Below are 63,698 nucleotides of genomic sequence, written 5' to 3'. Positions count from 1 at the left end.
ACCAAACCCATGGGCTAGCTCAGTCATCCCTTCGAACTCCACCCCCTATACCATTACCCCAGTTAAAGTGATCAATGTGATCATTTTCAATATCAATGTTATGAATTGACATTTTAGCCAAAAAAAAATGAAGGGGGTGGGGGTCATCTGAATTTTTTTATTTGAAGTAGTATTTATTAAAACATTCAGTTCAAAATCATACATACAATAGTATATTAACAAAGTCAAACAAATAATTATTCATAATACAAAAAAGAATTGCACACATACAAAAAAATAAAGAATGTAACATTCGAGTCATCAGGAACAAAATAGTTATAAACAAAATGATTTATAGCGACGCAATTGAACTGAATGAGTAAACGAAGTAAAAGCCCTTTCATCCCATCCCCCACAAAATGCTATACGTATATCGGTAAATTTCGTTCACGCTTTTCCTCATATATTTGCTAATCAAGATGAAAAATATGTTAAAATGATTAAAAAGGAAAAAAGTTAGTTATGTTGGCTACTTGTAATTCCTGAGGATTGATTATAGAAAATAGCGATTCCTGTCCAAAACGCAGGTTACGACGTCATTAAATTGCATGAATCATTCCCCTTAAAATAACCAGGAAATTACCTCTGCGGGATTCTCAAGAAAGATGGGGATGACGACATGTATTGTATTGGTGACATCAATTCCCTGTTCTATTACCGTGTGAGTAAAGAAAAAGTTGACACCTCACAAATCCCAAATTTCAGGAAAAAAAAATATGCCAAGAACGCATAATTATCTTAATGGCCTATTATCTCCAAAATGATTTGTTTATGTGGGATTTGTTAAAATTTAATCAACAGCAGTGGCGTAATGAGCCAAAAATTGTAGGGGGCTAGATATGTCATATCGCATTATAAAAAGTTGCGAGCGAGCGGGGCGAGAAAGCAAAAATTTCGACATTTTTCAGCATTACAAAAATCCAATTTTGTGATAGATTCCGACACAGTATCTGGAAAATGTTATCATAATCATATTTCACTTTTCGTTCTCTCCCTTTCTTTCCTTTTTTTTCTTGGTACTATTTTTTTCGGGGGGGGGGGGCAAAGAACCCCCATCTATACACCCCTGATCTGGACCCCGTTGCATAACTACCATGGTATATGCTCAACAGCCAATCAACATCAAGGATTCCATGATAGCTTAGATGGCAAAGTTACCGTAATGGCAACTTATATGCAACGGTCGGGGCCCATGCAGGAGTTTGTTTTATTTTTTACTGTGATGTAAAGTTCGATTTGAGCCTAAGTATAAGGCATGACTGCGAGGAATGAATCCAGATATCATTGATGTCATAATCCTACATGAGTTAGTAAACATGTTCTTAAATCCCTTTTGATTAGATTAACTTGAGAATTTATAGTAAAATGTTAATTAGTTATTAATCAATTATCAAATGTCAATTATTGAAAATGTGCTTTACAATGGATTTTAATTCTTATATGATTATGACATCATTGGCATCTGGATTTATTACAGCCATGCCTTACTTTTGCGCAAATAGAACTTACATCACAATATGAAATACGTATATCCTGTTTATAAAAGAGTTAAGACGTACCTCATAAATATGGTATCAATTATTTTAGATAAGATGCTATTTAGGCCATTTATAATAATTATGTGTTTTTGACATATTTCCTCCTTAAATTGGGGATTTGTGAGGTGTCATTTTTTTAAGGCACACGGATAATGAGATGATCACGCGGTGTAAGCCTGTCTGTCTCTATAAGATCAATCCAAAGAAACTCACTCGATTTGTTTTTATCATAGTAACGTGTTTTGCATAGAAACGAAATTGTGTTGCCATGCCAACCGGGCTGTTTTACGTCATAAGAAAGATAAACCATTGATGATTCTAATGATGCTGTTTTCGCTTGTTCTGCGTGGTTTCTTCAGTACTTCAGAGCCGAATTTTTTTTTAATAAGAAAAGCTATAGTCTTGAATTATCTTACTGCTCTTCTGAAATCGATGATGAAGATAATTTGTATGATGACAGAAGATTAATTACTGATGTCACATCAGGGGCAGCGTCAGCATAGGCGGGGGACGATCCCCCCTAAATATTTTTTTGATACCTTTTTTTTTTTTGGTTGTCTATTTTTTTCCTGCGTCCTCCCCTAAATTCACGTGGACCCTCACCTGAAACGTGTGTTGTCCCCCCTAAAATTTTTGTTGATGACCTTTTTTTTTTTTTTGCTTTTGCTTGTCAAAAATTCTTGATTAGCAACTCCTTAAATTTAGGTTGATAACCTTTTTGGGGGGCGCTTGTCAAATTTTTTACCTGTGTCCATCCCAAAATTTCAGGTGGACACCCCCTAAATTTTTGGGCTTCCGCCGCCAATGAGCGTCAGGGTATTTCGATATGGTTGCTGGGGGCAGGGACGAGTTATTTTTTTCATGCAGTTGCAGGGGTATAATAATCACACGACCCACACTTCTTATGTTTAGACCCTTCTTTCTTCTCTCTTCCATCCATTTTCTTCTTCTTTTTTATTTCTCCTCTCTGTTCTCCCCCCCCCTTTCCCGACTTGGGAGTGGTCGCCCCCGCCCCGGCCCGACGTAGAGCCACCCCTGAGTCAAACATTCGGTGACGCTTGGTAAATTATGGCTATCCGTATAAAGAAACAGAAGCGCATAGTAGACAAAGCCAAAAGTGAAGAGAATGTTGAAAACATATGCATAATCTTAAATGAACTTACGATAATAGCGGTGACCTATAACTAATTTTAAGGGGGGGGGGGGGATAATGGTTTATCAAGACCCGAATCAAGAACAAGACAGAATAACTTTTCTTTTAGAGATACATACAGGTAGTGGTGGATCCTTTTGAGAGCCTTTATATTTTTTTAATGTAAATGCCGTTCTTATATAGACAAGTGTCCCCCCTTTTGAAAGTCACAGCATAATATACATTATATTTTTTGATGGGAATATGCCGTTCATACATTTTTTTTGACTTGTCAAATTTTTCTTGGACGAATGACCTTATTTTTTTAGTGAAAACCATAGCTTTTTGAGTGTCAAATTTTCATAGGGAAAATACTGTTCCTTTTGATATAATATACTTGCTGATTGCACCTTTTCCATGCAACTTCAGGTGCCCGATCCAGAACATTCCATTCGTCATCATCATTATCACCATCATCGTCGTCGTGTCATCATCATCACCATCATCATCATCATCACCTCATCGTCGTCACAATGATCAATTCATCATCATTATCATTACCATAACCATAACCATCATCATCATCACCATCTGGTCATCGTCATCATCATCATCATAATTTTCATCATTCGGATGCACTAACGACAGGAAATACAACATGGAAGACTGCAATATATCTTGTTTTCCACAGTCACATATTTATTCAAATTTCATTCAGATTTCTACACAAAATAAACAAATATTGTGTATGCCTATATCTTCATATTCACAGATTTCTAATTCCCACCATTTCTACAACCCATATAGAAGAACAAATATACTCTTGGTGAAAGAAATAGAAAAGTGGGAACAATAATTCTGATATTTACGTCTGATTTCTTCACTCATAGATCATCATGATCTCTGGTTGACAAAAACTGCACCAAATCGGGACAAAAATGATACAAAACTAAGACATTCCATCAAACGATAAATCCCCATATCATATAAATCTTCATGAATCACATATATAATTTTGAACAATGAAAAGTATCTAGCTATCTATCAAGTGTATTTACAGATAAATAAGTATAATTCTTGTTACTATTAATTTATTCATTTATAAGGAATATAGAAATCAAAGATGAGAATGAATCATCTCATTTCATGAGGCATATGGGGAAAACAGTCTTTTCATGCAAAGCAGAGTACCGTTACATAACACTTCCAATCAATTGTAACATTTGAAATCAACATCAATGGTTTGGTTTATGATAACCTCATCTATAAGCACTTGGTCTTTTCTCCATCTAGTCCACTGACAACTCGTCTGTCACCATATTATCCGCAATCAATGGGCCTGCAACTCATTTAGTCTGAGAACCATAAGGTCCGCAGGCCCAAGCGCTCTATGCCCAACTCCTTGACAGGGCATGCTTTCAACTATCATACTTCAGAGAGTTGAGGAGTAGATCTTTTTGGTGCTATACTAAATAAGTTGTATACCAATTGGATATTACATGAAATGGTTATAGATGAAATGCCAGTAGACTAGATAATAATGATAATAATAGGCATTATAATAGCAGCATCTATCTGGATATAGTTTATTCTAGGGTGCACTATTACAAGACCGGGCTTAGGCCAATTGGTAATGATGCCTTGAGAGATCGCCCAATGCTAACCTCAGCAGAATACATGACTTTGATACATGTTGGGTGCTTTGATATTTTACAATGACACTCATACCATTGATTACAAGGTTGCAATTAATACTATTCAAGTTTCCTGAAACATGGCGACCCCTGATAGACAAATGATAACAAAAATATGTTGTTTTACGAGTTAATTTCTTTACCACATAGAGCATTCGTTGCTCTTTTATAAGCAATAACCATTCTTATTTTCAATGAATAATATAAAAAATTACATTGTCAAAAATATAGTAATAAAATTTAGGTCCTAGTCCAGGGATGTGTTTCACAAAACTTGTTGTAAAAACATATTTGCAAAGCTGTTACAAGCTACTGAAATCGCTTGATTTGATTGGCAGATAGCAAACTTGTTATATAAATTGTGCATTTATCATTATTCAAAGTATTCATGACATGTGACCCTGAAATCTTAAAATTCAATACATGCTTTGTTATTTGTACCAAGGGAACATTAATCAGAAATAACAGCTACGCAAAACATTCTCAAAAATATAACAATCCAATTTCAATTTGCTAAAACTCTTTAATCTTACATTCCTATTCCTAACATTTGGAGATGATTCCATACACACATTACTATTTAACCAGGGAATATTAATTTGAATGAATCTAGTACTCACATTACATGAAAATAATTTCATACTTAATCTTCCTTTTACACCTCATCAAAAATATTGACAATTATCCCAAAATAACAATAAGTTTGATGAAGTATTATTCACTTTCACAGGTGTCAACATCTGCATCCTGTAACACAAAGGTTAGCAATTAATTGCGAATTTGAAAGAACAATTCTTATTGGTTCCTAGTCATTCTACTGAACAAAATGCGCATACAACAATGATCCTGATAGGCTGTTTCTTTTAGCCATTAATCGCTAACCTTGTGTTACAGGCCCCTGGGGCCCGTTGCAGAAAGAGTTGCAATCAATCGCAACTATAAAAAATCATGCGCAATTTGATTTTCAACCAATCAACGACGCGCATTTGGGACTTGCGATTGATTTTTTGGGCTTGCGTTTCAACGCAACTCTTTCTGCAACGGGCCCCAGGGGCTCCTAAAACTACTCAATATTTTGAAAATCAGTGTATCATAATAACTTTTATTATAATCATCGTTTTGTTTTTCCCTCATTGTATAAGCTACAGCATACATTCTAAAATGATAATAAACACACACGCATAATGATATTTTCAGTACAGCGATTCATGAGATCAAATGATGCGAGTTTTGGTCTGTGGGACAAACATACTACAAAGGAATACACTAGACACAGTCCCTCACAAAATTTATCAGAACGATGAAATTAATTTTCCTACACATTAGTGCAACAATCTTTAGGTTTAGATTAATAATTTACTTACAATTGTGACAAAATATTTCAATATTAATACGTATGTACAATGGGGTGGAATTTCAAAGCGTGAAAGACAAATTGTACACCAGATAGTGGTACATGTAGATGACATTAATTCTATCAAATTATTTGTATAATACTAAAATAAACTATAAAGCGAGTCTGGGTAACCTAAATTTATTGAGCAAATGGCAGAAGGGGATGATCACATTTAAACACATTAAGATATCATTCAGCATATTATTCAAGTTAACAATCTTGAAATTTAAAGGTACATGTTTCTCCTGATTGGGGAAAAAAAACACTAAATTTTATTTGCCACATAGGTTCATTATCTTTATTTCTTCAGAAGTGTTTGAAATAAAGATATATGCCTACATGTATCATGTCTGAATACTAAATAATTTCTTAATGACAAAAAGCTTTTTTTTTCAGAAGTATGATGTTCTTCCATTTTTATGCACATGCAGAAATTGGCTGGTTGATATTTCATTATATACCACCTTGCTAGGAGTCAATAGCAAATTGCATCTATCCACTTTTGCCCAGTTAAAGGCCTGGAATCTTCATTCATGTCTGAAGTGCACAACAGTCGACAAATGTTTTTCAAAATGAATGCACTTCACATAAATATTATTTATTATGCATTACCGGTAATCAACAAATATAAAATGAAAGAAATACAATAGGATATTAAAGAAGAGTCACATGGATGCCATGAAATGGAAAAAGATCTGAAAGGTCTTTCTCGGCAATCTAAGTTAAATGGATATTTGAGTTAGAAAATTTCCAAATGATTACTGATAAGTAACTATTCATTAAAATGAGCTGAATTTGAAAGAAAAAAATCAGTTCATTCTCAAGAAAAATAGGTAAATCCGCCTTCTGCAAGAGGCATAATTAGCACATCAAACATTGATTTCATATATCTTGACTGACAACTGAGGACACTAAAGAACGTATATATCTAATAAAAAGCAAAGCATAAATAAGTAGTAAAAACGTGAGAGTAAATTAATAAGTCTTTGACAGGAAATAATATATTTTCATGCAGCTTGATGGTGTCTCTAAAATAATAAATCATAACTGAAAATGGGAGAAAAATAAGGTTTACATACAATTACAACTGTTAAAATCCATGAAAGGCATGAATTTAACATGGAATGCAAGAGATGAACGATTTCAATTTACATGTAGTACACAATGATTAATGAGTAACATACTCAAATTAAGGTTTTTTTTTCAATTCCATGGAACAGCAAGTCCCAGTATGTTTCATAACATAACAATATCATCTCAAAATGCAGTCGCCAAGTAATGCATCTGAGGTCAGTTTCATAAAACACGTCAGTTAGAAGCTACTGAAATCCTTCAATCGGATTGGCTGATGGTAAATTTGTTACAGAAATTGTGCACTTGTTATTATAACAAGTCTTCATGAAAACGGGACCTTGTACATTTTACTGAGGCCATCGCAGAAAGAGTTTCTATCAAACGCAGCTCCAAAAATCAATCACAACTGCATTTTCAACCAATCAGAAAGAGGCATTCGGCAGTTGCATGTGACTTTTTTGAGTTATGATTAAACCTAATTCCTTCTACATCTGTCCCCTGGGAGTACACTATGGACACTTCCATTATGCAGGTAGGGGTGGTAAGACACTTTAAATTGCTGTGGTCAAATGTCATGAAATAAAAGTTTTCATTTCTTTTTGATATTATGCCATCTGAAGGGGGAAAAACGAAAAGAAGAAAAAGAAAGAGAGAAGAAAGTGATAAATAGAAGATTAAAATAAGAAAGAATGACGGAATGGAGGGTATAAGAATATATTTATTATTAATACTGCTTTCTCTGTTGTCGGAAGCTCTTCTAGAACTGAGCAATAAAAAAACTACATTTTATGTAGCTCTTAATTACCGTAAATTATTTTCCCACAAGTCATTATTCTACTTATGAAGATGGTCAACCTTTTCAAATATTAAAAGAAATCTTGCCTTGTGAAGCTGATAAAATCAAATATATTAATAAAATCAAAATATTAATTTTCATAAATTATAAATGAAATATAAATATAATTCACTTGAACAAGTCAATGCAGTCACTTTGAACCAGCTTTAAAACAATGAGCTCAGCCCCTCACATGAGAAAGCCTGCAAATAACCCCCTCCACAAAATGGAATATTCCTTAGGGCACATGCATGCTCCTAAACAATGCATGACTCCATGGGAGCGTTGCAAGAACACGTTTGCGATCAAATGCAAATTTACAATTGATAATCAATCTTTGATGATCAATTGTAACTAGTAGAAATTTATTTTTACTTCTCAATGCAAGAAGCAGACCAGCAAACGAGTGCAAATTTGCAATTAATTGCCAGATTTGTGATTAAATTCTAGACTGAAAATTGATCGCAAGTTTCTCGCAACACCCCAACATGACTGGCTATTTACACCTCAGTCACATTTGCCCTACGGCGGCCATAACGAAAAGTAAAAAAAGTCCTGTTTTATTCACTTTTTTATTCAAACCACCTACATGAAGCTACAAAATGTTCAAACGGCTGTTTCCGACTCGCCGAAGAGCAAATGTGGCTGAGTTATTAGGAGCAGCTTCGCATAACAAAACTAAAAACTAAACGCTTCCTACCACATCAAAGCAACGCACTCAAACATTCATGATATAAAGCTATATGATTGCATGCTTCCCATGTTGCCATACATTGAAACACTTGAACATTATACATTTTTCTTACATGCAGTAGGAATACAGTTTTCTCACATGTAGTCCCACCTCATAGCTATTTACGTTGGGTTCAAGTATTGCATCTGATAACTCCTAATAATCCTATCTACAGTCTATGGATGAGTGGTGGCTAAAATCACGGACCACACAGACAGTGGCGGACTGTGACCCGGAGGAGACAAACCATTGTTCACTTACAATACAGTGCCCCTCAAATGCTTTGTCTCCTCGGGTCATGGTCCGCAACTGCACACAGACATGGTCACCTATGCTCTGTTTAATTTAACACAGGGGTAAGTCAAGATTGTTTAATCAGACTATAAGAAATTGTAGAAGAAACACTGAAATATTACATAACACATTTATCAAATTTGGCATTGAGTTACCTGCTAAAAAATCACTGTTTTAATATTTTACACTTTGTGGTACCCAGCTTTTACTATATTTTCATATTTTTAGAATGAGATGATGGAAATGGCAGCAGGGAATATGGGTAGGGTCAGAAGGGTTGGGGGATGTTTACTAGATGTCGCCAGAAAAAAGTGCAAGTTTATCACTTAACGAAGTGAAAACCATATTAGTAAAACCTTAAAAAGAAGGAAGTGAAACTTAAGTTGTACACTTTTAGCAGAAATCTGTCCAGTGTCTTTTTTTTTGTTCACATCTTTGATTCTATACAAAGAAAAATCAATAAGTGGACAGGGAGGCTGCTGTGAAACAAAATACATGGCAAAGATAGTGGACAGTTCTTTGGTTCCTGTAACAAAGACAGACAGACTATGAAGTAACTGCTTTCGGCTGAGTAGAACATCTTTGGGGTATCCAGGGTCCCGGTAACACAAAGTTAGCGATTAATTCCACACTTGATTTTCAAGATTGATTGTACATTGTAGTCAATGCAATCAATCAAAGACATTCTTCTACGATTGCTAAGCTGTGTGTTATGGGCCTATGGTGAGCATTTCATCAACAGATTTTGTCAGATCTGACAACTTTCTTTGACAATGATTGGCTTAGAAGCACAGTTCCTACGGTAACTGTCGGAAAAAACATACTTGTCAGATAGGACATCCGACGATTCCTTTCATGAAATACTCTTCAGGAGTGCATTTCATCAACATTTTTCTTGTCCAACAACTTTCCTTGAAATTGATTCGTTAAGAAACACGGTTTCAAGGGTAACTGTTGGATAAGACATATTTGTCAAGGGAGTGTTTCAACCATTTTCAAGTTGTCAGATCTGACATTGTCCTCTGATTTTGACTAGCTGAGAGGCAACTATCAAGTAAAGCGGGACTTGTTGGATAAAACCTATGACTTGTCCTATCATGAAGCGCTTCCAAGAAAGAACATCTAGCCAGTCCTTCCATTAATGTTGATGTAATGCTCTTCTGAAGGGTCACAGCCCAACGGCCAACTCAGCCAAGAGTCTCAGCTTATTGTCTGCAGATTCTCTCAGACATAATTTGATCTGATCAAATATGGTGAAGACAAGATCTTCACTTTCATCGACCGGTGCTTACCCATCTTGTTGACAGCCGATCTCCAATGTAAAATCCTTGTTGTGCAACCTATCCTCAAGAAAAAGCCCATTTTCTGGCCAGGATGATTTTTTCTTTAAAAGAAAGGTTGGAGTGTAAGGTACCTCTAAGAATTCTGGTACTGCCGATGAAGATACATGCACAGGGGAAGCTCTTCCGACTCCTATACATGTAACCGATGATAGAATTGACTGAATACATCTACCATGACCCTTCCGTGGTTAAAAAAAGGCTTGATAAACCCTGGATTTTTATTGTGCTATGTCCATAGATCAGTTGGGATGTCCGGGGTTCATCACGTGAGGGCGATGTGACAGACGGCACCAGTCCTGATGAAGAACTTCCGCAGCATCGAGCGGATTTCCGGTCGGAGCTCGAACGTGATGATCTCGCACATGTGGTTGTAGCAGTGGGCAGCGTGGGTTTTGAACTGTAGGATTTAATAAAAAAATGGACAAACTGTCGTATACATGTAGTTTTGAGTAAGCTGCATATATGCAGTATTACGCTGAACCATCGCATAAAATATACAGGGCCCCGTCTTACAAAGATTTACGATTGATCCGATCAATCATAACTCTATGGAAATCCATCAATGTCATAATTTTTTCCAAAGGACATTTGCAGTGTCCTTTGTAAACAAAGAGAAGCACAGGGAGTTTTCAAGAAAACAATGACTGCATTAATGTACATTATAGATAATATAATTTTGAACAAACATGCAAAATAGATGTTGACCTTGCTGGCCGTCATTATTAGCAGAATTAAGGGTCATCAATCAAGAACAAAGTTTATTGTGTAACTTAGAAAGAGCATTCTGAAACACGATCTTGGACCAGAAGCAAGACTAAGAAACCTTTTTTTCTATCTTTTGAACTTTTATTTGATTATAAAATATTGGTGTACATTGTAGCAACATGATAAAATATTAATCAAATGCAAACAATTACAATATAAAACTCATGTAAACATTTCTATAATGTGAATTGAGGAACAGAAAATTACCATTAAAATCATTTCATATGAGATCTTTAAGTGAAGGCCATTTCTGATAATGGATTTGTTGAGATTTTATACTTCAATGTTAAAGGCACCCTCAACATATCTCAAATGAGAAATAAATAATTCCTTAATATCAAGTGTCCTGCTTGGGCACTTTTGTGTTTGTACATACATGTAAATGTACCTTCTAACATCAAGATCACATGGTTCAATGACATTACACATGGACCTTCCAGTCCTTTATGAACTCTACCATCATTCTTCACTTATAAACAATGAGTTTCAAATTAAAACTAGTCTTCGAGTCTCCTGGCCTAGGAACTTACCCTCTCATCAGACATCTTGAGGATCCTAGTCAGGACCAAGACTAGAAGAGACTTCCAGGCTGTCCGATGACTCTCAGAGTCCAGGGAGATGAAGTAGCCCAGGGCTTCCTTCACAAGTCTGTCCAGAAATTGCGAGAGACAAACAGAGCATTTTGTTGTCAATAGACCAGTTAGCTTATGCCATAAAACCATTGTTTGACAATTAAAAGGGCAACATGACACTATCACTTGCACAAACAATGACAGTCTAAATAGCCTTTTTCTACAGGCTATATATCTGTGCAGTGTTCTGGGAGGAGTAAAGGCGTGCCCAATATTGCACTTCCTTATAGCCAGAATTGACCTTTGTATTTATAAAAAACAAAGTATTTTGGTCAATCTTAAAGACATCACCAGAAAGAGTTTTCAATAATTAATAGAAAAATAATGTAAAAAAAAAATACCTGAAAAACATATTTTTTGCCAATATCAGTCATATTGCCCTTGAACGTGCCAAAAAAAAGACCTCTGATTTCTACAGTTACCTTGGACAAGTCTATTGTATTCACAAAAATAACTGAGATATCTCAATAATAGCATTTAACCCCTCACTAGAAAATGAATACTTCCAACATGACATTACGAAATGCACTGTAAATGAACAATACATTGCTCCCATAGCATAGGGCATTCCAACTCAGCGACAAGTACCTGAAGACGTTTTTATTTATCTACTTTATAAAATCAATTAGTCTCGAGTTTGGAATCTATATTCATAAACTTAGGGCTGATATGCCATGCAGCCCTCTTAAGAACTTTATATTTTGGTGAAAATGATGTTTAGCTACACATGATCAGAGTTTATCTCCAAACTGGCTTATAGGCAGGGATTGGTCATTGAGTGCATTCGTGCATTTTTGGCATATACCGGTAATCAAACTCTAATGAAATAAAGTTGAACCTGCACAAGTTGACCAGAATAAGGAAAACAAAACAAATACAGTGTTTTATTGTCAACTGGCTCAGGGACTTGTCCATGTGGACATTGGTGTATTTGAAATCTAACCAAACTCTAATGATATATAGAATGATAGATGGTTAAGTCTGAATCTGTGGATCTAGTTAACGGAAGGAAGGATTTCATTCACAAGACTTTCCGGAAAAGGATATCATGGGATAGTCTCCATGATCTCTTACCCTATAAGTCTCTCTTCTATGACCGGCAAGCTATCGTTCCTGTTCTCGTCAGAATACATCTTGAAGAGCAATCTAAAAGCACAGGCAAGACTTGAGGTTTCTTGGGTTGATAAGTTAGGCTTGTTCTTTCCTCTGAATCCTAATTAAAGAAAAAGATAAGTTAACGCATTGACTCCTGAATTCTGTGATTCCCATCTAGGCTTTGTATATGTAGCACCCATATCCAGCAGGGAACAGGTTAAATCAAAGACACTACAAGAGGAAGACTGGACATTTAATAGCGTGTCATGAAACGCTTGGGAAGGGCGCCCAACAAAGTTGAGTAGGTATACATTTGCATATCGTTGTTTGGGGTTCTGTGTAAAACATATCAATTAAGGAAATGATAAAAGGGCGATCTAGGGGGCAATTTGACATTTTCAGATTTTTTCTTTCTCCAAAGAAATTATAAAATTAGAAATGAAAATATCTTAGTGATTTTTCCTTTTCTCCATCTCCTTCTTCATCCTCTCCTCCTCCTCCTCTCCCTCTTTCTTCTTTCTCCTCATAACCTTCTTCTCCTTCTCTACCGATTTCTCCTTTTCCTCTTTTTCATTGTCCTCTTCTTCCCCTCTATCTCGCTTGTTCCTTATTCTATTCATCCTTCATCATCTCCAATCACTCCTTCTTAATCTTTCTGCATCCATACCATCACCTTTACCTGCTTGTCTGAGGATCTCTCTCTGCTCATTGTTGCTGTTAAACTCCTTGGCAAACCGATGTGACTCCAGTAAGCAGTCTAGGAGCAGGAAGAGTTGAGGGGTGGAGAGGTACCAGTACATACCAGGCTCATCCTTCTCCTCTTCCCCCCTTCTTCTCCTTCTCTTTCATCACCTTCTTCTTTTTCATCTTCTTCTTCTTCTCCTCCTCCTCCTCCTCCTCTTCCTTATCCTTCATCTTCTCTTTATTCCTCTTCTGTGTTGCCATCGTCCTCTTCTTCCTCCTACTTTTTTCCTCTCCCCTCTCTTTCTCCTCCTCTTCCTCTTTCTTTATCTTCTCCTACTCATAATCAATCACTACCACACCACATACCTGCTTGTCTGAGGATCTCTCTCTGCTCATTGTTGCTGTTAAACTCCTTGGCAAACCGATGTGACTCAAGTAAGCAGTCTAGCAGCAAGAAGAGTTGAGTGGAAAGATACGGGTACATTCATGTACCAGGCTCATCCTCCTTTCTTCCCCCTCCTTCCCGTTCTTTTCCTTCTTCTTTTCCTGCTTTTTCTTCTTTTTCTTCTTCCTCTTCTTCTTCATGTCCTCCTCTTTCTTATCCTTCATCTTCTCTTTATTCCTCTTCTGTGTTGCCATTGTCCTCTTCTTCCTCTAACTTTTTTCCTCTCCCCTCTCCCCTCTCCCCTCTCATTCTCCTCCTCTTCCTCTTTCTTTATATTCTCCTACTCCTAATCAATCACTACCACCACCACCACATACCTGCTTGTCTGAGGATCTCTCTCTGCTCATTGTTGCTGTTAAACTCCTTGGCAAACCGATGTGACTCCAATAAGCAGTCAAGCCGCAGGAAGAGTTGAAGAGTTGAGAGGTACCGGTACATACCAGGCTTATCATCCTTTTAATCTTCTACTTCATCACCTTCTTATTATTATTCTTCTCCTCCTCCTTCTTCTTCGCCTTCATCTTCTATTTATTCCTCTTCTGTGTTGCCATCATCCTTGTCTTCCGCTAAGTTTTTTCCTCTCCCCTCTCTTTCTCCTCCTCCTCTTCTCCTTTTCCCCTTTCTTCATCTTCTCCTACTCCTAATCAATCACTACCACACCACATACCTGCTTGTCTGAGGATCTCTCTCTGCTCATTGTTGCTGTTAAACTCCTTGGCAAACCGATGTGACTCCAATAAGCAGTCTAGCAGCAGGAAGAGCTGTGGGGTGGAGAGATACCGGTACATCCCGGGCTCCTCACCGCTCGATGTGGACTCGGAGGCAAGAGAGTTGTCATCTAACGTCGTCTCCTGGATCAAAAGACAGACACCAATTTCATGAACCCCATTTCGCTGAAAAAAAAAATGCTGCCAGATTTTGTCAATTCTTTTCATACTGCACAGAGGTGTGAAGTCAATAATAGAAAAAGATTTTCCATTATTTCACTGCATTTCACCATTTTCCATACAACATCTACATCCCCAGAAAATTTTGGAGGAATCTGCTGAACAAAAGAATCTGAGATATATCCTAATTTGCTCCGTTGCAGTCAGTACATTATAAACCTGATTTTAAAAAAGCAGTAATAAAAAAAAATCATAAATATCACATTACTCTATGCCTTTATAAAAAAATATATATATATAATTCTGACTAATTTCTATACTTGGGCAGAAAAAACACAAATGTGTGTGGTCAATTTGAAATCCCTATAGTTATTGTGATTACAATTTAAAAGATGGGAGTTGCTGCTACCCTGTTTGGCGTTCAACGATTAAAGGGATAGAGCCTTGTCGATCTGGCGCTGCACAGCGGTTGCCGGGCCTACGATCAATTGGGCAAAGTAAATTTTCAAAGTATTTCATTTCATGTCTTCGAACAATAAATTATGGATTTTATTTATTTTTATTTCATTTACAACTACAACCATCTTGATTAAGGAAAAAAAATCAAAATGTTCTCAACATTTTATAGTACCATCTTCCACTGGTCTGCTTCAATTCTTATTTTTATTTTATATTCATTTTATTTATTTCATATATTTTTTTCATTTTTATATTGTACATTTATTTTTCTTTCCATCAAGATTGGATATAAATTGAAATTGAAACTGAATTGAATATTTATAATTACCTGTGCAGCTTTCAAATTCTCAGCATCTTCATGCCGGCTGGTGGCAGGAAAGAAGACTATGTTATCAATGGTCTGTATTAATTCCAACTGGACTACACACTTGATGAGTAGGGAGGTGAAGAGTCTTTGGTCCGCTGCAGTTTCTGGTCAAAGAAAGAGAAAATAGAAAATATGTTATAAATAATAATAATTATTTTTCCAAGCACTTAATTTTCTGATAATTAATTAATGGGATTTTGTAGTGTAGTCAATAAATTATTCAATTACCAAAATCTTAATTGAAAAAGTAACAGAAACAAACACAAAACAAAGAAATGCACCTCCATATAGAACAACCCACAACTGGTGTACAGAGTGGAAATATCGAGATATTAAAAGGGCAGGGTTTTAGCAAGGTTTTAAGTTGATCAAGGTAGTTTGCATTAGGAATGTACGTTCGTAATTTATTCTTTTGGACTGGGACAAGGCTAGAGAAGGTTAGATCACCATAACTGGCAGGGCCCTAGGCTTAGCTGCATGGTTCAATCGAATTGCCCCTAAATTCAGAATAAATAGAAGCACCATTATCATCCTGCCTTCCTTTCTCATCTCTTTTCCCCTTCTCATGGTTATAATTATCATTGTAATGATCGTCTTTAGCCCAGCCTCACTATGCATCATGCAGTAAGTACAGGGCTTTAGTAAAGCAGGCCAAGGGGGGCAGGCCTCCGAACACTTACTCTGATAATCCGAGGTAGCCTTGCTTGATTTACTATCGGTGCTGTTGACACTAGCCACACTGTGCTGGCTACCCTTCCACTTCAGATTAGATTTCCTCTCTGATGGCGATGATGGCTCCCCTCCAACTTCACTGCCAGCAGGCTACAGGATTTGGAAGACAAAATATGAATAATAAAAGATAGATAATAAAAGAACATAGGATTAACTTGATTTTAATCTAGAAATAATATGGACATAATGATTCATATTCAAAGTCTTTATTTATTTACAATTTCAACAAGATACACATTTACATTAAAGGTCAAGTTCACCCCAACAAAAAATGGATTTGATAAATAGAGAAAAATGAAACAAGTACAATGTTGAACATTTCCTCAAAATTGGACATAAAATAAGAAATTTATGACATTTTTAAGTTTCGCTTATTTTTCACAAAATGCACACTTCAGTGACATGCAAATGAGACAGTCCATGATGTCCCTCACTATTTCTTTTGTTTTTTATTGTTTCAATATACAATATGTAAATTGTAAATGTAGAGATTTTACAATAATGACCAACTTGACTGACCCACAAAAATGTTAAAACAATGATAATTCCACATGTTCAGAGAAGAACAAAACTTTGTTTCACATGACAATGAAGAGAAAATTCAAATATTTCATATCCTGAAATACAAAAGAAATAGTGAGTGATGTCATCAGTCCCCTCGTTTGCATACACACCAGTATGTGCATATAACCATTTTGTGAAATGAAGCAAAACTTTATAATTTTCATAACATTCTTATTTTACATCCGATTTTGATGAAAATGTTCAGCTTAATGCTTGTTGGATTTTTCTCTTTTTATTCAATTTATCTTTTTTGTTGGGGTGGACTTGTTCTTAAAATACTTTAAAATACTTTAAATGCTGAAATTGTTAGGCCATTATGAACCAGAGGGGGCATGGGGGGGGGGAGGTTGCTTGGTTCCTATTTTCTTAATTCAACATACCTCTACTTCATTCTCTGATCTCTGACTGATGATGTCTGTCTCTGTTGTCGAGGGTTGTTCCTCAGGCTTCCAGGATATCAACCTAATCAACGATTATGAGAAAGGATTTTGAGATCAGGAAAACCATTTAATGTATGAAGATGTGGTAAATATTAGAACATTTTTCATATCCTCATTGATTCGTGAAAAAATGAAACAAATGAAAATATGAGAACAATGAAATATGCAAAATGATAAGAATTTATGTTTTCTGCAATCCCAGAATCTTTATCATGATGTAAAATAATCATAATAATAACCAGGGTAGCCACTTCAGTTATAAAACTGCTCTACCAGTGAGCCCTGCATAACAAATCATGTTATCTATACCCAGATCCAATGTTTTGCATTACTTTATTGTTTGAAAAAATAATCAAGGAACTGTGTAGAAAAAAGCAGTACAGAAACATTTTATACATTAAACAAAACAAAAGATGAGTCCATGCCATCCATGTTCACATTACTGACACGAGCAGGGCAGATTAAACATCATGTATAGTTACATGAAGTAGCAAGAGAGTTGGTACGACTCTGCTGGGGGAGGGGGTGGAGAACAAATCCACATCCTGTGTGGAGCGTTGTGGCCCAGTGGATAAGTCTTCTGACTTTGAAACAGAGGGTCGTGGGTTCGAATCCCAGCCATGGCGTAATTTCCTTCAGCAAGAAATTTATCCACATTGTGCTGCACTAGACCCAGGTGAGGTGAATGGGTACCTGGCAGGATTAATTCCTTGAATGCATGAGCGCTGAGAGGAAGCTCGAGCTAAAGCCGGGGTAATAATAACAATAACGTCTCGGAATAGAATATTTCTAGATAGATGGCGCTATATAAATGCCTATTATTATTATTATTATTATCCTCCGGTTGCTCTATTATTGAGCCACCGTACATGTATATGGGCCTGTTGCAGAAAAGTTACTATTGTGGTAACTTTGCCATTCAAAGGTAACTACCATGGTAACAATGCTGATCAACAGCCAATCAGAATCGAGGATTCCATGCAAGTTACCATTGGATGGCAAAGTTAATATAACAGTGACTGTTATGCAACATGCCCTAATTATCAAGACCATATTCACGCAACACTCACCCTTGTGGTATAGTACTTTTGAAGATCTCCAGCATGCAAGCACAGATCCTGTCCCACAGTTCAGGTTGAAAGTCAGGTCCATTAGAGATGACCAACTGCTCCATGCAGTTGGTCCCTGACCTTGCCAGCTGCTCATTATCTGTATATATGAACAGATAAACAACATTATTGGAATCAAAATATTTCTAAACTGCATTTACATTACACGTTTCCTATCTTAACTCGGCTCTTTCCTCATGTTTTAATGATAAAGAGAACTATTTGTGGAGCCTTGTGGCCCAGTGGATTAGTCTTCTGACTTTGAAACAGAAGGTCGTGGGTTTGAATCCCAGCCATGGCGTAATTTCCTTCATCAAGAAATTTATCCACACTGTGCTGCACTCAACCCAGGTGAGGTGAATGGGTACCCGGCAGGATTAATTCCATGAATGCATGAGCGCTGAAAGGCAGCTCGAGCTTAAGCTAGGGTAATAATAATAATAACATCACGCCTTGGAATATTTCTAGATAGATGGCACTATATAAATGACTATTATTATTTTTTCACTAATTATTCCCAGTCAGTTATGAATGATTAGAGTGTCAAATGAGCTGACAAATGGACCTTTTACCTTGTTAGAGATACCTGTCTCAGTTGGTCATCTGTAATGAACAACTCAAGACCATGACCAGAGTGTCAAATGAGCTGACAAATGGACCTTTTACCTTGTTAGCGATACCTGCCTCAGTTGGTCATCTGTAATAAACAACTCAAGACCAGAGTTCATATTAAACCCAAGTTCAGAATATGGACTAAGGATATCATTACTACTACTAACAATAATAATAATAAGCATTCATAATGCAATCTATCAAGAAATAATCTATTCTGTGGGGCATTTTCATTATCATTACCGCAGTTTTAGCTCGAGCTGCCTTCCAGCGCTCTGCGCATTCAAGGAATTAATCCTGCCGGGTACCCATTCACCAAACCTATTTTGAGTGCAGGATAATGTGGGTAAATTTCTTGCTGAAGGAAAACATACCATGATTGGGATTCAAACCCAAGTCCTCCAGATTGAAAGACGACAGTCGTAACCACTTGACCCCGACGCCCCAATATTACATGGTAGAACAGATATAATTACACCTACAAATGAGCTCATTCAACAAAATTACAAAATGGGTAGGGACCCACGGGCTCACCTTGTTGGACACACCAAAGCAGTTGTTGGAGAAGGTCTTCTAAGAGAATATCCTTGAGGATATCAAAGTACTGTGTGAAGACATCTACTATGGCAAACAGTGCGTGGTTGCAGGTTGTCATCATCCACTCAACCTTCTGCTGACAAAAATATTTACGAAAAACATTGAATATTTGATTAGATATACCCTGATATTTCTTTCTTCTCTGGTAGCACATAGAAGCACAGTAGCAGAAAAAGCAGTTAAGTTCAAGAAACTTTAGATAAGAAACTAAATTAACATATGTCTTGATAGAATCAACATTATCATCATCACCATCATCATCATCATCATCGTCGTCATCATCATCATCGTCATCATCGTCATCGTCATCATCATCATCATCAGCATCATCATCATCATAACCATTATCACAATCATGGTCACCTTTACCATAAGCATCATCATCATGATCATCACCACACTACTGTGACCGCCAATACAACCACTATGATCATTATCAAAGGAAAATAAAGCAAATTCATGTATAATTTCAGACACAATACAACGTAGGTCTACATCACATGACTGATCACCTGATCAGTCACCTGACTCACCTCAGCCATCTGATCAGGGAGCTTCATGTTGTCAAATATCCTAAAGACGATCTTGAATAGATCTTTCCACCAGTGCTTCTGAAACGTGTTCCCATAGCTCTTCATGATCTCAAACATCACCGTCAGTCCTCTGTTTGGCAATAAAAAGAATTGGATCTCTGAGCAAGTTAAGTATAGCGGTCCGGCCATCAATAAAAAAATTGTTCTTTTCAGTTCAACGAAAACACTTAACAAGTGGAATGCCTCTGGCCGTCTCACCTGCATCACGCGGTTCAATATAGCAGCAGTGCTGACTTTGCATACTACTCTAACTCGCACAAGATGTTCAGTGATACATGGTTACTCTTATGTCCTCTTTTTATGAACTAGACCAATAAACTTACAGAGATATGATGGTTATTCAACAAAAAACCCCAACATGGCCACAGTTCATTGACCTTACATGACCTTTGACCTTGATCATGTGACCTGAAACTGGAACAGGATGTTCAGTGATACTTGATTACTCTTATGTACAAGTTTCATGAATCAGATCCATAAACTTTCAAAGTTATGATGGTAATTCAACAGATACACCCAATTCGGCTAAAGTTCATTGACCTTTGACCTTGGACATGTGACCTGAAACACGCACAGGATGTTCAGTGATACTTGATTACTCTAATGTCCAAGTTTAACGAACTAGACCAATAAACTTTCAAAGTTATGATGGTATTTCAACAGATACCCCGATTCGGCCAAAGTTCATTGACCCTAAATGACCTTTGACCTTAATCATGAGACCTGAAACTTGCACAAAATGTTCAGTGATGCTTAATTACTATTATGTCCAAGTTTCATGAATCAGATCCATAAACTTTCAAAGTTATGATGGGAATTCAACAGATATCCCCAAATCGGCCAAAGTTCATTGACCCTAAATGACCTTTGACCTTGATCATGTGACCTGAAACTTGCACAAAATGTTCAGTGATGCTTGATTACTATTATGTCCAAGTTTCATGAATCAGATCCATAAACTTTCAAAGTTATGATGGGAATTCAACAGATATCCCCAATTCGTCCAAAGTTCATTGACCCTAAATGACCTTTGACCTTGGTCATGTGATGTGAAACTCATGCAGGATGTTCATTGATACTTGATTAACCTTATGTCCAAGTTTCATGAACTAGGTCCATATATTTTCTAAGTTATGATGACATTTCAAAAACTTAACCTCAGGTTAAGATTTCGATGTTGATTCCTCCAACATGGTCTAAGTTCATTGACCCTAAATGACCTTTGACCTTGGTCATGTGACATGAAACTCTAATAGGATGTTCAGTAATACTTGATTAACCTTATGGCCAAGTTTTATTAACTAGGTCCATATACTTTCTAAGTTATGATGTCATTTCAAAAACTTAACCTCAGGTTAAGATTTGATGTTGACGCCGCCGCCGCCGTCGCCGTCGGAAAAGCGGCGCCTATAGTCTCACTTTGCTTCGCAGGTGAGACAAAAATGAAGGGTGAAGGCCTCCTTTTCTAAGAAATTTATATAAATTACAATAAAAAATGAAATAAAATAGAAACATCTTTATAATCGTGTATGTTGCATATTATCATTATCAATATACACTGGGATTCCACCAAGTACGGAGGGTTCTAACAAAGTACAAGTGGATATTTACAATTAGCAAATTGGCAACACTGACCTCGTTCTGACGTCCAGCTTACACCTATTGATGACTCTCGAAAGTTCAAAGAGAACAGGAAACCACCCTTTGACCCAGATCCTATCATCTTCGGTCACTTGTAGTTCTTGGTCTCCTATATGGTCATGGAACATCTAAGGAAAGGAAGAAAAAGAAGTCATATGGGTCACTCATACAAGTACATGCAGGAAACTCAATTACTTGAAGCTTTATTCAGAGCTGCCAACCTCAATTAAAAAAAAATTCCTATGCTCAATTTCTTGTTATCCTAATTTCAAACCTAAAATCCTATTATGAAATACAATTTTGAAAAACATACCAAAAATCATAATACTGATAAGTTTTAAAAATCTTATTTCTCGGGGAAAAAATCTTATTTACAATGTAGCATCTCTTTCCCCTTAATCCTATTGAACAGGATAAAATCCTATTGACTGGCAGCTCTGTTATTTTAATCAGCATTTGTTCTTCGAATTGGCAACAGTAGTTACTTTTTCAAACTGATTTGTGGTCATGGAACATCTATGAAAAGGCAATAAAAAATCACATGTGTCAATAATAAAATCAGGAAAAATCATTTATTAAAGATTTATGGAAAGTTAACGTGATGTGCCCATCCTGGTATTTTGCTGACTGAACAATACAGATACATTTAAAGCCTTATTTTGATCAGAGTTTTTTCTTCAAATTGGCAATAGTGGTAACTTTTTCAAGTTAATTCTTTACACTTGCAATGCCAGAAATTTTCAAAGTTAATTATTGGTGTCAAATGCTGCCATTGAACATCTATGGAATTCATAAAAGAAAATCCTCAGTTTTAGTTGATCAGCATCTGGAAAGTGCTGGACGATCCACAATATAGTGAGGTGGACGTACATACATTATGGAATCCTTGTAAATAGCGCATAGTTGCCCATTGCAACTTCTACTGATAATCAAATCTGTCACTTACTTGGGGTTTTTCCATGACGTATTTGGCACAATTCCTGATAAGTCGTATTGCTTCCATGCTTGTGTCGGGGAAGGCGGCGTTACAGGCAAACTCCGACAGACACTTGACGGCATCTTGAAAGGAATCCAAGGTCGCTGAGAAGTACTTCTCAAATACTGATGCTGTGTGGAAATATGAAGAAGGGGAAAAGTATAAATAAAATTTGAACTAATTTATAGGAGCATGAAATGTTCAATCTACTATATGAAGGCTCAGAAGTTTTTTAAACTGATCACAAGACTAAATGCTCTCATCACAACTCAGATTTACACTGTTAATATCAATAATAAATAATAATATACAAAATTTATAAAGCACTTTATACGAAAGTTTCAAAGCGCTAAGAAAGAAGGGAAAAAAAATACAAGTACGAGATATCTCAGTAAAAGAACAACAAAGAAACTGAAAGTGATAACACCATTATGAAAAATCAACTATACATACAAATAAATAGATAATCTGCGAATATACACAGTCACAAGCTTGCCACTCCAAGAAGCATCGAGTCAATTTTTTAAAGGAAACCACAATTTTCATGACAAATCAAAATCAAACATCTTGTAGAGATGTATGAATATATCCCATCCCCTTCACCATCGGTGAGATATTTGCTTACTACTTACATATGATATTGCCTGTTGTTTGGAATGCTAGTTCAACGATGCCCTCCTCTTGGTCTGAGGCAGCGAGATGGAAAACGGAGAAGACGTTCTTCCAACCAGAACGGATGTTTCCTGCTTGGGAGTTGACCATCTGAGCTATGCACCGCACCACCATGTCCCGAATGGTAGGTGATCTGGGAAAAAATTGAACCACAGCTACAGTGAACCTCTGATAAGTCAACAGTTTCCTACCTCAGATGAAGGAACATGTAATCAGACCTCTGTAAGGTCCGACTTAAAAAACTTTGATAATGGTCAAATAATAACTGTAATGAACTATTCTACATGTACCATCCCAATCTTACAAAAGTCATAACCTAGCTTGAGCTTTTCAATTTAGCAATTTGGAAGATTCACTGACGCTTTCCAAAATCCTTCATCCCCTGTCATGGCTGAACAACCAATAGCCCCCACAGATCATTAGGCTTGATGAAGCATCCTGGAAGAGTAAGGAATGTCACAACTCAAAAGAAAGTATGTCCAGTTGTCCATATTTTAGTTTGTACATCGTGTCTGTTCTATCACTAATCAGATCATCATGACTCCAATATGCATATATGAAGTTTGAAGTTGAACAATGAAATGGCTCTTCAGTTTTCATTAGAAATAGATATATCAACGTACATAATAACCTTTGTAACCTTGGGCATCGATACTCTTTAACTACCTGTATATGGGAACTCCTTGAACCAAGTTTGAAATTGACCTGTCCAACAAATCTTTGATAACAACAAGAATGAAAATGGAAGAAAGGGACACATCAATGGATAAACTGAAAACATAATGCCCTCAGCAACCAACTATATGTATGAAAGATGGAGGCATTAAAATAGCACAACAATTATGGCTAGAGTCAATAAACTTTTCAATAATAAGACTTACTTATTCCTCTTCATGATATATTCAAAAGGCCTCAAGAAATCTTTCTGGAACTTGAAGTTTGGCAGTTCTCCTTTCTCCAAGAACTTCATGGAGAGTTGACGGAGAGAGTCGATTGCAAAGAAGGCTACATCTTCATTAGGGTTACATCCAACCTAAGGAAGTGTAAATAGTAATGATAATTATAATGATGATAATTATTATTATGATGACAATGATGATAATAATCACATTAATGATAACAGCTATTTATATAAATAGTTACAAAATGCAACCATGGGGAACCATTTCATGAAAAATGTCAGCACTGACTTCTTCTTCTTCTTCTTATATTGGTTTGAGTGGCGATTAGTCATATTTGACTATTGTCGCCATTTACTCTATTAATAAAAATCTCACTTCTCACATAATAAAATTATTACCAATAATAATTTATACATATGTGAAATATTTTTCATGTGCATCCTTCTAATATGAAAAAGGGATGATTATGGTACAGCTTGCCGTAACTCTAATTAAAATGGCATATAAACAAATCTTCGCCAAAAACAAACCGCTAGCTTGTCATTGCTTGACAGATACCATAGGCACAACCAAACACCTATGCTTAAAAGCTAATAACAACCATGGAAAGCTGTCAGATCTGAGAACTTGTCAGTGGACAAATGTTGATAACACACTCCCCAGGTCTATGGTAAGAACATCTGATTGATCATCCAGAGTTCAAAGAACAGTAGAACCTGAGTCCTCACCTTGTTGAAGTGGTTACCCAGGACAGACCATATCCTGGACCACTGCATCCTGACACGTCCCATGTTGTAGTATGAGATCTCTACTATCTTGGTTAAACTGAACATCCTTGGACCGGTCGGTGACTGAAGCTCCTCCATCGATACCTGACACAGGGCCTCCGTAAAGTCAACTACAAATGGAGAGAAGAAATAGAGTTTACATTAAAGCTGCCAAACTGCAAGAGGTCATTGGGGATATACAGGCATTACTAGGATTAGATTTGGGACAGGAATATTCTATGCTACGTGACATGACTAATTGCCCTAGGTTTTGAATTTGGCACCAAATGAACCAACCATTTCAAGGAAAATCATCCATGATAATTCAGCCAGTGCTGACAACTTTCATGCCCCCCACCCACACCGTTACCTCAATATCTCAACAATTCGAAAATATGAACAAACTTGGTAATTTCAACAATTTACAAATATTCTTTCTAGTATCAGATTCAAGAATTCCAGTGGTTTGTAATAGTTGTAAGAGAAATATCACTTAAGATTGATGCTAACTACTACAATGTACTTTATTTTGACTAATAATTACCATATTGCCATTTATTACATTTTCAATGTTCTTCTTTACTTCCTTTCCATTGTGTCCACTGTTTTGAGCAAACAAGTGAAGCAAATGCAATTATACAAACTATTTTACAAACAATGTTGTTTAGTAATGATAGTTACTATAACCAGGGGCCTGTTGCAGAAAGAGTTGCGTTTAAACGCAAATCAAAAAATCAAACGCAAGTCCCAAATGCGCGCTGTTGATTGGTTGAAAATCAAGTTGCGCATGATTTTTAGAGTTGCAATCGATTGCAACTCTTTCTGCAACGGGCCCCAGAGCTGCCAACCTGAAAAAAGAACATTTCAGTATTTTCAAGGCTGAAAATCAGTATTTTGGTGAGGAAATAAGTATTTTCACAGGAATACCATAGGACAACACATAAACTGAAACTTAAGAAATCAGTATTTTGCATTAAACCATCAGTATTCTTCTCTAAAGCCAGGGTAATAATATCCAAGTCCTTTGGAAGCGCATAGAGACGTTATTTATAATGTGTTATGCGCTATACAAGAATTGTCTATTATTATTATTTTCAGTACTAAATACGGAAAATCAGTACTACTTGGCAGCTCTGTATAACTACTTTCAAGGTACCATAATGCTAAACAAAATGTTTTTTTTTTTTTTTTGGGGGGGGGATGCAATATTTGTTGTCACTGATTCTATATGCCTCCTGGTAAAGGAATTAAAAGATTTTTTTTATTCATACACCCATTATAACAGCAGCTGCAATTAATATTACTTCAGTATTAATTCCTGCTATTGACAATGAATATAAGATCCCGGATGTAGCTTACGCCATGTACTTATGTGACCCAACAACTGCTGGTAGCTTGAAGATAGGAATAGTTCACAGCAAGAGGGACACAAGTAGCAAGTTTAATAATGCCTGTTCCAAAAAGGTAACAAGATTCAGAACACAATGCACAAGTGGATGTAACTAGACTAGCATGAGCTACAGGTACTAGTACAGGGTTCCCACAGAATTCCATGACTTTTCAATGACTAAACTGCTGCTTTCCATGGCTTCCTGTGACGGCCCGGGATTTGTGTAGAATTTTGGATGTCACAAGACTGGGAAAAATTATAATAGCAGAGTATGAGAGTTGCGAGACACTAAAAACTGGAAAGCTGCCATAGCCAAGAGGTAAATGCAATTCTGTGACTTTTCCATGACTTTCCACAAATTTTTTCCCAATTCCCTGACTTTCCCCTGACTCTCCATGAACACAAATTTTTCCATGATTTTGCATGACAGTGGGAACCCTGTAGTAGACTGGAAGTTGTTGCGTATCACACACCCCCCTCCCAAAAAGAGTAGAATTTTTACTCAGCGCACAAGTGCTGCATACATCCCAGAACTTTGGGTTATTGTCGATAGTGAGAATTCAGTGCAAAGAAATGATAAAATATAGGTGGAGAACTGACCTATAGCATCCCCATCTAGTCTGGTCGAGCTGGTGAATATCCTGTCCACGGCTACAACAAACCTCTGGGTAGACGTCTTGTTCATGGCTTCCTGTAAACTAGCAATCTGCTTCTGATCGAGATTGGCCATTCGAGATGGAACTGAAAAATAATGAAAAAAAAGAACAATATCGTAGACAGAATAATAGCAATATGATTCTGATCCAGACTGACCTTTTGAGATGGAACTGAAAATACACATAAAGCCAAAAAGATAGAATTTTAACAAACTGCTAGATTGGCCATTTGAGATGTAACTGTAAAGTAAACAATCATCAAAATAGACTGAAAAAATATTTTGCTATAATTCTATTTTATAATTTATCAAAATAGACAGAAAAAGACACTGCTATAATTTTATTGGCCTTTGATGATCATATGTGATGTTATGAAACTATTACTAATGACAGTATCAGGGGACATGTGAAGAGAAATGAAAGAATGTCGTTCTGATGACCTGGGGACAATTTAGTCAGTGCAGACAACTTTCGTGAAAACCCCCCCCCTGGGCTTGATCCGACTATGACCATACTGCTCATTGTATACCACAATCGTCTGGCACATAATTTTTCATTCACACAAATTAATATCGTGGCTTGAGCCTGGCAGCCTACAAGCATTGGTGGGCTTGGATTCTAGTAGGCCATGTTAATCACACACATAAAACAAAAACACTCCGTCCGTCGGATAGGATGTTAAATGGGGGAGAGTCACCACCTTTGCACGTTAGGAACCCGCTGCACTATACGAGTATACGAGTAGGGGGAAACCCCGATGTAGTGGTCCATCTGCACTCCCCCAATCAGTTATATCAGGAGGAGAGACCTGCGGGTCATAGTGATTCAGTTTGCTTTTCGCCTCCCAGGAACAGGTGACGCCAAACAAATAATATTGCTAATAACTTACTGTCGCCCGACTCCAGCATGTCATTCTGATGACCCGGACTTGACCCGACCATGACCGTACTACTTTGACCGCCTGACCCCATTGACCCTGATGATGTCGTTGATAAGAACTTTGTCTTGACCCCTGTGCCAATGAGTTGAGCTAGCTCTAACTGTGAGATGCATTTCAGCATCTAGGAAAGACGAGAGGGGGGGGGAACGAAAAGGAGATTGAAAAGAAGGTATTTAGCTGGTAGTGAACAAGTTGTGAGATGATGATGATGAGGATAATGATAATAATATTGATAATTGTAATAATAATAACAAAAATAATAGCAACAATAAGGATACTGAAATGAAGGAATTGTGCTAGGTCAGTTGCTACTTAACAAATTGTACGATGATGATAATTATAATCATAATCATGATAATAATAACAATAAGAATATTGAAATGAAGGAATGAAGTCAAACACTACTAAACAAATATGACAAACATAAAATATAATAACACATGATATACATAAATTCGTAACTATCATCACAACGAATAATCCTGTATTAATAAGTCAAGTACCCGATTTGCTTCTTGCATCAAGGAATGTAAAATCATTTGCTACAGCTAAAATTTACCTTTCAATTGTAAACTTAAAAAAATAGTGCAATTGATTGCAAATATATTTTTCCAATACCCCTTGAGACTTACAACTAGGATAACTTTGCCAGAATGGTCACTACCATAGAAACATTGATTGCGATTGTCTGCTGAGCCCGTTTTCATGGAAGTTGCCCTAATCACAGTTACCATAGTTGTAACTGACAATAAGCTTCATGAACACAAAAGATTTTGTATTTTCTCACAAAGACACATTGGGTACATACCTCAAGCCACGATTTTCCTAGATAGTTGCCGTCTGTATGTGCGACAGTGATCAATGTCTTAATTGTTTCAATGTTCTTAGTCTTCATTTCGACTATGGATGAGTTTGTGGTGAGGAGAGTGAACCTGGAGAGGGCTTGGACGTAGGCATTCCGCTCCATCTCCATGTGAAAGATGCAGGAGATGCGAATGGCGCAGCAGATGCCGTTGAGGCAAAGGTTGGCGATCTCGGGATCGTCACAGTCCTGGAGGCCGACACTGAAGGCAGCTAAGAAGGGTGTCCATGCCTCCTGAAACAAAATAAGAGTTCAGACATTGGACTGATCGAAATTACGAGAAAATGTTGGAGCAAAGATTAGTGATCTTGGTCTTACAAATTTAACAGTAAGCAGCCAGATGCTGAAGGTAGCTAGGAAGGATGTCCAAGCCTCCTAAAGTTCAAGCAGGGTTTAAACATATAGGTTCATAAGAGTATGAGAAAATGATCTCAAACAGTGGGAGATCCCGATGGTGCAGCAAATGCATTAGTGATCTTGAACTTAGATTAATTCAGTGCTGCAGCCCGACACTGAAGGCAGCTCGGAAGGATATCCAAGCCTCCTAAAATAATGAGGGTTTAAACATTTAGTCGAGACAAGGCTATTGACGAATGTTTAGTGTCCTCAGGATAGTCCATTTCTGCAGGCAAACTTACTGAGGGCAGCTAGGAGGGGTCTCCACGTTTCAAGAAAACTTCAAATTGTTCAAATTCATATACAGTACATCTCTAATTTCTGATTTTTATGGCAGACTGAATGATGAAAATATGAATGTACGTACCTTAAACATTGGCCTGACGTGTTCTAAATGGGTAGCACTAGTAAAGCTGGACGGTACATGGCTAACGCTCTCCATCAAACTCTTGGCTGTCGATGATATAGCATCCATCTCAATGTTGTAAAACAATTTCCTCTGTTTCTCACTTGTCACAGCTGAAGTCATAAGAGAAATGAAAAAAAATCAACACTAGGCCTCGGAGTAAAACTAGAACAATCAACGCATTCAATCAGTTTACCAACAATTGGCCACCGAATACTACTAATCAAATGTTCGCCAGATGTTGATAACTGATTTGAGACATTCGATTATCAAAAGTTCATGACTATAATCTTTGATATTTGACAACGAAGTGCAAGATAACAAATGAAATTTATGCTAAAATTGAATGAATTCCAATCTTTGTAACTCTTTAAAAAACACGACAATGAAGGCTCCGCCGGTGACCATGCATCATTCAGCTGTGTTTATGTGTATGTAGACGCTGTAGTGGATACAAAAAAAAAATAATAATACCCGAATTTTTATATAGCACTTTTCCCAGAATGGTTCAAAGCGCGTTACAGCTTATAATTACCCCAGTCATTGGATTCATTTCAATCCTGCACGAAAAGTGCACAATTTCCACTCCTTGGGGAGCATTCATTGCAGCCTCATTATGGCGCTGGCAAATTCAAACATACAATATCTTTTCGCATCCTACCGAGTACCCATTTAGCACCTGGGTTGAGAGTGGCAGTGTGGTTTAACGCCTTGCCAAAGGGCGCTAGACCACGGTGGGGTTCAAACACACAACCCTCTGTTTACAAGGTGAGAATCAGAACCAATACACCACAGCTAATAATAATAATAATGTGACTTTAAAAGTGCCAAATCCACTCTGTAGAATGCTCAAGGCGCACAAAGAGCTAAGAGTTAAATAAAAATGTTTTTAGAAGATTTTTGAAAGTCTTGACAGAGGTAGGCCTACATCTTTTTTATGTCTTCAGAAAGGCTATTCCACAAAGTGGGGCATGCAAAAGATGATCTCCCCCCAAGTTTTTGAAACTTCTGGAATAACAAAGTAGCCAGAAGTGGATGAGTGCAAAGACCTACTTGGTCTGTAGTAATTAGTAAATGAAAGACCGTACTGTGGTGCTGATCCAAGAATACTATGAAAAGCAAGCAACAAAATCTTAAAGATAATCTGATTTTTGATAGGGAGCCAGTCCGGCTTGAGTCAGCTCACTCATTGTGTGACCACTGGTAGGTCATTTAAATAGGCCAACTTTTTATGGAATTCCTGATAATCCAGGAACAATTGTGAATAATTATGACTTTTCTTCATAGTCGGCAGCTCTGATCTAACTAACCTGATGTCTTTGGGTTTGGTTTGTTGCTTGCAGTCTTCATCTTGATCTCATTTCCAGCGATCTCATCATAGATATCGGACAAGTAGTCTGTAGGAAGGTCTTTCTGGTCGTTGATACCGCGGTTCATCCGGATGTACTCCTCCTTCGACATCTTCTTCTTCACCTGATAACAGGAGAATAAAAGCAAGATGTGGTTTGGACAGGTGAAAGTCTCTCTATAAGAATGATTAAGGAGTTTTTGCTCAACGTGCAAGACGCATTCAAGAACACAGAAAATGTATTGTCAAATATCCTTCGTCACGAAGAACCACCAAGAAGTCTGTTGGAAATTGGTGAATAAAAACACCAGTTTTGTCCTGGACTCTGGAAAAATGATATTATTTGCAATTTTTTGTCAGCAAAAAGATTTCAGGACGAAACTGCTGTTCTGGTTCACTAAAATTCAACAAAGTCCTCCAAGCTGTTCTTTGTCATTTGAAGGGCATTATCAATAGATTTACTATGTTCTTGAATCTGCGAAGTGTTGCACTGCAAAAAACTCCCTACTGTCATTCGGCAAGGCATCAATCAAACCTTTGTCATTTGTGCTTATATTGTGATGCCACTCCTTTGCGTTAATCTTGAGAGACTGCTCGACGAGAATGTACTAAAACACCAAGCATTAATCATTACGTTTCTCTTTCAAGGTGAGTCAAACTTCTTTTTAACACTCCAGGGGAGGGAGGGGCGGTTTTTCACAAAGAGTTAAGTGTGACTTAGAGCAACGCTTAACCCTATCTAGGCCAGGGGGGGGTCTCGGAGGCCCCCCCTCAATAAATTGTGCAATATTTTAGCCGCGCGAAATTTTTTGACCGCGCCGCTCGCTGACTTTTTACTTTCAAGTCTTGCGCAACTTTTGAGACCAATTTTGCGTCACCTGGGTACGTGGTTCCGAAATTACGCAACATTATGTAAGTGCATGTCAGACCAAAAATTGCTCAAAAACGTGATTTTGTGTACAAAGTCAATGCAAATTGTGTTTTCAACCAAAATTCATAAATGCATGATTATTTTTAGTTTTGCTGGTCTAAATGTAATTATTTTATGCTTTTTATGATCACAGAAGAGTCCCCAACAAATTTCATTGAAAAAACAATAAAAAACAAAAGGTCAAAAAACAAAGAAATACATAAGAAATTGCAAAAAACAATATAATACATAAGAAAATGATTTGATATCGCAATTTTTTTCATGTACACTTGCTAAGAACACCACAAAGAGTTTCTATACCAAGAATTAGTACATTTGGAGCTTTATTTAGGGAGTTAGAGGAAAAAGTATGATTTCGCATACTAATTACGCATAAATTAGCAAAATCATGTAATAGCAATTCCCATGAAATAAATTACTATACGATCGTGTAGATATGTCCGAGGCAACCCGTGTGCCAATTTTCGGCGCGATCGCGCGGTCGACTGCCGAGATCTTAGGGGGGGGGCCTGGGAGGCCCCCCCGGCCATATGAACTCCCAAAATACCCCGGCCAAGATAGGGTTAAATTCTCAATTGAGTGCGGTATATAAGGCATCATCACATTAGTAGTCAGATCATGCAAAGAGGACGCAAACTGCTGCATATTAATCAATAAGATTGCTTGTTACATACCATGTGTGCCCCAGCATTTAAGCATAACACTTAACTACTTGTAAAACACCACTCAGTTTTCTTGTGATATCACTTCTAGTTCTACTGATTAATCCTTTTTTTCCCTGTGCTTGGGGATTCATTGTTCAGTTAAATATTTCTTTTATTTTGACATACAGGTGTGTTGGCTCAGTTGGTAGATCGTCCATCTCACAACCGGGAGGTCAGGAGTTCAAATCCACATCAGACCAATAGAAGTTAAAAGATGGGAGTTGCTGCTACCTTGTTTGGCATTCAATGATTAAAGGGATAGAGCCTAAACGATCTGGTGCTGTACGGCAGCTGCCGGGCTCACGATCACTTTCATTTTCAGAGTATTTCATTTCATATCTATTTCGAACAATAAAATATGGACTTTAATTTTTTTTTCATTTCATGAACAAATAACTATCATCTCACTAACCTGTGAACTATGTAGATCTGTAGTCAGAAGGATAATGGAGTAGGCCAGCACGTACGCAGCATCCGCACTGGCAAAGATACCCTGCGTGGGGTTGTCCTCGAAGTAGCGAGAAGCAAACTTCTCCATCATACGATCGATCTTCTGGGCCTCCCCCGGAAGGCGGAAGCCGGCAAGAAACATGCGAAGCGCCCCCACAAAGTCGACGCCGGTGAAGTCGAACTCATCCACGTACGCGTACATGCATTCTTTGTTGAACCTTGAAAAGAATGGTAGATATCATAAATAGTTACTGAATGCATATAGCACAGAAACTCAGCATATCTTTATGAAATAAAAGAATTTTAGTTGGTTATGTCTTGATACTGGACCCAAGACATAACCTCAGAAAATATATAAAAATGCAATTTTCCAACTGTTACGAACATACAGAAATCGATTCTGTTTAAAATTTGGAATAAAGTTACAATCCAACACTAAAAAAAAACGTATTACACATCCTATTTTCTATGAAAACTGTTAACTTAGCACTGTTCTGGCCTACAGATACTACACATCCGTACTACAGACATAAGACTTAAAATTGCCCACAACTAACTTCTCTGTTTGTTCCTTTGCTTATTCTTCTCCATTTATCATAGTTGCATTAATATTTTCAACAATATCCTGAAATTTGCACCAATATATATAGTGAGTGATTGTATTACCGACCGGCCTTGTATTACCGAACGCGCGCATCATATGCGTCAGAAAATATTCAAATACGCTCAAACCTCTGCAACTTCCTTCCAAAGGGAACTTAAATAGAAAAATGATGAAAAATTATCAAAAACACAATTTTGAAGTCTTTATATCCTCAAAACAATAAAATATGGTCAAAATAGCTCATCAGTGACTTTGTTGTTTTCCCAACTTTTCCCATAGAAAACACACGTTCGGTAATACGATACCTTTTCAAGTGACCAAAATATTTCACTTGCGAAGAGGGGTCCGATTGGAAGCTGATGTCGTAAAAATGAAAAACAATTTCGGCGAAATTTCTGCATGTTTATATTTTGTAGGTATTTGTGTATTTATGGTGAAAGTTTGGTGAATTTTATTGGAATAATGTGTTTGATATGATCAAATTCATGAAAAGTGTTCGGTAATACGATCCACTACCATACTTACAGGTCTCTCTCGCCCATGAACTCTCCAATTACAGTCTGTATAAGAAAACGAGGTAAAGAACAATATATTACACAGGTTACAAAAGGATATTCACTGAAACATTCACATTGAATGAGTATAATTATGCAGCTACATGCAAATCATACTGCACAGGCAAGAGGCCCGTAACATAGACTTTAGGGCTTGATTTTTAGAATTAATAATAATATATGCAATCAATTGCAGAAATCAATCTAATAAGCTAGCACTGAGCTTTACATGTGGGTTTCTTCTTGGCCCTCAGAATGGTCACTTGCTCATTGCTGACCATCATGACCCTGACTTGACCATTGGCCTAGTGTGAGAGGAGCTTTAGGCCAGTATTGTGTGCGTGGCTGGATATCCAAGGCTAAGGCCAAGATCAATGACTTCAGACCACTAAGGCCAAGGCAACATAATGGAGTACTGAAGTGTGACATTATCAATTTTCCTTTCTTTGCATTTCAGCTTTTTGATACCATATTTTCAGCAGAGCATGATGAAAAACCTCAACAACCTTTAATCAGTGACTTATTGGTCTGGTCCTAAATGTTGTGAGCCAGGCAAGCGGTACATTGCTATCAATGGAGCTGAGGTCATATCTTAGGCCCCCATGGGCCGATTCCCACGAAATTTGGATAATGGGCGTTTTTTATCATGCCCTGCCAAGGCCGGCCCCGAGGAGCCCAACACTACTTTAGTCATCCTAACTACCTTTTCTAATCTTTCATCTTTGTGGAAGAACCTTGCAATGTCTTCGGGCCTCTTTCCGAGCAATCCATGTTCCTGTAGATACTGTATGCCTTTGATTGGTTTCCTTTTGTTGAATCTGAAGACAAGTAAACAAGAGAAAAAAAAATAGAAATAACATAACCATACCTCAAGACAGGTGCTGTGGGGAAAAACAGGGCCTTGTCTTACAAAGAGTTGTGATTGATCTGATTAATCACAACAATGGACAGCCAGTAACGTCAACAGCTTTTATGCATGTTTGTTCAAAATATTTCATATATCAATCATAACTCTTTGTAAGACGGGGCTCAGGCTGTGGCATCTTACTTGTATGCCTATCAGATCCTCAAAAATGTTTTAATGATTCATTTGTTTGCGATTTGCCAGGCTGGCGTTTCATAACCTAATGGTAAGTTACGAGTGACTTTACAAGCGACCGGTGACCCTTTCTTAGGAACTAAATCAACACCAATAAAAATATGATGTGTATCACTTACTACAAGAAAGGATCACCAGACATTCTTACAGTTGCTCGTAACTTACGAACAGCTTTTTGAAACACCAGGTATGCTATTGATAATAAAACACAAGCAAAACAACAATAACAACAACAATAATAATGACGATGACAATGATGATGACCATGATGATGATAACAATAACAATAATAATAGAACTTACATTTCAATTCCCTGTTCCATGATTTCCTTCTGTTGCTTGATCGTCTCAAACTGCTCAGGGCTGTCTGAGGGCAGGGTCTGGCTTGAGTTGAGGTTGACAGCTCCTAGAGAGCCTGATGGCGTGGAGTTTAGGGAGTTCTGGCTGCCGCAGCTGGTCATGGTACCCTTCCCGCTGTCAGCATCCGTTTGGTCCATTCCTACAGCTTTCTCTTGACCTGTAGGTCCAGAACAATGGAAGCATGTCATGAAACAATTAATTATGATAAATATAGGAAAAATCCTAGAGTCTGGTGGGGTCAGGTTCAGAGAGTTCTGGCTGCCGCAGCTGGTCATGGTACCGTTCCCGCTGTCTGCATCCGTTTGGTCCATTCCTACAGCTTTCTCTTGACCTGTAGGTCCAGAACAATGGAAGCATGTCATGAAACAATTAATTATGATAAATATAGGAAAAATCCTAGAGTCTGGTGGGGTCAGGTTCAGAGAGTTCTGGCTGCCGCAGCTGGTCATGGCACCCTTCCCGCTGTCAGCATCCGTTTGGTCCATACCTACAGCTTTCTCTTGACCTAGGGGTACAGAACAGGTGAAGCGTTTCATGAAAGCAATTATTTAAGATTAATACAGGAAAGCTCCTAAAGATTAATACACAAAAGTTCCTACAGAGCCTTGATGGGGTGGAGTTCAGAGAGTTCTGGCTGCCGCAGCTGGTCATGGTACCCTTCTTCCTGTCAGCATCAGTTTGGTCCATTCCTACAGCTTTCTCCTGACCTGCAGGTGCAGAACAGTGGAAGCATGTCATGAAACGATTAATTAATCATGATAAATATAGGAAAAATCCTAGGGTCTGGTGGGGTCAGGTTCAGAGAGTTCTGGCTGCGAAGCTGGTCATGGTACCCTTCCCGCTGTCTGCATCCGTTTGGTCCATTCCTACAGCTTTCTCTTGACCTGTAGGTCCAGAACAGTGGAAGCATGTCATGAAACGATTAATTATGATAAATATAGGAAAAATCCTAGAGTCTGGTGGGGTCAGGTTCAGAGAATTTTGGCTGCCACCTGTAGGTACAGAACAGGGGAAGCATTTCTCATGAAGCGATTTAATAATTAGGATTATAAAAAGGAAAGTTCCTAGAACAAGTCTACGCTAAGATAAATTAGCAGGCAGATTAAGATCAAGACAAAGTTCTTAGCTTCTATACATGTACATGTAGTTCAATTTGCAGAATAGGTTAAAAATATACCTTCACTTACTCGTATCAGCTTGTTGATTTGGATTTTAAAAAGTCTTTGCTTATATAGGGTAGCTTGCAGAGTAGCATAAACAAAAATCTTTGCTTGCATATATCAACTTTATACAGATTAGGAAAGAAATAATTCTTTGCTTTTACTACATGTAGTTTGCATATTCAACACAATACATGTAGGTCTTAATTTTGATACATCACCTCATAGACCAGGATTCCTTTCCTTACCTAGATTAGCTTGCAGATTAGGATTAACATAGAGGTCCTTGCTCCACTCCACCATACACTTGAGGATAGAGACGAGGCAGTCTAATCCCTTTACTCTCATCCTCTTCTCCTGCTGGGGTGTTGCTCCGAGCTCGATGGCATGTCGACCTTGAGCGATCTTGGACAGGTCGTTGACCAGCCTCTCAAAGATGTTGGCACTGGACAGGTCACAGTCGTAGTTGAGGTATATGTCCACCACACACTGGGCATCTGAAAGATTTAGGTGAATAAGACCTCAACATGAATTAAACAAACATATGTAACTGCTATTAGTCAAATTTGGTTTTCAGAATATGTTTGAGTAATGTTGGCAGGGTCATTGACCAGCCTCTAAAAGATATTAGCATTGGACATGTCGCAGTTGTAGTTGAGGTATCTGTCCACGATACATTGGGCATCAGCAAGATTTAGTAAGAAAAGTCCCCAATATTTATCTAACAAACATATAGGTATATGACTTTTATTAAGCTAATGTTTGATTTCCAGAATAAGCTTGAGTAATCTCGGTAAGGTCAATGACCAGCTTCTTGAATATGTTAGCAATGGAAATGTCTCAGACATAGTTGAGGTATATGTCCACAACACACTGTGCATCTGAGAGACTTAGTGAATGAGACAGCATATGCATTTAACAAACTCAGATAACTGTTATTAGGCTTATTTTGATTCACAAATAAGTTTGAGAATGGAGAATTTCACTTCAGATTAAGTCTTGGCATAGTACCTAAATCCTTTAAACAATCCATTCTTTATACACCGTTTCTTTTCCCCTAGTACAAACATTAGGTTCCTCTTGCTGAAACAACCTGGGTACCGTCTTTAAAAGAGTTATGATTGATCCGATCAACCTCAACTAAGTCTTGATATAGTACCTAAATCCTTTAAACAATCCATTCTTTATACACCGTTTCTTTTCCCCTAGTACAAACGTTTGGTTCCTCTTGCTGAAACAACCTGGGTACCGTCTTTAAAAGAGTTATGATTGATCCAATCAACCTCAACTAAGTCTTGGCATAGTACCTAAATCCTTTAAACAATCCATTCTTTATACACCGTTTCTTTTCCCCTAGTACAAACGTTTGGTTCCTCTTGCTGAAACAACCTGGGTACCGTCTTTAAAAGAGTTATGATTGATCCAATCAACCTCAACTAAGTCTTGGCATAGTACCTAAATCCTTTAAACAATCCATTCTTTATACACCGTTTCTTTTCCCCTAGTACAAACGTTTGGTTCCTCTTGCTGAAACAACCTGGGTACTGTCTTAAAAAGAGTTATGATTGATCCAATCAACCTCAACTATATATGGAAATCCATTACTGTCGTAATTCTTCCTACAGGAAATTATCACGATGTCTTTTGTAACATAGGGGAATCTCAGTGAATTGTCAAGACAACGTTGAATGTACGAGTACACAATATATATCCAGACAGCAATTTGATCAAACATGCACTTTGGATGTTGGCATTGATGGCTTTCCATAGCTCTGGTTGATCAAATAGATCACAAGTCTATGTAAGATGGGGCCCTGGAGTCACGGTTGTTTGACTTACCTGCGCATATCCTTGTCAGTGCCTGGACCACCATCCACTTCTGCTCAAAGCTACTAGTCGGGGTCTCAAGGATATTCAAGAAGATCTCCTTGAAAAATACCTGGTGAGTATCAAAGAGTAAAGTGTAAAAAATGTTAAGCATGAGGAGCATTGTGGCCCAGTGGATTACTCTCTGGTCTTTGAAACAGAGGCTGGTGGGTTTAAATCCTAGCCATGGTACAATTTCTTTCAGCAAGAATTGATCCATGATGTGCTGCAATCAACCAAAGTAAGGTAAATAGGTACTGGCAGGAATGAAATGCTTAAAAAGCTGTGAGCAGTGGAATTGGTAGAACTACATTAGCAAGGGTAATATAGGAGTGCGTTGAGCATCTAACAAGGTGGATAAATGCGCTGAAGTTTACTTGCTCTTAGTGCTCATGCAGGTATATGCAAATATTCAAATTGTGCCGAAAAGAAGTAGTTGTATTTCCAGTAAACACCCCCCCCAAAAAAAAAGTGGAAGCACTGAAGAAAATACAATCATACCTCGATTTGCATCTTCAGATGTGTCTTGAAGAGACTGAGAAGAGTCAGGAAAATGGCCAAAGAGCACTCAAAGACTTCTGGTACTGACGACACCCCATTCTTAGAAAGGGCCACACATAGGTACTGCTTTATAGCTGTGATAAACATCTCATTGGTCCTGAAGACTGCTCCAGCATTCTGGAGGACGGACAGGAGTAGCTGGAGGGAGAGGATCTTAGACCGAAGCTCATGGGATCTAGGGGAATAGATTGATTGAAAACGAGTGAGATCTAGAGTTAAGGTTTACAGTTTTTGAACACCTCACTGTTCCTAAAGACAGCTCTGGCATTCTGGAGAATGGACAGAAGCAGCTGTAGGGAGAGGACCTTAGACCTGTTTTTTCATATCTCATTGGTCCTGAAGACAGCTCAGGCATTCTGAAGGACAGGCAGGAGCAACTACATGTAGTAGGTACAGGATCTTAGACTGAAGCTCATAAGCTTTTAGAGAGGGAACTGACTGAACAAGAGGGACTTGATTGAACAAGAGTTAGATACATGTAGATTTAGTTTCATTGTTGGTCATTAAAAAAAAAGAGAAAGACTTTCAATACAAAATTGTGGTCAAAATCTTCTTTTCCCTAAACAGCAGGAAAGTTTGAAACTAGTTCTTATAAGCTTGAAATACCAAAGTTGCAAAGTCTGAGAGGCATTTAATCCACAATCCCCACTTTCCATCAAATTTCAAATATACCAGCTGAATGATGTATTGATGAAATAGATGTATGTTCTAATTCTACATGTAGTAGTATCAAATGTCCACTCTTTTAAATTCACAGAGGCACATTTTTTTTGTTCTTCAAATTGACCACAAAACTTACATGAACACTCTTGTGTAAAGAATCAATATCAGAGCAGTTTCCTTAATTTCCAACAAAAATGAAATTCATTTCTTATTGGATCAAACTCTTCAGATTAACTCAGCCACTTACTTAGGATCTGGATGTCCGTCCGGCAGCGGCTTCATGGAGAGCTTACAGAGCGATCTGAAAACCAGGAATGCATCCTTCTGGAGGATGTGAGAGAACGGCTCATTGTCGAGGTCGTCATCGCCGATAGGAGGGATACTCGGGGTGGACGCGGTGCTCGGTGTCTTTAGTGAACCTATAGAGGGAGCCCCAGATAAACTGGTGCTTGTGATGGAGTCTGGTGTCTTGACATCTTGTGTACCTATGATAAATGACAGGTAGAGGTGTTGTGGCTCAGAGGATAAGTCTTTGGAATTGAACTGCAAGGGCTGGGGTTAAAATCCACCAAGGCACTCGCATCCTTTGACAAGGCATTTACATGTGCATCTTCATTTGAAGTACATGGGTACTCGGTAGAAAGGAATTCTTAGAATGCTCATGAGCATGATCAGGGTAGCAGTACTAAAGCCAGTGTAATAGTATGTGGCGCTTAGAAACATTGTATCAATCTCTATAAAATGTTGCATATTATTATTTTACTACAATTAAATGAAAAGAACATACATTTTGTATATGAACAGGGAAGTGTTTCACGAAGCATCCTGTCAGTGATTTTCACTGACTCATTTGTTCAGAGCCAATCAGACGCAATGATTTCAGTAGCTCATAACAATTTGTAAGTGAAAATCACTATTTGTTCAATGAAATGCTCCCAAGGGGGAAGCTACTTGGACAAATTAATGTCACTCAATTTTGACCAATCACAGATGGGGGATAAGGAACTGTGTTCAAATATTAGGTCTTGCAAGTTGAATATAACAGGAACCTTAACCCTGCATACATTATTGGTTACTTGGAGTTGAAAGGTTATGCCAGGACTTGTTGCAAAGATTCTTGAGGAATGTTTCTACCCATAGTGCTTGGGTGTACAGACCTTGACAGAACTAAAGAATGGACTAATGTAGTGCAATATCAAAGGAAAGATTGTATCACATGACTTACAATTACATGTATATCAACTTAAAGGGGAATCCAACCCAAATAAAAACTTGTCTTTATAAGGAAAAGAAAAATCAGACAAGTTGATAGGTGAAAGTTTGAACAATATTGGACAAATAACAAGAAAGTTATGAATTTTTTAAAGTTGTAAATATTGGTAATCACTATACCCATGGAGACTTCAAATTGGCCGCATATGGGATGTCATAGTGATGTAAGGCAAGGACTACTCTTCCATGTACTCCAATACATATTATGGCTAAAATGTCATTTTTCCCAAAAGTTTTATTTCAAATTATATTTTTCTTTCATGAGGACATACTACAATATACTACCTGGGTTATATTTAGATTACTGCCCCAGGGGAATGGGTATTTAGGAGAAAACCACAAATCCCTGATAATAAAGTACATGGCCTATGGGAAAGTTGTCCTTGCCCCTTGTCATAATTTACTTACACAGTTGCCAATTTGAAATCTACATAGTATTAGTGATCTCAATTTTAAAGCAGCTATAACTTTCTCATTGCTTGTCTGATTTCTTTCAAACTTTCACCATTCTGTTTAATTTATTTTTCTCCTTCCCAACATAACATTTTATGGCCAAGGCTGGATTCCCCTTTAATGGGAAAGTCATGAATGATCATTAAGCAATAATAGTAATATACTTTATCCCTAAACTTGAATGGCATAATATATCTTTTAGTCAGATAATGTTGACACATCGATGACAATAATGTACATATAGGTGCTTGTTCATGGAAACAAATTATGCATGCAATTGAGCCTATGGCAGACTGAAGGCATGGATGATGTTTGTTTAATGAGTGTGTGTGTGTGTGCACCCCAGATGGAAATGACATAATCAAATAAGGTTTTGGTGAAACACTATTAACGACTGTTACAGTGTATTATTAATATCAATGTATCATTCTACTGCAAGGACAGGTATGTAAACAGAGCCTTAGTTATCAATCTCAGGAAGAAAGGTAAAACTAGAACAGCCTACATAATCTTTCACACAAAAATGACTGAGAAATCATGGGAAAATGACAGCAAAGATGGAAACAATGATAAAGCTCCTATATCTACATATTTAAACTTACCGCCAAGATCAACTGATTTCAAAAGATCATCCATGATTTCCTTGACAATACTCTCTACATCTTCCCCATTCTCAGCAGTAGTAGTACTCTCTTCTGTCTTTTTTGAATTACTTGGACCATCTAAAGATAGGAGGAATGATTACAATAGAGTGCTATTCAACAAAACCAAAACAGAATTAGACAAATAAAAAAAATGTATTCAGATTCTGCTTAACGGCAAGTATTTTTATCGGCCATTGTTCAATTACAGACCAAAACGAGCTAAATTGAAATTGACAAATTAAAACCCTATAAGCTACAAAGCACAACAATATAAGTTTTTAGCAACTAACTCCTTGCCACTTATTGTGCTTCTCAATGGCATGAATTATGTGGCATGAATTATGTGACATGTGTATGTGTCCCAAAGTTTGTGATTTCATAGGTATGTACAGAGAAAAAAATGTTGATTGCTAGTATTCAATTGACTTCTAAATTATGAATATAATTTGTTATTTCATTTTAAAGAGGAAAAAGGCACTGACAATTGTCCTGATACCATGGAAGTTGCAATAATTGTAAATCTTCGTAAAAAGTGCCCCTGGTTTCCAGAGCCAAAGGGTTAAAAGAAGTTCAAAAGTCACCTGTTGTATCCTCAGCATCTACATCCAGGTCGAGACCCTCTGGCGTCCCATTGGTCAGTTTCACCTCAGACTCCGCCTCCTTGGCACCATCACCAGATCCACCTTTCTCCTCATCTAGGAAATCAAGAAATTTATAGAAATTGCAGGACTTTAATATTCATTTATTTCTAAGTAATGCTTTTTAGTATTGTTAGTAGACTTATTATGTTTCTTTATAAAATCAGTCAACCACTATCACAGCTATCTTTTTATTTTGATTCATTTCAATACTACCAAGAAAATAAGGTATACTCCTTTCTTTCTCGACTCGGAGAGATTGTTTCTGGAAATTTCAGTTGATGTTAGACTACAATACATCAAGTGTTCATGTGGGAGAAGAATAGATGGGACAGAATGAGAATCTGGCATGGCCAACAAAAATTTGTCATTCTTAAAAGTGGAAGAAATATATTCATTTATTGGACAATCCAAGAAAAAAAATAGAATGACTGATTATAAACTTTTTAAATTGTGCAATTTTGCAAGTGGAGTTGTAGGGCATTATGGGTAAAACAAGTTCATTGACTTGCTGAATGCCATGACTGATTGCATTGATCAATTGTAAGATCATGTAAATTAATGATACAATCAACTGTATGGTTTTGTATCACAAACCTTCCTTTCCTGGCTCATCAGCTTTTAGTTTAGCCTCATAAATCTAGAAGAAAAAAAAATACATCAGATAGTATTAACAAATAGATAGATTGTAAGTAGAAAAGTAAAAACATCAGAAGTAGGGATTATGAACATATAATGTAAAGCGCACCTCAGGCTCATATAGTTATGGAAACAGGCGTTTTGCCAAGGTTTCATTCACCCTGGTTGATAAAATTTTGTACACTTATCCGTGAAAATTATCAGTCTTGCTAACTTTTTTGTTGTAAATTGTTAAGGAGCCTGTCTTACAAAGAGTGACGATTGATCTGATCAATCGCAACTATGGAAAGCCAGCAAAGTTAACATATAAAATGCATGTTTGTTCAAAAACTCTAGAAGAACTAACCAGATTGTCAAGAAATCAATGAATATATGGATATACATTAATTTCTATAATATTTTTTTGAACAAACATGCATTTTATATGTTGACTTTGCTGGCTTTCCATAGTTGCGATTGATTGGATCAATCGCAACTCTTTGTAAGATGGGCCCCGATCTACAAAATATGATGATGTTCAACATTTTACAAAGAAATACACCACTTTTTCTGGTACTTTGGAAACAAATACCGACTATTGTTGTAAGCTACTGAAATCCTTCCTTTGATTTAGCAAGTGAATAGTCAGTTATCTTCACCCATTATTGACGTAAGCTACTACATTCCGTCCTTTTGATTGGCTCAGAAATATTTAGTCAGTGACAATCACCGATATTAATCACCCCCCCCCGATGTAAACTCACGGCTTGTTGTTCCATGCGAGAGAAGATAACGTTGAGCATTTGAGTGAGGGTGGCCTTGGCGGTGGTCTGGTTTATCAGGTTCTTACTGGCCAGGTAGATGTTATAGCATGTGCGTACCACCTGGAGTAGGGTGCCCTCGTGCACCTCGCATGTCGGTGAGGTGACCGCTGTGAGCAGGGCCTAGTAAAAACAAAGAAAGAGTGAATGAAAAGGAGAAGAGAGAGTGAGAATAAAAGAAAAGGATGGAGCAGAGTGACAGAATGAAATAGAAAGGGATAGAAGAGAGTGAAATAGAAAGAGAGAGGGAAGAGAGTAAGAATGAGAGAAAGAAAATAAGAGAAACAGAGAAATCCAAAGCCAAGTACAAAACAAGAGGGAATACATGTAGCTCTCATTTTCTTGGTAATTTCCAACTAAATCAAAATACAATGTAAAGTATGGTCAAAACAGTTTACAAAATTACATAGATCAAACACCAACCACAAATTATCGCAAAAAACAAATACTTTATCCCCCCCCAAAAAAAGTGTGTGATTAATTGGTATTTCTTGTCCTAACTGCGCCATCTGTTGGAGGTTGAAGAGGTTGTAAATGACTGACCCAGGTGGCAACAGGCTGCTGCCCAGCGCATGTCTAGTGCACTGCCGGAGAATGTACACCTAAGGGTGTGTTCAGTGTTGAATCATGATTGAAAACTCACAAAATACAGAACACAAACATGATCAGAAGTGCACTGTTCAGTGTCGAAAATATAAAGCTGATAATTTCTCAATCGTCTTTAAATTACCTGCTTTCGTTAGCACAGCTTTAGTGTACAGTTTGACCCAACACAAGAGAGGTCAATTCTGGCACCTGCCTGGGTAGGCTTCCACTGCGAGAGCAAATTTAAAGAAGTTTTACAACGCAAGCATGTTCAATGTTGCATTCGTAATGCTCAATGTCGTAAAATCTGTGATTATCGTACGTTTACGCATCTTTCTTCCATGTTTGAATTTTCCTCAGAATCGTGATTTGAAAGATGTTCATACTTTTACAACCGGGAATGGAGGACATTGAACCCACCCTTTGTTTCTCATAACATCAGCATTTTGTAACCACGTTTTCAATCATGATTCATGTTGCTGTTTACATTTGGAAACCAACAATTGAACACACCCTAAGTGCCACAAAGTTTCCCCACTTTTTGTAAAGAAATCAAAATATTCTTCAGAGAACAAACAAAAACTCATGATACCACTTACTTTGATAATCTGAAGTTGGACACCTTCATCAGTCTGTGTTCCTATAAAACAACCGCAGATCGTCTCTACTATTCTATCGATCAGTTTCTTCCCCGGAGTAGTGCTGTCAGGCCCCTCCCCTGTCAGGTGACCATATGCTATCAGTTTCTATGGAAACAAGATGGGAGGAGGAGGAGTTAGAAAAATAAGTGAAAAACAAACGGCTGTACTAGCATTTCATCAAATGAGAAAGTATATGTAAGAGAAACATTGATTGTATAGCAAAAATACATTTATGTATACAAAATTATATTACAGTATTCACTTGTCTCTACAATAGGAATGTTTGATGACAAGTTCTAAATAAAATATAGTCAATGATGATGATTACATGTACATACAATCAGTATCTTTGGTAGAAAAATGTAAAAAAGGGAATAAAGAAAACATTTAGAAAAAAATAAAACATAAAAAAGACAGCAATTGTATTTATAACAATAGTTTCATCTGGATGACACATGAAATAAATACCCCAGGCCTCGAAATAGGATTTTGGGGGGGCAAGGCCACTTTTTTGAGGGGCACTTTTTCACTGAGGCCAGGCAGCAGAGGGCACCAAGGCCATACAGAGGGGCACCAAGGCCACTTTTTAAGGGGCATGTAATAAATTATTTGTAGGTGTTACAGTTTCGCGGCGTGGGGGGGGGGGCTTTCCACAGTCGATGTTACGCATCAGATTCATTACCAAACCACATTATTTACTTAAGAAAAAATGAACTTTAATAGTCTGACAACACTCACTGTATAAGGTTTTAAAAGAAAGTTTCATTATTCTTCAGAATCACTTCAGGACAGGATAACACATCATTGCATTGCTTTGAGTCTTGAATTTGACATCCAACATGTAACATGTACATATTAAAGAGAATTGCCAGTAGTTGCAGTAAACACTGCATTCATGAGAAAGTCTGTAAAACCAGGCTTAATTGTCAGAATATCATCGAGGATCTAGATCTGGTACAGTTACATAAACTGAACTTTGTGAAATCTTGAAATCTACGCTGAAAAACGTTCACACTGAAGATCACCAACACAGATAGGCACACGTGGGACAGTGTATTATTATTGCTGGAATAAAGACCCGACGGAAGTGACCGAATCCGCGCTTATTTTGTTTATTTCTCAACAATTACACAATTTCTCCCAGAATCCTTTGGCACATATTTTTTATTCATACAAACAGACACTTGGGTGGTCATTATATTAGATTCTGTAAAAAGTCATTTTGAGATCGTTACCAAAACTGGAATTTATCTTTAACAAATCAAGTAAAAGTACCTCTGGTAGAAGTAAATTTCATCTATTTCTTTATCCAAATTACCTCATGGCATGCCAAGTAGGCCTGGGACGAATACCCTTTTTGCCATTCGATTGTTTGCCAGAGGAAACATTCGATTAGTTCGATTAATCGAGATTCCTGGAATATCAGAAATCACGCATTCAAAAATTGACCTACTTCCATGACCTAGCGTTAGCTGCGCTTATTGATATGGGCTGATATGATGGGAGTGGAACTTGGAATAAATGCATTGTATACAAGGAACATGTACTTGTACTGTGTTTGTCATTTATCCCGCCCTCTATACACACAATGAACGAATAGCAAAGGAGTTGTACTGTGTTTGTCATTTTATCCCGCCCTCTCTGCACACAATGAACGAATAGCAAAGGAGTTTGAGAACTGTGCGTGACCGCTATGGTGCATGGATGTTAGGCCTGGGACGATTGTCATTTTTACCATTCAATAATTTCCTGAAAAAAATAATCGAATGATTCGATTGTTCGTCGGGAATCAGGTCTTTTAGGTCACAATAGTTGACCTACTTTATGGTGACCCCCCACCCATGAATAAATCTCCATCAAAGTCACATGTTTAGAATAAATGAAAGTAGGACCTTTTTCCCCTTCTCCATGATATTTATATCAAAAGAAACTACATGAAATGAGATTAAAACTTTCAGTTTATTGTTCCAATGAAAATCCTTCCTAAATCCATGCTGGTACTCTGGTATTATGCATGCATCCCTCCAAGTGCCACACCCCTGCATATGAATGAATCAGCCCAGATCAGAGTTCAAAGTCCAAAGCCCAAAGATGTAAACAACTCATTCATGAACTATTCTTTGAGACTGACCCCAGGTGGAGCATTTCTTGAACAATTACATCCCTTGCCCACACCATGTCCCCGCCCCCACTTGTGGCACTGCCCACGATTCTACACATGTATTTCAAATAAATATTTTGCAAAATATTTAATTTGAAATACCTTTTAAAATTACGATTTTTTATCATTTGAACCTACATGTATAACTGGGTCTATTTTTGGAGACTAGTCGAGAAAGTACCGGTGAAGACTGGCACGTGTTGGAATGTAGTTTTCATTGTGTGAGGGGGATAGAAAAAAGGTTGCATTATTGTTTTGAAACATGAAAGGAATTCTCCGGCTCCCACCCTTATCTTTCTCTCTCCCTCACACACAGATGGGGGAGGGGTCAATTTATTTCTGAAGTCATGACCTCTCCTGATAAGGGAACCACGTGCCTTCTTCTTTGTTTCCCCAAAAGTTTCATTGGCTATCCGAAGGTCCAATCAGCTCAAGTGAGCTTGGTTGTGTGTTTTCTTATTGTTTTGTGCACGCAGACAATGAACTCGTTTTGTGTATGCTGCAGCTTACATAGCATATGTAAAGCGCACTAGCTGCCGGCCGGCCGCTAGCGGTGTATAGCTAGCTCATCGTTCGGCGCGGCTTCAGACTAGACTGCATACATGCACTGGACGTTGCTGGTAAAGCTAAGATATTGGATACTTTTTGAGATCGGAGAAAAGTTTTCCTCGCTCAGAAAAAAAGGTGCAGACTTTCAAAAGGGGCACATTATATATCAGAAAAAGGGCACCATGGCCATATAAAAAAGGGCACATTTTTAGTGGCCGTAACTTTTAGCAAAAAGAAGAAGGGCATGACGGCCAGTAATGGGGGCATCGACGGCCATGGCCGTCGATGGCCGTCGATTATTTCGAGGCCTGATACCCGGTAACAAAAAAAGCAAAAAACATTTTCCTACGCTTATTTATACTTTGGATTTCTACCTGGAAGAATATTTTCTTCTTTGTTTCATTTTATTTGGTCTTGAAGTAATAATCTTCTTTGCTTGGCATGATCTGACCAATGCGGGGATGCCTTTTATACCGCACGCAACTGGGCATTTAAGTGCGACTCTAAGTCATACTTTATCTTTGTAAAACACCCCCTAAACTACTCAGATAGTAGAACTTTTCATTTACCATAAAAACTCAATACACTTTCCCTGACCTTCTTCAGTCACCAGACTAAACATGCTTTATCTGTTGCTTACATGAACTTCAAATAGTAATAAAAAAATTTCACGCTTACAAATATGTGAATGAATAAAAAAATTATGCATCATTTCCTGTTGTGAACAAATTGCTACGGCAACGTAACTTGATTTTACTAAAAGTGTGCCAGGAAAATATGGCTGTCTTCATGTATACTTGCTCTCACATCATGCCAAATACATGAACAGGGGGGATGTTTCATTAAGACACAAGTATGACTTTAATAGAGTCGCACTTAAAAGCTGACGCGTATATGATATGCTACGCGCAATCTTATTGATTAATACGCAGTAGTGCGTATCCTCTTTAATAGCATGACCTGACCAATGCAGACATGCCTTTTATAACGCATGCAACTCTTTGAAATCTACAAAAGGAGCATGACTTGATTCCATTTTGGATTCTCAATAACCACACCATTTATTCATGAAACAAATTTTGCACCAGTCATTCAGAGTTCTTCAAGAAACAAATTCTGCCCCCTGCTTCCCTGCTGTTTAAACCATTAAGAATACCCAAGACTCCCCAGTGATGCTGGCAGTGGGAACATGGTCATGTAGTCTGCATGCACAGACTCAAATATAACACTATATACCAAAATTATTTCATGCATAGAATGAAGACTAGACTCCAAACTTTTTAGAAGCAGACACAGTATTAAAGGAATGAATCTACATGTACAGGGGGTTGTTTCACAAAGATTTAAGTATGACTTAAGCCGCACTTAAATGCCACGCGCAATCTGATTGATGGATACGAGGTAGTGCGTGTCCTATGCACATGATCTGACCAATGTGGTGATGTCTTTTATACGGTACGCAACTGGGAATTTAAGTGCCACTCTAAGTCACATTTAAATCTTTGTGAAACACCCCCAGGTGTACAAGTAGTCTCACTACTTCAGACTCTATATTATGCACTATTCGGAAGCCAAAAGTCTGCGCCTGTAGACTACATGCACGTCCATTATCACTCATAATGAGCTGGCACTCACCTGCAGACAATCGAGGGCAGTATTCACGATCCGAGCTGATTTTGATTGGCAGGCGAGCTCAAAGGGTAGGAAGTGTCGGTCCGCTGCGATGGAATTGATGTTGCTCTTTGGCAGAGGGAGGGCAGAGGAGGCTGCCTTGATGGGAGAGGATTCCGCGCTTCAAAATAAAAAGATGAAAATGAAAATAATTTTAATCGTACTTGTTACAATACAATTTATGGGTGACTTAATGAACGACTGGTAATCCTTTCTAGAGGTAATGATGCCTACAAGATTTCCACTGGTGTTGATGTACATGTAATGTACATGTAGTTCCTATTAAAGAAAGGATCATCATTCATTCGTAAAGATGCTTTCTGAAACATCTACAAGGTACTTTTTTCCATGAACATTAGTGAGAGTACATGTATGTTACAAGCTGTAGTAGTAGTAGTACATGTAGTAGTAGTAGTAGCAGTATAGTAAGTGGTAGTAGTAGTGGTGGTAGTAGTAGAAGTAGTAGTAGTAGTACATGTAGTAGTGATAGTACATGTACATGTAGTAGTACATGTATACACAGTAGTAGTAGTAGTAGTAGTAGTAGTAGTAGTAGTAGTAGTAGTAGCAGCAGCAGCAGCAGCAGCAGCAGCAGCAGTAGTAGTAGTAGAAGTGTGTGTAGTAGTAGGTAGCCATAGAGTACAGTACATGTACGTGTACTTGTAGATACATTGTATATTGAAAGTAGGGTGGGGGGAGGAGGGGCAGAGTGAACATGCATAAAATCACAATTTCATTTCATTTCTTACAACATTGTTTATTACATGTATATAGTAAATGATTTCTGAAAAAAGAGTTACTGAGAGTATGAGTACTAGTTAAAGTTCTAATTCTAATCAACACGAGATCGTACACCAGCAAAGGTGTACAGTACAGTACATACAGAAATTACATCTTATTCCAAAGCAAGTGAAATGAATGTTGGAAGAAATAACATTTGAGCAAGACAAGGAGGAAGAGGAAGGAAGCATATTTTCTAAAGTCCAGTATGAGTATCCCGTACAAATATGTGTGTGTGTGTAATGCACTAGTTCGTCTAAACGCAGTCTAAAATTGTAAACAAATCTGAGGCAGATTTCGTCAAGGTGCTGGTAGCGTGAGTGTGCACTTCAATCTGTCAACTAAATACATCTCATGTACGCTACTGTGTCTGTGTCATGTCTGCAAACTTTTGAAATTCAACTTTCACACAGTATGTTCACATGGAGAATTATGTAAATATGTGATTCACATTAAAAAATTCTCAAACCTCTGTAGTGTTAAAGGTCCAGTCCACCCCTGAAAAATGTTGATTTGAATCAATAGAAATCATACAAACCGATCACTGAAAAATGCATTAAAATAGGATGTAAAATAGGAAAGTTCTGACATTGAATCTGACATTTTCAAAGTTTCTCTATTTTTTTCAAAAATAGTTGTATACACAACTCAGTGACATGCAAATGAGAGAGTTGATTCAGTGTCCCTCACTCACTATTTCTTTTGTTGTTTATTGTCTGAATTGTAGAATATTCAAGTTTTACAAATTTGACAATGAAGACCAACTTGACTGAACCATAAAATCCTAGAACAATGACCAGTATTCCCAATGTTAAGCAAGAAATAAAACTTGTTTCACATGCCACTGAGGAATAAATTAGAATATATCACATTTCATATAATAAAATACACAAGAAATAGTGAGTGGGTGATGTCATCGGTTTCCTCATTTGCATACCGACTAGGGTATTAAGGAAATTAAGCGAAACTTCAACATGTCATAACTTTCTTTGTATTTCACATCCAATTTTGATGAGATTTTCAGTGTTATGCTTGTTTGGTTTTCTCTGTTTATTCAAATCAACTTTTACCTGGGGTGGACATTTTTTTTGCTTTAATGTTCACATGTTGGACAGGAATTAAACTGCTATTAATACGCTCAAATTTAAAGGACAAGTCCACCCAACAAAAACTTGATTTGAATAAAATGAGAAAAATCCATCAAAATCGGATGTAAAATAGGAAAGTTATGACATTTCGAAGTTTCGCTTATTTTCAACAAAATAGTTACACGAACGAGCCAGCTACATCCAAATGAGAGAGTCAATGATGTCACTCACTCACTATTTCTTTTGTTTTTATTGTTTGAATTATACAATATTTCAATTAAGAGGCTTAATGAGGTATCAAATTAATCAGAAGATCATGGACAATGGACAGACACAAAATAAATGACGACTCGAAGAGGCATAGCGATGGTAGGAGCAAGAACGCGCACGCATACCTGTGCGCGCGCAAATTCTTGACATGCTCAAAATGGCCTGAAACGTACCCAAACTTGACCACGGTTGATTTGGAAAATTTTTAAATTTTGACGCGCGCGTACGTGCGCGTCGTGACCTTTGCATGACCTCTGTTGACATGTCCTGATGACTTGTCACCTGAACTTGATATGATGCAAATATGGATGATTTTTTATGATTAGTTGCGATGATATGATCAATCATTTAATTTTACAAAATGGCGCCTAGATGACGTCATCATGATTTGATAACCTTGAAAAGTTTCGTTTCGCATGTCCATAATGATTGCCATACATGACATGAAAATCAAGAAAACTGATATGCCCGATATTGAGATAAAGTGGTTACTAGCTTTGGCAATAAAAATAAAGAAAATTCTGACGAATATAATAGGTGATCTGTCATATTCATGACAGACCACCTAAAAAATCTGCCTTGAAAAAAATATAAGACTGACATGACAGATCACCATGATGATTACATGTATGATATTAAAAATGCTGTTTTTTTTAAATTGTTTTAAATTTCAAATGTGAAATGGACAAACCTAATCTTTTCAACAGGAAATTGAATTCTGTTTGTGTACAGTGTATTAAAAAAAAAACACTTTTGTTATTAACATGAACATAATGTAAATAATAAATCTGTACAGTACATCCATCATTGCACAAACATACAGAATGTGTAATACAGTTCTAACTAATCTTGCAAATCAGACCACAATAGAGCCCCCCCCCCCAAAAAAAAAAAAGAATTTTCAGGGGATACTTTTCTTAGCAACTTACTGCCTACATATTAATCGAGAACATTGGATAAGCTTTCAAATTGTAATGAATGGGGATTTTCCAGTGCTCTCTTGAGCATTTTGGAGGCTACATCGCCCCCAGCCCCTGTGTATTGTTTTCCGGGGGGGGGGGGGGGGGTCAGTCAAATGTATACACATGCGTGACCAAATTATTTCTAAACACACCCCCTAAACGATTTTTTTTCTGTGTGTGCAAAATAACCCCCTGGGCTTCATTTACACATTTTGGCCCCTAATTAAGTTGTCACCAGAATACATGTACGACCCCGGGGAAAAGCTTGGGGGAAAAACATCCCCTAAACACGTTTTGCTACTTCTTAAAAAAAAAGCTTTGGAAAATAAAAAATGCCCTAAATATGTTTGACCTGCAATTGACCATTGACCAGTCTTTCAAATTTTTATTGTTTTCCGGGGGGGGGGGGGGGGGGGGGGTCAGTCAAATGTATACACATGCGTGACCAAATTATTTCTAAACACACCCCCTAAACGATTTTTTTTCTGTGTGTGCAAAATAACCCCCTGGGCTTCATTTACACATTTTGGCCCCGAATTAAGTTGTCACCAGAATACATGTACGACCCCGGGGAAAAGCTTGGGGGAAAAACATCCCCTAAACACGTTTTGCTACTTCTTAAAAAAAAAGCTTTGGAAAATAAAAGATACCCTAAATACGTTTGACCCGCAATTAACCAATGACCAGTCTTTCAAAACCACCCTTTTCTTGAAAATCTGTATTTTTGATACCCTTAACGAGTGCACGCGTGGCCCTCGTCCAAAAATGAAAAACACCCCTTTAAACACGTTTTTTTGGGTCATGCATGTGTATAGCAATATTTGACTGCCCCCCCCCTCCCCGGCATTATTTCCTTGCCACAATATCATTATTAGTTTCTGTTAGCAAGCTGAGAATGTGCATAATTAAAAACATTTACTATAAAAAAAAATGCCAGATTTGCAGAAGGGCAATTAAAAACTGATATTTAGAGTAAATTCAAATTGGTTGGCTTACCTTCCACTCTGCAACTCGGCTTTTATTTCACCTGACGGGATAATAAGAAAAACAACAAGTGTTAAAGAGCTCAAACAGTATAGCTTCAACCCTAGCCTTCACTAGAATTTCAATCCACACTTTTATGGAATGCTGAACGTCCTAATATTTCTTCATATCAATTAATTTATTGAAATTCATAATATACATTGTATTTTTATATTCCAATTCTTCCCATAACATATATGTAACTGCATTAATTTTTTTGACAACTTTTTGAAGTAGAACAAGAATAATTTTTAAAATTGGTGAATGTGCTGACAATTGGCACTCCATAAAAGTGTGGTGTAAATTTAAGCGAGGTTTAACCATGCCATGGCTATCAGGGGCCGATTGCACAAAATGGTCTTTCCAAGGACCGTCTTTCGTGTCGCCCATCTTTTATGATACGCTATAGGCGGGGTGTTTCTGAAATTTATGATAAAGAATAAGATTCGTTAGTTTGCTTTTAAATGTAATTTTTATACAATTTCATGATATATCACATCATTTTATAAACAAATATTTTGTTTAATTTAATGGACGAATGAAATATGTTTGCATATATGATTTATTTAAAATGCGTTTCACATGGCGCATCATAAAAGATGGGCGACACGAAAGACGGTCCTTGCAAAGACCCTTTCGTGCAATCTGCCCCAGAATTCCACCCATCCAGTGTATATGTTCAGAGATGTACAAAGCTACATACCTTTTCATCCCCATTCCTGATTTTTCAATTATTCAGGCTTATTACTTTAGCACACGATACTTCAGTGAGGGAGAAAAGGAGAGTTAACCAGAGCTAGGATAATGTGTGATGGCATGGCCAGCAGAGTGTAAGGCCTCTTTCATGTTTTTAATTTTCATACATGTACATGTAGGCCTACATGTATGTATCTTCACAGTTTCAGTATGAATTTCCTCGGGACTGACAAAAATTGTCCTCATGGACTAGTGTAACAATCAGGGTTGATTAATCTACAATGAACATGTATACAGGGTCCTGTTTTATCAAGGCCTGTTATAATAACAAATGCAAAAAAAAAAATTAACTATAATCAGCCAATCAAATTGAATGATTTCAGTAGCCTTAAACTGTGTATTGGAAAGGTATTCATTGTAACAAGTTTTGTGAAACAGGGCCTCAGGTAGTGGACCGATGAAATGCTGTAAAATTAGAGTACATGTACATGTATTTCAAAACCTTAACTTCCGTAAAAAGAGAAAAAGAAAAACGAAACACAGATGAACCCATGTAATAATTAAAAATCATTTGGGAGCTATCTTTTTTTTTTAATACTGAGTAAATTTTGTTCAATTCTGTGAACATTTTATTTTTCTGTTGTTGCCAGTATCAGTTTAATTTGTATGCAACGAGTGATCTGAAAGATCTAAATGACAACAGTTAATATCAACAGGAAGTATAAAAAATAAAAAAACATGCATGTAAATGGTAATTAGTACTCTATGTGGTTTTATTGTCAGGATGAACTAAATGCACAAACATCTCCACAAGTTAAACAAATTCCATGATATGCCATGTCTGATGACAAGTGAAGATTTGTACAGTAAGTTTATTGATTTTCATGATTATAAAGAAAACACATCACATAACTACTATACATGTACATGTAGACAAAAAATGATAATAAAAAAGAATTATAAAAGAAAATAACACAGTATTACATTACACCTTGGATCATGGATGACTGCAAACTTTGTAAATTATAATGGGGCAGGGGGTGAGGACAGTTGCCCCTAGATACATGTACATGTTCAAAGATATCTTTGGATATTGTGCATCAGTAAGGACACTAAAACTAGATTTTAATTTTGAAATGTAAAATATGTAAAATAGCAGTACAGTACTACATCTATGCATGTAGCTTCTCTTGTATTGACTTTCCCCAAAGCAAACACAGTTACTTCAAGTTACTAATTTAAAAAGAGGGTTTTGACTGAAAAGGGTACTTTCCTTAAATTTCTTGATGATGCAAACACACATACAATGTAATGTAATAATCATAATTTTGAAATCACATTCTATAAAGTATATTTCATGGTGGCTTTACAATGTATTTTATATACAGCTCCTATTTTTCTTGCTTCTTTTCATTCAGAATTACCTGATCTATTGAACTTCATGGTAATTACATGTGTAAGTATGAAAGGCTACACTGTATTTGATACTTTCATAAAAGTTGAAATTTGGACTATGAATATACATTTCTTTACCTAAAATGACCTTTGAACTTTATCTGATGACCTGAAATTTAACTCACGCAATGGCCAATACTTCATACCCCTTATTAACCAACTTCATGGAATATAAAAACAAATAAGATGAACATTTTTTTAATAAAAAAGAATCAATGAAAAATCCTTAGATCATCGACATCAAATGACCTTTTATTTTTAACACCTGATTAATTTCATGTTATTCCTGATTGATGGCCATCTCATAAATAGGGACAGTGATTTTCCGTTTAAAAAAACTGCCTTTTCCATTTCAGAAAATCTTATCCATTTGAGCATGTCAGAAAACAGAAATTCTGTTTCCCTATAGACTTTGTGTACAGGAAAAATCAACGATTCCGTTTACCCATTCAGTAGCAGTAAGGCAACGCTAGTGCTGGTAAAAATTTGTATCTGTCACTGTACCAACAACGCCGTAGAATCCGCTCTAATCGGATCTACGCGGGTACATAACATATTCTTACGAACATATTTAACATGAATAAATCCTCACCTTTCACATTTTAGCATTATTTTGCGTATGAATTAAGTTTTATTGATAATTTGTTTTTTTGGGGGGACATTGTTTTGAGCAGTCATCGATTTCGTTCTATCCGCCAGTTTGGATTTGAAGATCGTGCTGTTATCTTCAAACGTAGAGGGCAGCAACACACGATCTGCATGTGAACGCTTTCGATACGGCCGATTGACCGTACCCCAGCCATGCGGCCGGGAAGGGCCGGGGCAAGAGGTACAATCGAGTATGATGGAGTGAAGAGCAGTCATGATGTGTTGATTTTGTAGTGAATTGAGATCATTTTTTGTGAGGTTTTGTGGCCATTTAATATTCGTATTTTGTTGAGATTTTGGAGTAATCTGTGTTGCTGTTTTGCGTATTCTGAGGAAAAATATATTTTCCGGTTGAAATGCCACTTTCCGTTTCAAAAGGCCATTTCCGTGAATTCTGTCTGTTTTCCGCGATCGCGGAAAATCACTGCCCCTACTCAAAGTTATATCAACTTTGAATTTAATACAGATTATCATTTATCTGAAGTGACCTTTGGCCTTGACCAAGTAAAACAAATTCACTCAATATTGAATTGCTGATGCCTGATCAAGTCAATAGAACTGACTCACACATTCAAGTTTCAACATCATTTTGTTTTTTAAAAGATTTTGTTGATACATCAAAATGGTCAAACTTTATTGACCCAAATGACCATGATCAGGATATCTTGAAGATGCTACATGTATAAAGCCATTCTCTGGCTCTGGAGAGTTAAGTACTCTTTTAAATCCTTTCTATGCGGTTGGTACTTAGGCAGTTGCAACGATGATGAAGAGCTGTGTTTTGAAGAACATGTACAAGTCAGAATTGAAATGACATGTCATCATGGTCATATTTATATTACATGTAGGAAACTCATGCAATCATAAGGAAATTGCTGACCATGAATTGAAATTGAAAATGACCAGATCATTGTTTCATTCAACTTGATGTGTGCCAGTACATTGAAGAAAATTTTACAATGAATTAAATCTTATCAAATGCAATATTTTCTTAAATATTCATCAATCTTCCACCATGAATACATACAGGTAAATACATGTCTACAAATAAATACTAGGCAAACTTTTGCAGGGATCAATTTGTTTTTTTTAATGATAATGATATACCAGCTTTCCATCGCACCCCTCTTTGCATGTGAATTATTTTGGACACTTGAAAAAGGTATTGTTATGCCATGGACCTATCACAAATGGACATTCAACGAGTCCCCTTCTTTGGGCCGATGACCATCACCGCTAATCCTTTTATAAACAGAGCGCTGGCAGCTGACGCTCATCAAGCCGGTCATAAAACACGCTCTCACTGGACAGCTGAAATCAATTGTACGCTGTTCCTACCCATTGCGATGTTGTTCGTTCACTTTATTGAAAGCAACGCACAGCAGCGAACGTTAGCGCTATGAAAATGATAGCAGAAACAAGAAAACAGGCATGCATAAACATATTTTTTACGTACATCGCAAACAACCGCACATGAAATGCATTGACATCACTTTGCAGATCCGTATATCTTCGGTAAAAAAGCAGTTGAAATTTGATGAAGAAATGTGCAGAAAAGCTTTAAAAATGTATCTTTTTCGGACAGTATTGATGTCGATAGTAGCGCTTACCTTCGGTCAGAAGTTGATTTTCATTTGGACATAAAATTCCATAGGATTGATGAAATTTAAAGGGATTTTTTTGATGGTCAGACGACAATCGCACATTATAGACAACCTAAAATAATGTACTGAAAAACTGGATATGAATTGTGCATTGCATTCTAGGTAATGTAGGGACTTTTCCTATTGGCAAGCGGGGCTAAAACATGACCGTCTTTGGTCGAAAGAGGGCTAGTGATCGATCGGTGATGATCAATGGCCGAAAGGAGCTTGTGTAAACAATCGCCCTGGGCGGTCGTCGTAAAAACCGCGTAAAGAGACATTTAAGGGTTAGACAGCGATTTTGACAGCTGGAAACAGGTGGTGGTCATAAAATGCTCTCGTTGAATGTCCATTCATAATAGGTCCATGGTTACACAGAATTCATCATAACTGATCAGCATTTTTAAACATATTTGATTGTTTTGAGGAAATAAAAACTTTCAAGTGTTAAGGCCCCTTTTCATCATCTTTCTATTCAGTTCCTTCAGGAGGATGTTGCAAAGTTTTACGTGTACTGGAATCATTTTCTTGTGCGTAAATGCGCACGTTCGGTACTACACAAGTCATAAGGCCGGTCTGTAATAAACATAATAAAGGGGGCCCATGTCTGCGCACCCAACAATCAAACAAAAGAATAATCAGGATATTTTTTTATTTCCAATAAAAATTCAGTTGATAATGTTCCTTATCTTAATTATAACTGTGCCAAAAAATCTCATAAAATTTTTAGAAATATGATTTTCTTCCTCTTCTTGACTATAGATCTACTCCTCAACGTATTTAATAGGAACATTCCAAGGAATGGAAAAGGGATTTTGATGAGAAAGGGTGCATTTTGAGGCCATCAAATGAAATGAACTAAATAATTCTTCCAACATTTTTAATCTGATTTTGTCATATTTTTCTCTGTAAAATTTGTGGTCATTGACATTGCGTATGTCTTCACAGACACAAGAAAGATACATGAAATATATATGCCATAATAATCAATATAATGATTGTGGGCATTAATGGAAAGACAAGAATCACGCAGATCTATACGCATACAGTCTAGTCGACGTCTCTCCTGCATCAACACACACCCCCTCCGCACAATTACAAACACTCAATCAGAGATGATTCGCATACCGGTACCGGTACGTAAGTCACAGAACAACACATACAGCAACATACGCCACCGGCAAGTTACGGCTGGCTTCCCGGGTACGACCCGGTGAAATACTCACCTAGTGCCACTTCACAGGCTTTTTTCAGCTGCGAGTTGTAAGATTTCTTCGTCTCTTTATCGTTCAGGATCTTTTCGAGGGCCCGTCTAAGAAACATGTCTCTTCCTTGGGAATGTTCCGCCATATTTCTGGCTCCCTTGTCTTTCGGTTATCCAAGAAAAATAGGTGATTATCGTGGAAAACAAGAAAACATGTACCAATTCTGTAGCGTTTATTGACGGACATACGTGTATCCTTTCGCCATGTTCGATGACATCGCCCCCTCTCATACACCGACGCAGATGGCGATATTACTGAATCAGAAGTGGGCAGTGGATGGACATTGATTGATTGATTGATTGATTTTGATTGATTTTATTTGGCAAGTCACCATAACATATATACAGTAGCATTAAAACAACAGGTTTGCACAGGATGACCCACGAAAGCTCGAAAGCTTATTTCCAGTGGGGTCCTGAATTAAGATAATAAAATGGTTCAATTATACTATTTACATATTAAAAATGAAGGAAAAAAATCAGAATTTAGTATTACCAATAAATAATATATATAGACAAGAAATTAGATATATACAAGAATATAACGAAGAAGAAGAAGAAAAGAAGGAGAAGGAAGAGGAGCAACAGAAGAATAATGGGGACGAGGAGTAGAAGGAGACGGAAGAAACTGATAACGAAGGAAAATAAATAAGGAGAAGAACAACAGCAAAAACGTTGACGACAATAACAACACGAAGAGGAGAATAGGAAGAGATAAAAGAAATAGAAATAGAAGAAAGAACATATCGAAGCTTCAATCACACTATGTAAAATACATAATAATACCTGGTAGAGAAGAGAAAAGACCTACGTCAGTATTCAGGCTTAATCAACCGTATAACATTTCAACAAGAGAGTGATTTTGTATTCGTTGGTGATGGAAAACAAAAAATAATGATAGACAGAGGAAACAGATTCATTTCACTTTGTTTCATTATGATGATGATGACGATGACAGAAGATGATGGTGATAAAAGTACTGGTACTGATGGTGAAGGTGGTGGTGGTAGTGGTGATGATGGTAATGTGATGATGATGTTGATGGTGATGGTGATGATGATGATGATGTTGATGATGAAGATGATGATGATGGTGATGATGGTGGTGATGATGATGATGATGATGGTGATGATGGTGATGATGGTGATGATGATGATGGTGGTGATGATGGTGAAGATGATGATGGGGGTAGCTTATTAACCTAGTCCTCTTCTTTTTATCACTTAGATAAAGTGACTTCTGTAGATCATCAAAAATTTTGTCCGGGTCCAAGAAAAAATGTTGACTTGAATCAATAGCAGGAAATCAATCAATCATGCTGAAAATGGGATGTAAAATAAAAAAGTTATGACATTTTAAATTTTCCATATGGGGGGAAATCCAGGGGGACGCGTCCCCCTATACCCAAAATAGTATAGGGGGGGCACAATATCAAATGTTCCCCCTACTATTTTTGGTGGAAAGAAATACATCATTCAAACTCGGAATAAAAAATGTATTTTGGACGGGCTTGACGTTACTTTTTTTAGTCAAATTTTCCAGCCCCTGGTCCCCCTACCTTTGGGGGGAAATTTCCGCCCTTGAATTTACCCTTATTTGTTAAAAGTAAAACAGTTATAAATTATATGCACTACTCAGTGACATGAAAATAAGAGAGCCGGTGATGTTACATCACTCACTATTATTTTATTTTTTTTAATTTTTTTGGATTTATACAATATTTCAATTTTTACAGATTATTAAAAGGGGCATTCTGGCTGAAAATAATTGTATTCAAATAATTAAAGTAAAATTCATAAAACAAAATGCTGAACAAAATCGTATGAGAAATAAGGAATTTATTGAACTTGAAACGTTAGCTATAAATTTTGTGAAAAGAGTTATAATGCAGTCACGTCGTCATGAATATTAGATGGGCTGATGATGTCGTATCCCCACTGTGACCGTTCTTTTTTAGGCCTATATTATGCCATGGATATTCAGTTCATTTAATGTGTGCATAGGCGGATCCAGTGGGGCCGAGGGGCCCTGGCCCCCCTATTGGCGGAGCAAAAAAAAAAGAAAAAAAGGGAAAATGAAAGTAAAAAAGAAAAGAAGGGAAAAGAGAGGAGAAAAGAAGAACGACAAACATAAGAGGAAGATCATGATTGAATAAAATAACATGAAGGGAAGACTTTGAAAATAATTTTCTGAAAACTCTATTTGTTAGGATATAAAATTTCCGCTCGCGCTTCGCGCTCTTATTGTCCTTTAAGGGATTTGCATATCTTGCTCAATATGGAGCTTGAAATATCAAACTTTGAAGTCAATATCAAAACATATTTCAGCTGGGAAATTGAACTTTCATTGTTTTGTTTGATTTACAAATTGATTTTTAAAAAGTGCTCTGTAAAAATTCTGTGTTAGGGTCTGAATATTATCATTTTCTGCTTGCGCTGCGCGCTCGCAAAATTTGATTTGTCAGGTACCTATTATTTTCTTGTATTCCATAAAGTTCTCAAAATATCCCTATTCAGGTCAGATTGTCAAAACGTATCAGGGGGCGCTGCACGCTAGAATTTTGATTAGTGAGTTATGTATATCCCAATATTAATTCTAAATCAAACTACTCTGATGACAGTTTATCAAAAATTTCGGCTCGCGATTTCCGCTCGGATTGATAGATATCATGCATCTTATGCATAATTACAAAAGTGCTTTAAATGTCCAGATTTCAGGCCATAATAGTAACAGATTTCGCGCTCTCATGCTAAGGAAGAGAAATAGGAAGATGACATAATGCCCTTATAGAAAGTCCCGGTCTTATGTAAAAACTCAAAGTAATAATAATAAAATACATCAGCTCTTTTTTAACTGTGATCCATCACAATTCACAATTTTCCCATAAAGTGTTTGCAATACAGAGCTTAAATTGACCCTTTGTTAGATCGGAATATATATTTTTAGCTCGCGCTTTGCGCTCGCTTCATTGATTTTCATGACTATATATAAGAAAGGTACTTAGAATACCCAAATTCTAGGTCGAAATCTAAAACACACGTTAATTCAGATACGCAGATTGTTCTCTATTTAAATCATTATCCAGTTTTAGATCACAATATCAAAAAGTGTCTGCTCGCGCTTTAAGCTCGCATTAGATAAATAACTTATCCTTTTCATAATTTACAAAACATGAATAGAGTGTCCAGAATTTTTCCGCTCGCGCTTTGCGCTTGCGTCAATAAAGTTTAGTTTATATACTTGGAGTCCTTCCAAGATTACAAAAAGTGCTTATTATTTCCATTATTCAGGTAAAAAAGGTCAAAAATTTTCAGCACGCGCTTCGCGCTCGCAATATTTGAATGTTGAATATTATTATGTAACGTCTCATGGCTAAATGCAAGCAGTCCATAACAGGTACAATTTCGAGCAGTTTAAAACGTATACAAAAATTTTCTGCTCGCGCTCTGCGCTCGCATTATTAATGTAAGGAAGATCCCCACTTACTCATTCTTTTCATGATTTACAAAACTAATTGAATGGAGTGTCTTGTTCAGTAGGTCTTAATCTCGATTTATTTTGCTCACGCTTCGTGCTCGCATGTTTAATTATATACCTATTCTGTTAAGTTACAAAAAGTGCTAAAAATTTCCATTCTTTAGGTAAAAATGTCAAAAAATTTCGGCTCGTGCTTCGCGCTCGCATTATTTGATTTTAAAAAATGTGTAACGTCTTCATGGCTAATTGCAAGCAAGTATTTAACAGTACCCAGGGTGACCAGATTTCACAAAATGAAATACGGGACAATTGACAAACGAAGATCAACAAAGAAGCCCACACAAAGTGTTAGACTTGTGAAAAATATATAAA

General features: G+C 37.2%; 1 protein-coding gene across 2 annotated transcripts; it reads right to left on the bottom strand.

Annotated features, from left to right (window-relative positions):
* Positions 1-10,128: 10,128 nt before the first annotated feature.
* Positions 10,129-60,072, bottom strand: LOC121431411 (brefeldin A-inhibited guanine nucleotide-exchange protein 1-like). 2 transcript variants are annotated; one of them, XM_041628976.1, is made up of 36 exons: positions 59,812-60,072; positions 54,117-54,147; positions 49,985-50,141; positions 45,598-45,744; positions 44,357-44,536; positions 43,572-43,614; positions 42,918-43,031; positions 42,295-42,414; positions 40,215-40,452; positions 39,245-39,479; positions 38,717-38,816; positions 37,126-37,374; positions 35,661-35,874; positions 34,962-35,076; positions 34,230-34,264; positions 33,063-33,318; positions 30,978-31,140; positions 29,629-29,780; positions 28,812-29,099; positions 27,953-28,124; positions 27,008-27,148; positions 24,979-25,148; positions 24,230-24,381; positions 23,309-23,481; positions 22,647-22,807; positions 21,695-21,828; positions 20,000-20,129; positions 19,404-19,542; positions 18,219-18,357; positions 17,089-17,170; positions 16,093-16,234; positions 15,374-15,516; positions 14,367-14,550; positions 12,550-12,688; positions 11,374-11,491; positions 10,129-10,475 (listed from the first exon to the last, which is right to left on the bottom strand). In XM_041628976.1, exons 1-36 carry the CDS (start codon positions 59,933-59,935, stop codon positions 10,341-10,343), a joined length of 5,415 nt encoding a protein of 1,804 aa, XP_041484910.1. In that variant the 5' UTR covers positions 59,936-60,072; the 3' UTR covers positions 10,129-10,340. The 2 variants fall into 2 exon arrangements, with proteins under 2 accessions (XP_041484910.1, XP_041484911.1); XM_041628977.1 differs by having other exon boundaries at positions 19,404-19,539.
* Between the last annotated feature and the right edge of the window lie 3,626 nt (positions 60,073-63,698).

The sequence above is a fragment of the Lytechinus variegatus genome, chromosome 17 (genome assembly GCF_018143015.1).
Source record: "Lytechinus variegatus isolate NC3 chromosome 17, Lvar_3.0, whole genome shotgun sequence".
Lineage (NCBI taxonomy): Eukaryota > Metazoa > Echinodermata > Echinoidea > Temnopleuroida > Toxopneustidae > Lytechinus > Lytechinus variegatus.
The sequence above is the reverse complement of the archived record's forward strand: the minus strand, read 5'-3'. Positions and strand labels throughout refer to the sequence as shown.

Coding starts and splice junctions, on each gene's coding strand:
- LOC121431411 (XM_041628976.1), bottom strand. CDS start 59,935: ATGGCGGAACATTCCCAAGGAAGAGACATGTTTCTTAGACGGGCCCTC. Junction 43,032..43,571: donor TGATGAGCCAGGAAAGGAAG/GTTTGTGATACA, acceptor TTGATTTCCTAG/ATGAGGAGAAAGGTGGATCT. Junction 27,149..27,952: donor CATGCTGGAGTCGGGCGACA/GTAAGTTATTAG, acceptor ATTATTTTTCAG/TTCCATCTCGAATGGCCAAT.